General features: G+C 38.9%; 2 protein-coding genes across 3 annotated transcripts; one reads left to right on the top strand and one right to left on the bottom strand.

Annotated features, from left to right (window-relative positions):
• Positions 1–23,496: 23,496 nt before the first annotated feature.
• Positions 23,497–40,182, bottom strand: LOC104242076 (uncharacterized). 2 transcript variants are annotated; one of them, XM_070172264.1, is made up of 10 exons: positions 39,979–40,181; positions 39,842–39,895; positions 39,503–39,566; positions 37,559–37,924; positions 37,237–37,478; positions 36,934–37,146; positions 35,695–35,784; positions 35,520–35,618; positions 34,425–34,754; positions 23,497–23,517 (listed from the first exon to the last, which is right to left on the bottom strand). In XM_070172264.1, the coding sequence occupies exons 4-10, from the start codon at positions 37,920–37,922 to the stop codon at positions 23,512–23,514; spliced, it is 1,344 nt and encodes a 447-aa protein (XP_070028365.1). In that variant the 5' UTR covers positions 37,923–37,924; positions 39,503–39,566; positions 39,842–39,895; positions 39,979–40,181; the 3' UTR covers positions 23,497–23,511. The 2 variants fall into 2 exon arrangements, with proteins under 2 accessions (XP_070028365.1, XP_070028366.1); XM_070172265.1 differs by lacking the exon at positions 23,497–23,517 and adding an exon at positions 38,130–38,226 and having other exon boundaries at positions 34,413–34,754; positions 39,979–40,182.
• Positions 40,183–46,204: 6,022 nt separating this feature from the next.
• LOC104242077 (oligopeptide transporter 2-like) lies at positions 46,205–50,422 on the top strand. Its single transcript, XM_009797056.2, has 6 exons — positions 46,205–46,805; positions 47,644–47,741; positions 47,883–48,446; positions 48,891–49,143; positions 49,223–49,405; positions 49,703–50,422. The coding sequence occupies exons 1-6, from the start codon at positions 46,299–46,301 to the stop codon at positions 50,309–50,311; spliced, it is 2,214 nt and encodes a 737-aa protein (XP_009795358.1). The 5' UTR covers positions 46,205–46,298; the 3' UTR covers positions 50,312–50,422.
• Positions 50,423–72,089: the final 21,667 nt, after the last annotated feature.

Here is a 72,089-nt window from a genome sequence, read left to right as displayed (position 1 = left end):
AAATTTAAATAAATAAATACAAAAATAGTACCTTATTTCTATCTTTATATAATCTTGAAAAATAAAAGAAAATATATAATAACTTCATGTTTTAATATAGTTTAGTTTAATTAATTAAAATTATTTTTTGCATTGTGTAGTATTTTTATCTTTTATTAAATGGAGTTAACTAAGGTATTAGACCACAATATTAAGAGTCTTGGAGCCCAATTTTAGGACTCAATTTGGACCAACCCAATTCTCCTTAGCCCAAATAACCCATCAACCCAGCTGACCTACCCATATACACCATTTTAATCTCAACCATCGATCTATTTTAATCCAATGGTCACAATCTTTTCACCTATCAAATATAAACCAAATTATAACCTAAAAGACCTAGATCCCGACAATCTCTACAATCAGCCGCAGACCTAAAGACCTCAGCTAAAAAATGGAACGACAAACACGTTGAAGACCCTAGAGACAGCTAAAAAATCTGAGTCGTTCTCCCCTCTCCATCAGCGACAAGAACACCCAAAACTGAAGAATCCCTCTATAGCCGCCACTGCTTCTGAACCCCCTAAAAATCTCAGTCGCAGACCACTCTATCTCCTCCACACCTGGCCGTCGCTATCCACCACCCCAAGAGAACGCAAATTCCAGCCTCCCAGACTCACTACACACAAATACACAATCAGAAAATTTTAAAAAATCAAAACTAAGAGGGGCGGACGAAGGTGACGAGCACAACAAAAATAGTGTTGATTTCTTCGTTTCTAATCTCAGACGTCTGCTACCAAATGGGGTTTGTTTGAGTCGAGTTCGTCGTGGTTGATGCTCATTTTTCGAGTTTTCCGGTCGAGGTCCTGCTGCTCTTGTTCGGAGGTTCGTCGAATATTTTGTTTGAAACTTATTCACTGTTTGATTTTTTTTTCGATATAGTTGTTGTAATTGCTGAGATTCATTCTTCTCCTCTCTTCTATTGTTTGCGTTGTTAATTTGGTGTTGTGACAAATACTTCAACAACTTCGTGATTCTGGGTTAGATTCTGCCTCCATTTGCTTTTCTTTGAATGGTCTCAACATGGTTATCAGGTTTACCAGCCTCTTGACCATTTATTCAAACTGTTCCATGTGTGTTTGGGTAGTCATTATTTTAATTGTTAATTTTCAGTTATAAGAAAAATGTTATAAATATGTCGGAGAACAAAATTACTTAACGTGGTAATGAGTTTAGTCAGAATATCTTATCAACCTATATTTGTTTGTTTCACTTGAGTAGGTTTGAGGTCATTATTAGGGAAAAGGAATCTTGTTAGTTGAAATTGATTGAAATATAGCATTGGTCTATTATTCAAGTTTTTCTTTGATTTTGGTTTCTGATTGTGTGATAACATCAAGCATGATATTGGCTTATTTGAGTTCTGTTTAAAATTTCTGTAATCATGTTCATTAGAGCTGCAAACTTTGGTTTAAAGGTTGATTTTGTCTTATCTCTTAAAGTGTGAATGGCTGTTTGTTATTAATTTGTGTGAACTTGTGGGGTATTTACACATAGAATTGAATTAAAGTGTCATTATCATATTTTGAATATGTTATGGTATTTTTCTGGTAAAACTAAAAACAAGAATAAACATTGAATTTATCATGTAAATTATTCTACTTTATTTGTTTGGATCGATAGTAGCATACTTAGGCCGTTAATATTCATAAACATCGTAGCTTGCTTTAGGCGCTATTAAAAATTTATCATAACCAGGAGTATGGTTCCCGTGACGAAGTTGTGATACTTAATTTCAAATTAGCTTTAAATATGAATATCCGTAGTTTAATGCATTTCCTTTTATAAAATTGAGGTGTGCCATACAATCACCTAGTCTATGGCCCTCACATTGATATCTTAACTAATGTAGAAAAATGCCTCGAATGTTTGTAGTTTGCTTTAGGCGTGCTAATTAATAAAATTATCATAGCTACGGGTACGGCTTCCGTGACGTGGTTGTGACACTTAATTTCTAAAATTCGGGAGTACATTTTATGTGACACGGTTCTAATTCCAACACGGTTAAATAGAATGTGTCGTGAATCATGGGTGCATTTCATGTAGCGTGGTTTACAATGTATTTTAAATAATCTTGAAATAATTCCTTAAATAAATAAAAGCGATTTTAAAGTTAAAGAGGCACATAGTTTTAAAATCAGATAATTAGGCCAATGATAATAGTTGAGCGACCGTGCTAGAACCACGGAACCCGAAAATGCCTAACACCTTCTCCCGAGTTAACAGAATTTCTTGCCTGGATTTCTGTGTTCACGGACTGTAAAACAGAGTCAAACTTCCTCGATTCGGGATTTTAAACCGGTGACTTGGGACACCATAAATTATCCCAAGTGGCGACTCTGAATTTTAAATAAAAATAATCTCGTTTCGATTGTTACTTAAATTGGAAAAACTCTCTTATACCCTTTCGGGGGGTAGGAAAAAGGATGTGTGACAGCTCTGGCGACTCTTCTGGGGACAAGAACCCAAAATCTTTGGTTCAGGGTTCAAGAATTCGAGCTTAGAATAATTTTTATATTTGACTTTATTTATTATCTGGTTTTATTTACATGTTTGGGCCTAATGTGCTAAATGCTACTTTTTACCGCTTTAATATTGTTGAACTGTATATAAATTGTTGCGAAACCCTCATCTCTCTAAGTCTTCTAAATCATCTGGGAAGTGTGCACTTCGTGTGACTTCTCTTCTGTTAGAGTCATATCCCAATTTTAGAATGAGGTTCGGACAAGTTGCAAAGCCGGTGAAGCTTCTGTATTCCCAGTACGCTGCCCCTCCTCGGCTCGAGTTGTTCGCTCGGGTAAGCCGGTCAGGTCTAGAACAAATAACCTAGGTTTTTAAACCTAGAATAACATAGCATCATGTCAGATCCCTAGTAAGAACGCTTGTTTGCATCACGTGCATCTGACTTTGGGGACTCAACATAGGGGTTGGGTCCGTTTAGGACATGTGTATCCCAAAAAATAAAAGATCATCCTGATGCATCCTAATGTGCTACATGTTGCAATCTTCAAGGGGAAAAGGGTCATTTGGCGGACCAATAATAGTTGAGGGCAAATGAAAAAAAAGGAAACAAAGAAAAAAAGAGGGTGAAGTGTGAAAATAAAGCAAGTAGAGCCCAGTTATGTTTTCTTTCACATTTTTGTTAAGAAAATAAAACATTAAAAATTCAAAAAAAAAGATTTTGCACTTTTTCATCATTTTTCGAAAATCGAAAAATCAAAAAATCAAAAAAAAAGGAAAGGAAAATCCAAAAAGAGTTTACATGTTTCATCTTTTTTCAAAAAAGACAAAAAATATATTTTCTCTAAATCAGTTTTTTTTTAGTTCTTGTCCTTATCCAATCTTCTTGAACTACGCGAACCTGATTCTTGTCTCTCAGGGCGAGATACGTAGGCAACACACATAGGGTCCGGTCTTCCTAGTGAATCTTAGGTTCTTGGCTTTGCGGGGTCTTAGCTAAATTTTGCACTTCTAGCCACCTTTTGGCCAAATAAAATATTTTACAAAAATAGCCTCAATCATGTCTTGCATGTGTTCAACAGGAAGGATTATTGTCTCACAAAGCATTTTAAGTCTTTAACTTATTTGGTTTTAATTTTTCTCATACAGGTGTGGATTTACTTACTAGGGTTTGAGCATGACAGACGCTCCAAGACCATTTAGTCAGGATCGCTCATTCAGGAGTGGATTAAAATGAGATTTTCTTTTTTCTTTTTTTTATGTTTTGAGTTTTTCTTTTTATGTTGTCTTTTACCTTCTAGTTTTGTATAGTAATGTCGAATTTTTTTATTATTATTGTACTTTCTGTTTTGCATTTGAAAAAGTGTGTTATAAATCAAAAAATCCAAAAAAAGAGAGGTATTTTGCATTTTTATATTTCCGTTAGAATTTTCTTTATAAATAATACTCCTGGAAACTAAAAAAAAAATTGAGGTGATTTTTCCTTTAGACAATTAATGCCTAAAACTCAAAAAAAAATTGCTTTTATATTTCCTTTAGGATACTAAGACTAAAAACTCAAAAAATGGGATTTTTCTCTTTTGATATCTCTTTACAAATTTTCTTTAAGGTATTAATTCCAAAAATCCAAAAAGATTTTCTTTTGAGGTTCTTCTTTGGAAAATTAATGAAAAATGAAAAAAAATCTTTTTATTTTCATTAGAACTTTAGGATATTGTATATAGAAGAAAAAAAACATACTTTATCTTTGGTTTATCTTCAGAGTTTCTCCGTTAGGTAATCAAAACTGAAATCCAAAAGCATTTTTATCTTTATTATTTCTTTGGTCGAAATCTTTCTTTTAGGATATCAAACGAAAATCAAAATATATTTCTTTGGTTTATTTTTTTCGATTTCCTTTCTAAAAAAAGTCAAAAAATATTTTTCTCTTCTGCGATTTTTCCTTAATAGAGTATTTGTTTCAAAAAGAAAAAAAAAGAAAAAAAAATTGTTAAGTTTGAGTTTAGAACAGGTTATAGAACTTTAAGTCTAGAAAAAAAAAAGAGATTTGTTTCTTTTATTTCCTTTTTCTCGTCAGAGTAGTTACTAAGGTTAAAAAAAGAAGAGAACGTTAGTTTGTTTCCTTTATTCCCGAACTACGCAAAGATCTGATTCATGCGGTGTCATGATACACTCTGCAACCTACATAGGGTTCGATCGAATCATTTTTTTTATTATTAAAAGGAAAAAAAGAAGAGGAAAAAGAAGGAAAAAGAAAAAGAAAAAAAGAGGTGAAATTATGGGATGTGAGAAATGAGAGTAAAGAAAAGAGTGATAATTAGAAGAAAAAAAGTGGAAGGAAAATGAGCAAGCCAAGAAGTGCCAGAAAAGAAAAGAAAAGAAAAGAAACGATTGAAATGAACAAATTGGGATGATGCCAAGTGACCTTGTGACCCTCGAAATCATTTTGAACCGTTAATTGTTGCTGGGTGCATTTCACACAATGTGATATTTGCAGCTGTTAAATGCCCTAATGCTAACAGGATGTCCCATTTTGTTCCTTTTGTTATCTTCATTGAGCAGAAGGGTGGTTGGTTTGTGCTTCTTAAACGGGTAACTCTTCCATACAACGCAAGGTCAAAGAGTAAGGTAGCCATGGCTAGCAAAGACTTGGGCACAATAGTTGTTAACCCGTCGAGGGAGTTTGTGGAGTCGGAGTCTGAATTGAAAGGGGAGGTCCAAATGTTGAAACAGCAAATGGCAGAAATGTATCAGTCTTGGATCAAGGGGCATCCTCCACCTTCATTCCCTGCTAACTACATTGATAACCCTGCAATTATCTCACCACTATCACAAATCCAGATTCCCACTGCTGCTGATATCACCCCACAACCTTTTCACACTCTACCCGCCAAAACCACCTCATATCCTCCTCCTTTGGCCACTCATGCTCTTGTAGCTCCTCCTCCAGCTACTTTTCCTCGATCCTCTAACGAGACTGTGTTCAAAGTCCCCGATGTCCAACACTATGCTCCAGAACCAACTTTCAAAGTCTCGGATCCATACTCTCACGCTCCTCATTTTGAGCCTCCTGGTGAAACTAAAAAGCCTACTAAGATAGTAGGGCAAGATGAGATATCTAGGAAGGTGAAAATCTTTGAGCAGTCTTTAAGAAACATGCAAGGGATAGGGAGCCAGATGAACGTGTCGTACAAAGACTTGTGTTTGTTTCCTGACGTCCAACTTCCTGCTGGGTTTAAGATGCCAAAGTTTGATTTATATGACGGGCATAAAGATCCTGTGGCCCATTTGAGAGGTTACTGCAGTAAGATGAGAGGCGTCGGTGGGAAAGACAAATTATTGATTATATATTTTAGCCAGAGTCTGGGTGGGGTAGCTCTGGAGTGGTTCACCCGCCAAGACGTTAGCAAGTTATACACATGGGACGATATGGCTTAGGCCTTTGCCTGGCACTTTCAGTACAATATAGAGATCGTCCCTAATCGCATGTCCCTCACCAAGATGGAAAAGAAGCCTAATGAAAGCTTTAGAGAATACAGACTCAGATGGATAGAGCAAGCTACCAGAATCAATCCCCTGATGGAAGAAAAAGAGATGGTCGAGTACTTTCTTCAAGCTCAAGAGCCAACTTACTTTGGGCATTTGATCACGCTTGTGGGTAGGCCTTTTAATGATGTGGTAAAAATGGGAGAAATGGTAGAAGATGGGTTGAAGTCGAGCAAGATCATGAGCTATTCTACTTTAAAAGAAACAACACAAGCAATTCAGAACAACACAGGAAGCTTGCTAGGTTAGAAGGAACACGATGATGTTACCATGGTTGTTTTAGAGTCATGACATGGTCCAAAGGGTCCGCCTCACCAATATACCCAGCCTCAACTCCAACCCCAAACCTATCCCCGAGCTCCACATAATCCACATCAGTATTATCCTCCGAACAATGTCCAGTCATCTGTCCAACCACCAGGTCGCTCCCTATGGCGAGCACCAGCACCGCATAATGCATTCTTTCCTTCACAACATTTTTGAGCACCCAACAACCCTAGGAAATAGGGGCAGGGAGGGGAACAAAGGCAAAGAAATAGTTTCACACCAATCAGGGAGTCCTACACAAGCTTGTTTGAAAGGTTAAGGCATTCTGGCCTGATTGAGCCGCTCCTCGGTTGTACTCCAGATCCATATGCAAAAGGTTTTGATCCTACTGTACGATGCATGTACCACCATAACGTCAAAGGGCATAGCATTGAAGATTGTCGTTCTTTGAAAAGGGAAATAGAAAGAATGATTCAAGAAGGGGTAATTGTGATCAATGACAGTGGCAGGGAGCATGCGAATCCTCTTGAGATCTTGCTGACTGAAGTTAATGATATTGAAGTTGTTAATGGTCTTGGCAATATTGATGTGGAATCCAATAGCTAAGATGTCGTGCTTGGTAATTGGAAAGACGCTCCATCTCTAGGGAAGTCAGGGAGGAGTCTTGGTGGTTTATTTTGTTGTCATTTCTGTTGTCCGGGTTATTTTCAGGGTTGTAATCCAGATATTGTCTTGTGACTCAAACCCTTCTATCCTTTTATTTTGCCTAGTTTGTTTAGTCGTAGTAGCTCGTTTATTGTTGTCTGGTTTTGTTCCAGGGTTGTAACCCTAGCTTATTTTACTTGTTTTGTTGTTCAAACCCTTTCATTATCTGTCTAATGCAATTTCCTATTTTCTGTTATTTCTAGTCAGTGTTTGTTTAATTCTCTTTCCCTTTTATAGTTCTTTTCCTACTGACTCTGGTGACATGACATGCACGCGTAATTCTCAGCCTAGTCTTAAAAGTTAGTTTAGTCATGAAGCAATGAAACAATTTTGAAGATGATCGGGACATTTGAGGGAAACAAGTAAAGGCATTTTGAGATCACTTCAGACCCAAATTGTGTGAAATTGGGGCAGATAGAACATAAAGAAACACTATTGAAATGCATCCTGCCACATCAGGTTGAATCTAAAGGCAAGTTTTCCCCAAATTGGCAGGGGCCATTCGTGGTAACGAGAGTGTTGTCCAATGGTGCTTTGTATTTAATAGATGTAGAAGGCAAATGTGTGGATATGGTTATCAATTCTGATGCAGTCAAAGATATTATGTATGATTTCTTTGGTTTGTTTAATTGTGTTGTTTGTATTTGGCATGCTTTGAAGATTGGAATGACGAAGGCATTTTATTCTGCTATCTAAATACTTTATCCTTTGTTACCCCTTTGAGCCTTATTTATTTTCTTTCATATCCCTCTTTTGGAATCAGAAGCAGAGTTTAGAAATATGATACCAAAAAAAAGGAGAGAAAAGAAAAAAAAAAGAGAAAAGTACAAAAACAAAGCAATTCTTATGACATGAACTACGTTCAACCTGATTCTTTTTAAGGATACATAGGCAGCCTCACGGTTCTGTCATGACCCCGGTTTGCCCTCTGTGAACCATCGTGATGACACCTAGTCTCTACGACTAGGTAAGCCTAAATTGTGGAAGAAAACCAAAATTTACGGAAGTAAAATAATTTAAAACAGTAATAAAGTAATAACAATGTTTAAATGTGCCGCTCGGCATACACCATGTTTAACTCTCACTATCCAATACATAGATCCAAGACCCGAAAATCCATGAATCCCAAGCTAAGATCAATACTACATAGCTCTAACTCTGGAATGTCTCATAAGAACAGGAAAGTACAGAAAGGCTAAATACTAAAAGCAAGAATAGAAAGGGACTTCTCGGTCGGCGGACGCGGCAGATGTACCTCGAAGTCTCTAGAGCAGTCGCCTCCTCAAGGATGATAGGCCTGTGTAGCGGTACCTGGATCTGCACATGAAAAACATGCGCAGAAGGGGTAGAACTACACCACCGCGGTACTCAGTAAGTGTCAAGCCTAACCTCGGTTGGGTAGCGACGAGGAAAGTTAGGGCCTTACTGAGGTTAAATAAAATATAAAAATGACAGGATAAGATAAGCAGTGCAATTGAAAATCTACAGTAAGAATCTATACATGATAATAAGAGTACAATAACGGAAATAGAGATGAAGGCAAACCACAAGGAAGTACCACTCATAACAAGGATGATAATCGGGGATCTCTTGGTATCCCGAGGATCTCTTAGTATCCCGAGGATCTCTTGGCATCCTCAATATATGCTAGGGATCTCTCGGTATCCTCAATATATGTGCCAGGGATCTCTTGGTATCCCGCACCTCATTTCATATCATAAATACGTACAGGGGATCTCGCAGGATGTCGTTCCGTAGTCCCAAAGTAAAAACACACAGCAGCAACACAAGAATACCCAATCAAGCTAAATTTTGTACCAAGTAAACAGTTAATTCTAGCCTAACATGCTTCACGTGATGCAATTAAGGCAGTTTAAGAAAATAGGCAATTAAGTCAACTAAACATGCTTTTCTAAACTAGCAACAGGCTAAATTCACAAGTAGAATAAAACAGGAAAAAGAACTCAATTGAAACACTTAAGGAAAAACCAGATTTTCAACAATTAGCTCAAGTACGCGCTCGTCACCTCACATACAAGACATTTCAATTATCAAAAATATCATATCCTAAGGGGAAGGTCCCCCACACAATGTTAGACAAGCCACTTACCTCGAACTAGCTCAAAATCAACCCGACACCATGTCTTTGCCACGAGTACTCGACTCCAAATGGCTCAGATCTATTCGATTCAATTGCATAATGTAAATAATACTTCAAGTAAACTTGATTCTACAATTAAAGTCTAAGCGAATACGCAAAATTATGTAAAATGACCAAAATGCCCCTCGGGCCTACATCTCGGAATCGGGTGAAATTTACATTTTCAGAAACCTCGTACTCTCATGAGTCTATACTAAAGGTGTTTATCGGGCGGGCTGGGACGGGTTGGACACAAAAATGGTCAGCCCGTTAGGGTTACGGGTGGGTTGTTAGCGGGCTGGAGTTAACTGGCTGGTGGCGGGCTGGGATTTTTCGGGTCCTATAGGCCCGTACGGGTTCGGGCCTAGCGGGTTCGGGCGGGTCGGGATTTCCTTTTTTTTTTAACTATCTTATATTTTTCTTTTTCAATGTTATTGATAGTTAAGTACTTAAGTGTTTTCAAACTTTTAAGGGTTAAAATTAAAGATTAGATTGAACTTTTAAGGGTTAGAATTAAAAGAACAAACTAAAAGTCTAAAACATAAAACATATTAACATAAATGCATAAGTCTATAAAAAAAATATTGAATAAGAGTATAAGACATTATGCAATATAAAAAATTCACAATATTTAAGTAACTTTGATATTTTTATTGAATAATATATAGTACTTCTAATGAATTTGTAAGTTCTTTTTTTATTTTTTAAATATTTGAACTTGCAAATTAAAAGTTTACAACAATTGTTAAAAAAAAGAAGTAATAGTAAATCAAATGTTTTGCATTATCTTTGTAAGCTCTTCCATGTCAATGTGAGGTGCTTGGTTTCCGGTATTATAATCGGTATCATAAACCATTATATCTCCAATTTCTTGGTCTTCCTCTTCATCTACCTCGTCGCGCCCTTGATTTCGTCGTTCTGATCTAATCCAATCTCTGAAGCACACTAGAACTTCCAAAGCGTTGCTGCCCAATGAATGACGGGTATCTCCTAGCTGCTGTCTTGCTTGGCTAAATGCGCTCTCTGATGTGACTATTGAAATAGGCACATTTAGAACGTCTCGAGCCATGGCCGAAAGAACAGGAAACTGATTGGTGTTGCTCCTTCACCAACTCAGAGGTAAAAAATTCTTTGTGAGGGGCTCCGGTGACTTTTGCAAGTAGAATTGAAGTTCATCAATATTCCGGCTACTGGTTTGTTGATGCTCTCCTAGTGTAGACCAAATCAAATAATCTTGAACATTATCATCATCTTCCAAATTTGTTCCAGATGTTGAAGTATTACTTGAAGGAATATTTGCATCTACAACCGAAGAAGCATCAACAATGTTAGCATAATAATTATACAAAATTTGTAAATGTTTGTGCAGATCAGAAATACAAGTCTCAGTATCAGGAGTTTCAGTTGGTCCAATATCCATATAAGTATATAAAGCACTGATTAATTGGCGACACTTTATCATTTTGATAGTAGGGTTTAAAATAGCACCATTTAGGTAAATAGGGGGAATTGGGATGAAATATTTTTTAAACTTATCTAGCATGGTTTCAACAACATAGTATATCCCTCTTTCGCCTTCAACTTATGTAGTAAAAGAGAAATTTCAGCAATGTGAACTAAACCATTTACAATAGTAGGATAATAAGCTCCAGAAAACTCAAATGTAGCCACATAAAAATTTTGTAAAAATTGTACAACATCATGAATGACATCCCAATTTTTAGATGTTAACAGATGGTTAGGATCGGTACAATGAGAATTAGCAACTTCAGTTATAGACATTCTATATTTATAACAACATCTTAGGAACAAATAAGTATAATTCCACCTAGTAACTATTTCTTCAGGCATGAGTCTTGGTTTTAGTCCATAGTGTACACATTTTTCCTTAAATGCATTTAATCTAGCACTTCTATTATTTCCTTGAATTACACCAACAACTCTTCTAACTAAAGTGATGTCATTGTGAAATAAGTCAAGGTCACTCTTCACAATCAAGTTATAAATATGACATGCACATCTAATATGAAATATTTCAGGAAGTGGTGGGCGTAGATGCAATTTTAGTAATGTAATAGCAGAAGTATTGTTAGAAGCATTATCAAATGACATACACAAAACTTTTTTAGAAAGATTATAAAATAAAGCAACTTCATGGATAGTAGCACTTATAAATGCACCGGTATGACTTTGATCTTCATCATATTTAAAAGCAATAATACGTTTTTGCATACAAAAATTATCATCTATCCAATGGCATGTAACAGTTAAATAATCATTTCCATTTACAGCACGACCAATATCAGAAGTAAGAGAAACTTCACAAGAAAGACTAGCGAACAAATAACGTATATATGTTTGATATTATTCATAAAGCCTAAAGATATCAGATCTACAAGTACTTCTAGGAATACCTTTAAACATAGGGTTATAAATTCTTTGAATATAAGTAACAAGATATGGTGAAGAAGCAAAACTAAAAGGTAAACAACCTAAAACAATCATTTTAGCTAATTCTTCTCGATCTTTTTTAATATCGTATTTACCCATTAACCCCCCAGTGACCGGGTTAAGTTTTTGTTGCCCAGCTTCATCGCCTACTCCCCAATCAATAGGATGAATTTCTTCCATGTGCCTACGAAGTTGACCCGTTCCCCCATTCTTACCGGGTTCGTGTTTATAAACTTCATTACATATTTTACATTTTACATAATTTTTCTCATTTTCCAGTCTATCAAAAAAATTCCAACACTTACTTCTTAATAGGCAAAGGAGGCTTACTTACACTTCCACTGCTAATATTTTGACTAGCATTACCGGGTGTAGGTGGTGGTGTTTCAAGATTATCGGGTAATTGAATATCATCTATATTATCATCTAAATCATCATCAATACCAAAATCTTCTTGAAGTAGCTCATAATCTACATTTACGTTTTCGGGTGAACTTTCAGAAACATGTGTTGCACTACTAGAAGAACCACCTCTTACTCTTTTGGAATTTTTCTTACTACCACCTTTACTAGTGCAAGCTTTTTTGGCCGCTCTAAGTAAATCCATTATCTAATTTAAAACAAAAAATTCAAATAATAATTCTAAATAATAAAGAGAAAGGGATGGAACGAGTGTACCGGGATTCCGAATGCCGCACTAAATTTGATATAGAAACGAGAAAGTAGAAACTCAAACTTCAAATCTTCAATTGATATTTGATAACTTGATAATTGATTTCACACTTCACTTGAATAATTGAATTAGAAATTTATGATAATAATACTTTTGTAATGAAAGTATGAAACTTGTAAGTTGAAACTTGAAAGCTTGAAATAATGAGCAATTGAGAATATTATCAAGAGAGAATTGAGAGATAATTAGAGAGAATTGAGAGATAATTGTGAGGAATAATGAAAAAGAAAGGGGGTATTTACAGTTTTTTAAAAGAATTCAATTGCAATTTACAAATTATAAAGGGGGGGGGGCTAAAATATAAATAAAATACCAAATTTTGGCTGTTTTTGACAGATTTGGCCGTTGGCCAACTGTCATTTTTGAAATTTGACCATTGGCAACGGTCAGATTTAATTTAAAAAAAAAAAAATTAGGCGGGTTTGCGGGCTGTCACGGGTTGAGGCCCGTTAAGAACCCGTTAAGCCCTTAACGGGTTGTGGCGGGTTCGGGTACCCGTTTGGCGAAAACTTAACGTTACTAGCCCGCCCCCAGTCCAACCCGTCCCAACCCGCACACATATGCACTGTAACGGGCTGGACCGGGCTGGCCCGGGTTGAACCGGGTTGTTAGCGGGTCAGCCCGGCCCGATTAACACCTTTAGTCTATACATAACAAGAACATTGAAATTGGAGTCCAAATGGCCCCTCAAATCCTCATTTAAAGGTCTCTTAAACTCAAGCCCTAATTACCCATTTTCCCAAATTTTTCACCACTAATTAGGTCTTCAATCACATAAACATGAGTTATGAAGTCAATGATGTTACCTCCAAGTGATTCCCCTTTGTTTTCCTCAAAAATCTCTCTCAAAAGCTTCAAACCCGCATGAAAATGGTGAAAGAATAGCTCAAATCCGCGAAGGCAACTATTTATATGTTCTGGCCAGCGATTTCCGCATCTGCGGCCCCGGGACCGCATCTGCGGCCCCGCTTCTGCGGAACTAATGTCGCATCTGCAAAGTTTCGCTTATTGGCCAATTTCCGCATCTGCGACTCCCAATCTGCAGATGTGGTACCGCTTCTGCGGAATTACAACCGCTTCTGCAGAATTACAACCGCTTCTGCGGAATTACAATCGCTTATGCGGTTCATGAAGAAGTCCCCAATATCCGCTTCTGCCGAAATTTGCCCACATCTGCGGAAGCTGCTGACCTCCCTAATTTTCAATTTTGCGGCCCGTTAGCCATTTTTGTGGTGCCGCACCTACGGAACCCAAACAGCAGGTGCGGTTATGACAGAACCAACAGCTGAAGGTGCAACTTAAATTCAAAAATCTTTCCGTCAACCATCCGAAATCATCCCGAGGGCTCCGGGACCTCAACCAAAGGCACAAACAAGTTACCAACCACTATACAAACTTGTACCAATCCTTAAAACACCTAGAACAACATCGAAGCCTCGAATTAACCATGGATTTAAGCCTAAGAACTCCAAAATTCTCAAAATACGATTTCGATCAAAAAGTCTATCAAACCTCGTCCGAATGACCTGAAATTTTGCACACACGTCACATTCAACACTACGGAGCTACTCCAACTTCCGGAATTTCATTCCGACCCTCGGATCAAAATCTCACTATCGGACCGGAAATATCAAAAATTTAACTTTCAGCATTTCAAACCTAAATTAGCTACGGAGCTCCAAAATACGATCTGAACACACCCCTAAGCCCAAAATCACCTAACAAATCTAACGGAACCATCATATTTCCATTCCGAGGTTGTCTTCATATTGTTCTGAATACGGTCAACTTTCCAACACTTAAGCTTTCATTTAGGAACTAAGTGTCCCAGAACTCTCCGAAACTCAAAACCGAACATCTCGGCAAGTCAAAATAGCATAATTAAACTTGGGGAAAGCAGTTAATAGGGTATCGGGGCATTAATTCTTAAGACGACTGGTCGGGTCGTCACAGGTTCGGTCCCATTAAAATAAAAATTCAAAAGTCCCCAAGCAAAGAAACTGGGGCAGAAGTTGTGGTTGTTGTAAGAGATCCGATTCCAAAGTTGTAATGTTGTTTAAGTTATTTTTGAGCCTTTATGATACCTTTTGTTTCCAATCCTATCCAAAAGCCTACATTATAGTCCAAAGAAAGACTTTCCGATCAATCTTTGTGTAGTGCCAAGTCAAGCGAGTTAGAGGCATGATTCCCATTAGGGGCAACACTCCGTTCTATACAAGGAAAACAAAAAAAATGAGATAGTCTTATCGGTGAAAACCTTCGCGGACACCATAAGGCGATGGTAAGTTGATAGAAAGAGCAAAATGAGAGAGGCTTGATGGTGAAAACCCTTTGGGCACTACAAGTCGAATAAGGACCGTGAATCCGATAGGATAATCAGAGCATTGAAGCCCAGTTTCACGGCGAAGAGGCACAACAAGAGTCGAACATTAGACTTGCTTAACAAATTAGGCCACTTAATCCAAAGGTGCATGTCATGGTCATTAGAGTTGGTATCCACATCTGATAAGTTTCTACTTTGTAGTTTTCTTGTTAGGAATCATCTCTTTCCATTGTCCTTTACTCTGTTCATTTTGTCTTGTTTACTTCCTCTTCCTGAGTCTGTTTGGTTAGAACAAGTGAGAAATGACTTCAAAATTTGCTACTAGTTTTCCAATTGCACAAAACGGAGTCTGGCCAGCACATCAAGTGGCATAAGTCAGGAAAGAACAGTATGCGCACTGAGTCAGTAACAATCAACGTGCTTTGGTATTCATGTGAAATACAAAGGTTCGGTAAATGTCAATTCATGAGCAAAATGCAACGGGTAGATGGTATTGAGTTTGAATGAATCAGAGGTACTTTCTGCAATAAGAGTGACAGAGAAAGTACTTAGTTAATGAACAAGCAATATCTTTCAAGTTGAAATCAAAGTTATCATGGCAAGTGAAGGAGTAATCGCCGCAAAGTCAAGGCCACAAACCAACCACCATGTTTAAACTCACAAGTTTTCTTTGTCTGAAACAGGGACGAAAGCTAGGTTCATATCAAAGCTTAGAAGCTTGAATTTTTCAGGTGTAATGTCCCAGTTCTGCTTACGCAAAGGCTATTGAGAAGATCACACATCACCCCTAGGAGAAACACTTCCTAGTCTGGGTTTTCAAGTTTTATTTTGTTGTAGGAGATGCACTTCCTAATTTGAGGTTTTACCCCTAGGAGACGCACTTCCTAATCTGGATTTTCAAGTTATATTTTATTGTAGGAGACACACTTCCTAAATTGAGATTTTACCCTTAGGAGACGCACTTCCTAGTTTGGATCATATAAGTTTTAGTCACTGAAGTTTTCACCCCTAGGAGACGCACTTCCTAGTCTTGGTCATTTAAATTCACCCCTATGAGATGCACGTCCTAGTTGGAGTCATTGTAATTTTACCCTTTAGGAGACGCACTTCCTAGTAGGGATCTTTCAAATTATACTTTTTAGGAGATGCACTTCCTAGCTTTGGTCATTTAAATTAATTCCTAGGAGACACATTTCCTAGTTTAAGTCATTGATATTTCACCCCTGGGAGATGCATTTCCTAGTCTGGGTCTTTCGGGATACACTTTCAGGAGATGCACTTCCTAAAATTGAGATTTTCGCCTAGGAGACGCACTTCCTAGTCCGGTTCATTTAAGTTCATTCATAGGAGACGCACTTCCTAACATGAGCTATTAAAGTTTTACCCCTAGGAGATGCACTTCCTAGTCTGGGTTTTTCAGGTTATATTTTTGTTTTAGGAGACGTACTTCCTACATTGAGATTTTACCCCTAGGAGACATACTTCCTAGTTTGAGTCATTTAAGTTCGGTCATAGGAGACGCACTTCCTAGTCTGCTTATTGAAGTTTCACCCAAGGAGACGCACTTTCTAAATTGAGAGTTCATCCGTAGGAGACGCACTTCTTAGTTTGAGTCATTAAAGTTTCACCCATAGGAGACGCACTTCCTAGTCTGGGTTTTCAGGTTATATGTTTGTTTAAGGAGACAAACTTCCTATTTGGTTCATTTAAGTTCATTTATAGGAGACGCTCCTTCTTGTACAATCATATGATGAAGTCTCATCAAATAGCTCTTCCACTTCCAGTGGTCACATAATTACAAACCCAAACAAATAATAAAAGCTAAATAGAAAAAGAAAGGAGTTTAGAACTAAACTATTTTTGACTTGGAAGACAAAGAAGTGTGATGAAGATGAGACCATACAAAATGAATATTCATCAAATTTACTATTTTCCGATTTGTTCCTACTTTGAGTCATGGAAGTTCCACCCCTAGAAGATGCACTTCCTAGTCTGGGTTTTTCAGGTTATATTTTTGTTTTAGGAGACACACTTCCTAAATTGATATTTCACCCCTAGAAGACGCACTTCCCAATTGAGTCATTTAAGTTCGGCCTTAAAAGACGCATTTCCTTGTCTGGTTCATTGAATTTTTACCTATAGAAGATGCCCTTCCTAATCAAGGTCATTCAAGTTATTCTTTTAGGAGACACACTTCCTAAAATTGAGAGTTCATTCATAGGAGACGCACTTCCTAGTTTGGTTCATTTAAGTTTCACCCCTAGGAGACTCACTTCCTAGTTTGGTTCATTCAGGTTTTATTTTTAGCAGGCGCACTTGCTAGTCAAATTTTCTTGGTTTTACTCACGGGAGATACACATCCTAGTCGAGTCTCTAGTTTACTCTCATCATTGCATCAATAGTATAAGTGGTTTACAATTTTGCTAACAACTCACAGATGTTCCCAATATAAAACTGGGGCAGAAAAATTTCTGTTGTTTTGTCTGTTTTGTTGTAATCAGGCACCCACCTGGAGAACAAGGGAAGACATTTCAAGTTTCAAGGAAGGGCATGTTTCAAAGAAGGGTAGTGCAGGTGTTAGCAATCAAGAGCTCACCTGGACAACAAAGGGGAAACAAGTCAAGTTTCGGAGGAAAGGAAGATGATTCAAATGCTAGGAAATTAGGCACCCACCTAGAGAACAAGGAAAAGCATTTCAAGTTTTAAGGAAAAGCACCGCGAGTGTTGGAAATCAGGAACCCACCTGGAGAACAAGGAGAAGCAGTTCAAGTCTCAAGGAAAAACAATGCAGGTGTTGGAAATCAGGTACCCACCTGGAAGAACAAAGGAGGAGCAGTTTAAGTTTTAAGGAAAAGCAATTAAAAGTTTTGGCAATCAGGCGCTCACCTGGAGAGCAATGGAATACAGTTGAAGTTTTAGCAATCAGGTGCCCACCTGAAGAGTAAGGGAATACAGTTAAAGTTTTGGAAATCAGACGCCCACTTGGAGAGCAAGTGAATACAGTTAAAGTTTTGATAATCATGCGCCCACCTGGAGAGCAAGGGAATACAGTTGAAGTTTTGGTAATCAGGCACCCACCTGGAGAGTAAGGGAATACAGTTAACGTTTTGGCAATTAGGTGCCCACCTGGAGAGAAAGGGAATACAGCTGAAGTTTTGGCAATCAGGCGCTCACCTGGAGAGTAAGGGAATACAGTTAAGGTTTTGGCAATCAGGCGCCCACCTGGAGAGCAAGGGAATACAGTTCAAGTTTTGACAATCAGACACTCACCTAGAGAACAAGGAAAGTAGTTCAAGTTGAAAAGGAAGGCAACACATGTTTCAAGGGAAAACAGTTTAAAGTAACAAAGAGAATACAATTCAAGTTTTGGTAATCAGGCGCCCACGCGGAGAACAAGGGAATACAGTTCAAATATTGGCAATCCGGCACTTACCTGGAGAATAAGGGAATTCACTTCAGAATGCAATTCAAGTCAGCAACAATAGAAGCTCGCGGCAAGAATGCGAGTGAACAGTCCGAGGTGATCAACAGAAGTTAGTCACAATCCAGAATAAAAAAAGGCAAGAAGTGAATCCAGATGCAGAAGTTGATGAAAGATCTGAGCTGCTCAAGACATGACTGAAGTCACAAGCATGGTATGTCCGATTTTGATCCGAAAAGTTGAAGAAGAATGAACTAGCACCTGCAACTAGCAAGTGTCAAGGTTCAAATCCAAAGTCTGCATGAAGAACCATTCAAGACTCAAGATCAAGCTTCAGAAGACTTATAGATAGGAATCTTGTAACTCGTAGTTGACAGGCTTAGCTAGTTTTTTCATTTTTTGATTTTTGATGTAATAACAGAACTGCGGACCGGAACCTCGACGGAATGGCACCTCGATCGTCTCTCCACCTCGGTATACTCTATCACCTCATTCACTTTTGAACTACACGTGGCCTAATTCCTTTATAGCCAAGGATATGTAGGCAGCTCAAACACCAGGGCTCGGTCACATTCTCCTTTATTTTAGTTTTGGTCTCCCTAAATAAGGGTCGGGTCAAAAAACCTATTTAGTCATTCTTTGTCTGAAAATACTTCGTGTTTCCAGTGAAAGAGGGGCAGTTATAGACATATGATTTTTGACCCTCCCCGAAATTTCACGCATTTTAGCGTAAAATATTTAGTTTAGGCCTAATATCTTTATTTCAACTAATTTTGACTCTTTTACTTTATTTCATTACAAAAAAATGAAAATAACAAAAATATTTTAGTTTACGTATCTTTCATAAATTTAAATAAATAAATACAAAAATAGTACCTTATTTTTATCTTTATATAATCTTGAAAAATACAAAAAAATATATATAATAGTTTCATGTTTTAATATAGTTTAGTTTAATTAATTAAAATTAGTTTTTGCATTGTGTAGTATTTTTATCTTTTAATAAATGGAGTTAACTAAGGTGCTAGACCACAATATTAAGAGTCTTGGAGCCCAATTTTAGGATCCAATTTGGACCAACCCAATTCTCCTTAGCCCAAATAACCCATCAACCCAGCTGACCCACCCAAATACACCATTTTAATCTCAACCATCGATCCATTTTAATCCAATGGTCACAATCCTTTCACCTATCAAATATAAACCAAATTATAACCTAAAAGACCTAGATCCTGACAATCTCTACAATCAGCCACAGACCTGAAGACCTCGGCCAAAAAATGGAATGACACATACGTTGAAGACCCTAGAGACGGATAAAAAATCTGAGTCCTTCCCCCTTCTCCATCAGCGACAAGAACACCCAAAACTGAAGAATCCCTTCATAGCCGCCACTGCTTCTGAACCCCCTAAAAATTTCAGCCGCAGACCACTCTATCTCCTCCACACCTGGCCGTCGCTATCCACCACCCTAAGAGAAAGTAAATTCCAGCCGCCCAGACTCACTACACACACATACACAATCAGAAAATTAAAAAAAATCAGAACTAAGAGTGGCAGAGCAAAGGTGACGAGCACAACAAAAACAGTGCTAATTTCTTCACTTCTAATCTCAGATGTTTGTTACCAAATGGGGCCTATTTGAGTCGATTTCATCATGGTTGACGCTCATTGTTCGAGTGTTTCGGTCAAGGTCCTGCTGCTCTTGTTCGGAGGTTCGTCGAATATTTTGTTTGAAATTTATTCACTGCTCATTTTTTTCTCGATATAGTTGCTGTAATTGCTGAGATTCATTCTTCTCCTCTCTTCTATTGTTTGCGTTGTTAATTTGGTGTTGTGACAAATACTTCAACAACTTCGTGATTCTGGGTTTGATTTTGCCTCCATTTGCTTTTCTTTGAATGGTCTCAACATGGTTATCAGGTTTACCACCCTCTTGACCATTTATTCAAACTGTTCCATGTGTGTTTGGGTAGTCATTGTTTTAATTGTTAATTTTCAGTTATAAGAAAAATGTTATAAATATGTTGGAGAACAAAATTACTTAACATGGTAATGAGTTTAGTCAGAATATCTTATCAATATGTATTTGTTTGTTTCACTTAAGTAGGTTTGAGGTCATTATCAGGGAAAAGGAATCTTGTTAGTTGAAATTGATTGAAATATAGCATTGGTTTATTATTCAAGTTTTTCTTTGATTTTGGTTTCTGATTGTGTGATAACATCAAGCATGATATTGGCTTATTTGAGTTCTGTTTAAAATTTCTGTAATCATGTTCATTAGAGCTGCAAACTTTGGTTTAAAGGCTGAATTTGTCTTATCTCTTAGAGTGTGAATAGTTGTTTGTTGTTAATTTGTATGAAGTTGTGGGGTATTTACACACAGAATTGAATTAAAGTGTCATTATCATATTTTAAATATGTTATGGTATTTTTCTGGTAAAACTAAAAACAAGAATGAACATTGAATTTATCATGTTAATTATTCTACTTTATTTGTTTGGATCGATAGTAGCATACTTAGGCCGTTAATGTTCATAAACATCGTAGCTTGCTATAGGCGCTATTAAACATTTATCATGACTATGGGTACGGTTCCCGTGACGTAGTTGTGATACTTAATTTCAAATTAGCTTTAAATATGAATATTCGTAGTTGAATGCATTTCCTTTAATAAAATTGAGGTGTGTCATACAATCACCTAGTCTATGGCCCTCACATCGTTATCTTAACTAATGTAAAAACGTCTCGAATGTTTGTAGTTGCTTTAGGCGCGCTAATTAATAAAATTATCATAGCTACGGGTACGGATCCCATGACGTGGTTGTGACACTTAATTTCTAAAATTTGGGGGTACATTTCATGTGACCCAGTTCTAATTTCAACACGGTTAAATAGAATGTGTCGTGAATCACGGGTGCATTTCATGTAGCGTGGTTTGCGATGTGTTTTAAATAATCTTGAAATAATTCCTTAAATAAATAAAAGTGGTTAAAGTTAAAGAGGCACATAGTTTTAAAGTGTTATAAAATCAGATAAGTAGGCCAATGATAATAGTTGAGCGATCGTGCTAGAACCACGGGACCCGAAAATGCCTAACACCTTATCCCGAGTTAACAGAATTTCTTGCCGGATTTCTGTGTTCGCGGACTGTAAAACAGAGTCAAACTTCCTCGATTCAGAATTTTAAACTGGCGACTTGGTATACCATAAATTATCTCAAGTGACGACTTTGAATTTTAAATAAAAATAATTCTATTTCGATTGTCACTTAAATTGGAAAAAACTCCCTTATACCCTTCCGGGAGGTAGGAAAAAGGAGGTGTGACAATAGCTAATACCAAATACACAGAATTATTCCACTGTATAATCTTTTATCTCAGTCCTATTTTTCTCTTCTCCCTCAACTCTCTCATTTCCCTTTCTCTTCTCCCTCGGCAACAAAGAAGTCACCGTCGGCCATCTTCTCTGGCGGAGTTCTACGGAGCTCAACTATTGTGAGTTGAGCTTCAATTGAGCTAGGTCATGAACTCCACTAATGGAGGAATGTAACAGTATCTTGTAAGAGAGAAGAAGAAGAAGGAGGAGAGAGAAATAAAGTAGGAAACTTTCTGTGTATTTTTGTTGTGTATATACAATAACATATACAACCCTGTATTTATAGACACAACTAACTTCTACTTAATTAAGCTAAAACCACTAATTATTGGCAACTAACTCTAACAACATCAACTAACTTCTGCCAGCACTAACTTTGCTAACTGTCCTAGCTAACTTGACAACTGGCTCATTAGTCAACACTACACAGTCGACTCCTTCATTCTCACACTCCCCCTCAAGCTGGAGGGTGTAAGATGTTGAGCACTCCTGGCTTGCTCAGTAGATGTTCATGCTGTATTGCCTGCATGTTGGTCCTTAGTTCCAATATGGTGTGTCTTGATCCTCCCTTCTTTGATCTTATCCCTAACAAAATGACAATTTATTTCGATAGGCTTGGTCATTTCATGAAATATGGGATTAGCTGCAATTTGTAAAGCAGCTTTGCTATCACACATTATATCCACTGATTGTCTGATAGATACATTAAGCTCTGCAAACTATCCTAGTAACCATACTATTTCTGCAGTAGATGTTGCTAAGCTTCTATATTCTGCTTCTGTTGAGCTTCAAGAAACTGTTTGTTGCTTCTTTGACTTCCAAGACACCAATGAGTCTCCAAACTTAACCACAAACCCAGTCACTAATCTTCTAGTGTTAGGGCATGATGCCTAGCCTGCATCACAGTAACAAACCAAACTATCTACATGCCTGCTACTTATCAGAATTCCCATTCCTGGATTCTGTTTGATGTATTTCACTACCCTTACTGTGGCTTCCTAGTGGGACTGCTTAGGTGATTGCATGAATTGACTTAATGTCTGCACAACAAATATGATATCTGGCCTAGTGATTGTTAGGTATATCAACCTTCCAATCAACCTTTGATAGGCTGAGGTATCTGCCAACATCTCATCTCCAACTATTCCAACATGTCTATCAAACTCAGCTGAGGTAAACTTTTGATTCATATCAAGTGGAGTAGTTGTTGGCTTTATTGATCCCAGACCTAGATTAGACACCAGTTGAAGTGTGTATTTCCTCTGGTTCAACAAGATCCCTTGATTGGATCTCATGACTTCTATCCCTAGAAAATATGTCAATTCTCCAAGATCCTTCACTTTGAACTTTCTGTTTAAAATATTTTTTGTCTCCTGAATACACTACAAGAAAACAGGGTTATTACGGCGGTTATTTTAGCATATAATGGCAGTTTGGAACCGCCTAATACACATTAACAACGGCTTTTGAAAGCGCCACAATCTCGTCAGCCAAAATTATATTACGGTGGTTTTGGGCAAACCGCCGTAATTACATGTGAAAACCGTTGTATTTTAACCGTTTCAATTGTGGATTTTTTCAATATTAAGGTAGTTTAAACAGTTGTAATTTTAATTTTCTCTGCTTCACAATCCTATTTTTTCACATTTAGAATCCTATTTATTGAATGTTATGCTTTGAAACTTTTGTAGCACTTCATATTCATTAAACCCAATATAGAAGATTAAATAATAAAAATATTCATTATATAAAACAAAAGTATACCAAAATTACATCATCGAAATATTAATGCTTCAAAGTATTTCAACAAAAATATCCAGAAGATTCATTGTCGATCCTACAAAATAATCACAAATTCACACGTACACAAGTATAACAAAATTACATCATCCAAATATTAATGCTTCAAAGTGTATTTCCACAGTACTATCCAAAAGATTCATAGTTGATCCTATAGAATAATCACTAACTCACACTTGGACGATTATCATTGTTACTTTCATCTAAAAATCTTCTTGGTTCAACTGTTGATGGTGCATCACTTCCTAAATCTGGTGCTTGAAAAAAAGGGAAAAAAATACAGGCAATAAGGAAATAACTAAAATTTTAACATGTGTGCTGAAGTAGTAGGACTGGATATACAGAAATCACATTGAAATCAATAAGTTTAATCACCAAAAAGGTAACTACACGGCTTAGGAAACCACTTTATGTTAAAAAGGAACAATAAGAAAAGCAAATAACTAAAATTTTACTGTAGTAAGTGTGACGACCCGGTCGATCGTCTTAAGAATTGATGCCCCGATCCTCTATTAACTGCTTTTCCCAAGTTTATTTCTACTATTTTAATTTGCCGGGATGTTCGATTTTGAGTTTCGGCGAGTTTTGGGATACTTAGTCCCTAAATGAGAGTTTAAGTGTTGGAAAGTTGACCGTAGTCGGAACAGTGAGAAGACGGCCTCGAAATAGAAATCTGATGGTTCTGTTAGCTTTGTTGGGTGATTTCGGGGTTAGGAGCGCGTCCGGATTGTGTTTTGGAGGTCCGTAGCTAATTTAGGATTGAAATGCCGGAAGTTAAATTATTGAAGTTTCCAGCCCGATAGTGAGATTTTGATCCGAGGGTCGAAATGGAATTCTGAAAGTTGGAGTAGTTTCGTAGTGTTGAATGTGACGTGTGTGCAAAATTTCAGGTCATTCGGACGAGGTATGATAGACTTTTTGATCGAAAGCGTATTTTGAGAAATTTGGAGTTCTTAGGCTTAAATCCATGGTTAATTCGAGGTTTCGATGTTGTTTTAGGCGTTTTAAGGATTGGTACAAGTTTAGATAGTGGTTTGTGACTTGTTGGTGCCTTTGGTTGAGGTCCTAGAGGCCTCGGGATGATTCCGGATGGTTGACGGGAAGATTTTTGAATTTAAGTTGCAGCTTCAGCTGCTGGTTCTGTCATAACCGCACCTGCAGTTGGAGTTCCGCAAGTGCGGTACCGCAGATGCGGCTAGGTGACCGCAGAAACGGGATTTGGCCATTTTCTCAAGAACCGCAGATGCGGTGAAAAGTTCGCAGAAGCAGAACCGCTCCTGCGATTAATGTTCCGCAGATGCGAGAATTGGGTCTTTAAGTGGAAGTCGTAGGTGAGACCTTTTGTCCGCAAAAGTGGCCGCAAATGCTGGAATCGCTGGGGAGAACATATAAATAGTTGCCTTTGCGATTTTGAGCTATTCTTTCATCATTTTCATCCGGGTTTGGAGCTTTTAAGAGAGATTTTTGAGGAAAACAAAGGGGAATCGCGTGGAGGTAACATCCTTGACTTCATAACTTGTTTTCATGTGATTAAAGACCTAATTAGTAGTGAAACATTTGGGGAAAATGGGTAATTAGGGCTTGAGTTTAAGAGACTTTTGAATGAGGATTAGAAGGGTCATTTGGACTCCGATTTCAGTGTTCTTGTTATGTATAGACTCGTGAGAGTACGAGGTTTCTAAAAATGTAAATTTCACACCGATTTCGAGATGTGGGACCGAGGGGTGTTTTGGGCATTTTCCCTAATTTCGCATATTAGCTTAGAATTTAATTGTAAAATCAGTTACTTGAAGTGTTATTTATATTATGAAATTGAATTGAATAGATTTGGGCCATTTAGAGTCGAGTACTCGTGGAAAGAGCATGGTTTCAGATTAATTTTTGAGTCGGTTCGAGGTAAGTGGCTTGTCTAACCTTGTGTGGGGAACCTTCCCCTTAGGATTGGTATATTTGGTAATTGAAATGCCTTATACGTGAGGTGATGAGTGCGTACTTGTGCTAATTATTGGAAATCCAGTTTTTCTTTAAGTAATTACTAGTATGTTTCCTTTCCTGTTTCAATTACTTGCACTATTAAGTCTGCTGTTAGCTTAGGAAAGTATGTCTAAGTGACTTAATTGCTTTATTTAATTCAACCTGCCTTACTTGAATTTTGTGCAGTATGCTAGGCTAGAATCACGTATTGCCTTATTATGAAATTTTATCATTTCTGTATATCTTCCTGCTGCTGCTGTGTCTATACTTTTGGGACTACGGATGTGGGATTCCAGTAGCTCCCCCTTGTCTGTTTACTTTGGGACTACGGGTAAGATTCCCGTAGATCCCCCTGCATATTTACTTTGGGACTACGGGTTAGATTCCTTGTAGATCCCTCTACACAGTTATATGGAACTATGGGAATGCACCTGGTAGATTCCCCCAGTACTGGGTATTTACATTTGGGACTACGGAACGGGATTCCGGTAGATCCCCGCGCACTATAAGTTGGACTACGGGATGGGATCTCAGGAGATCCACTGGATATGTACATATGGGACTACAGGACGGTATCCTGGGAGATCCCCGATTGCTATTACTGAGTTGTATTTCCTTTCCATATTTACCTTGTTTCTGTATAATTATCGATGACTTGTACATCCTATGTTATTTTACTACCGTACTTATTTATATTGTTCTGTTCTATATTGTTGATCTTTATATTTTATTTAACCTCAGTAGGGCCCTGACATTCCTCGTCACTACCCAACCGAGGTTAGGCTTGGCGCTTACTAAGTACCGTTGTGGTGTACTTATGCCCCTTTTGTGCATGTTTTTTATGTGCATATCCAGGTATCACTACTTAGGCCTATTATCCTTGAGGAGGCGACTGCTCTAGAGACTTCGAGGTACATTTGCCATGTCTGTAGACTAAGAAGTCCCTTTCTATTCCTGCTTTTAGTATTTAGCCCTTCTGTACTTTCATGTTTTTATTAGACATTCCAGAGTTAGAGCTATGTAGTGTTTTCTCAGCTTGTGGATCTGTGAATTTTTGAGTTTTGGGATAGTGTATCAGATTTTGAGAAGTTATGTGTATATGTCGAGCGGCATTTAAATATTGTTTCCTTCAGTTGTTTTCAGCTTTTGATTGTTTATTCCGCAAGTTTAGTTTGTTTTCCGCACTTGTTAGGCTTACCTAGTCATAGAGACTAGGTGTCATCACGACCGTTCACGGAGGGCGAACTAGGGTCGTGACAAGTTGGTATTAGAGCTCTAGGTTCATAGGAGTCATGGATCACAAGCCGGTTTAATAGAGTCTTGTTGATCGGTACAGAGACGTCTGTACTTATCTACGAGAGACTACATAATTGTTAGGAAAAATCCACTTCATTTGATTTCCTTGTCGTGCGATATTTTGACATCACAATTCTAAACTTTTGTCTTTTATTCTCTCACAGATGGTGAGGAAACGTGCTACACGAGATGATCAGGCACCTGTGCCCCCTACTACAGCTGTTAGAGGTCGGGCCCGAGGTAGAGGCCGAGGACGCGCACATGGTGCAGCCAGGGCACTTGCGCGAGCTGCCGTTGAGGTATCACCAGTGGATCCAACCAGAGTCTAAGCACCTGACACGCCTACTGCTACTACTATTCCAGCTCTTCAGGAGACTTTGGCACAGTTCATGAGCATGTACACCACTTTGGGTCAGGCAGGGTTGGTTCCCCTTGCTGCAGCTACGTCTCAGGATGGGGGAGGATCACAGACTCCTGCCGCCCGCACTCCTGAGCAGCGAGTGCATGTTGAGCAGGTCCCTGAGATTATTCCTGTACCGCTTGCAATGCTGGTTCAACCCGAGGATAGGGCAGCGGCTTCCGAGGATGAGCAGTTGAGGCTTGAGAGGTTCAAGAAGTACAAGCCTCCTATATTCAGTGGTCTAGAATCGGAGGATGCTCTGGGATTTCTTTATGAGTGTTACCGCATTCTCCATACCATAGGTATCTCAGGATTGAGCGAGGTTTCTTTCACTACTTTCCAGCTTCGAGGAGCCGCCTATTAGTGGTGGCGCACCTATGAGTTAGACAATCCAAATAAGGCTGCTTCACTGACTTGGACTTAGTTTTCAGATCTGTTCCTGAGGGAGTATGTTCCTCAGACCCTTAGGGATGCATGGCGTGCAGAGTTTGAGCATTTGCACCAGGATGTTATGACTGTTTTAGAGTATGCTATCTGTTACACCAGTTTGGCTAGGCATGCACCAGCCTTGGTTTCTACTATTCGTGAGAAGGTTTGCCGGTTTATTAAGGGCCTTATTCCCAGCATCAGATCTAGCATGTCTCATGAGTTGGAGATGGATATTTCTTATCAGCGGGTGGTGAGAATTGCTAGGAAGATTGAGGGTATACATGCTCGGGAGAGAGAGGAGAGGGAGGCCAAGAGGTCTCGAGAGTCGGGCCATTATTCTGGTGCCCGTACCCCAGCTGCAGGTCATTATGGTAGGGGTTATATGAGTCACCCTGTTCATTCAGCTCTTCCAACAGTCAGTAGTGCTCCAGCTCCTCCTAGGCCTCAGGAGCCTTATTATGCACCTCCGGTTTCTAGCGCGCCTCCTGCCCGGGGTGCTTTCAGAGGTCAGTCCAGCAGACCTGGCCCTAGCCAGTCACAGCCACCACGTACTCCCAGAGCTTGTTTTGGGTGTGGTGACACACGTCATATGGTGAGGGATTGTCCCAGATTTGGGAGGGGTGCACCTCCACAGACTTCACAGCCACAGCATGCCCCACAAAGTTTTCAGGCTTTGGTTACAGTTCCAGTTGCTACCCTACCTGCTTAGCCAGCTAGAGGTGGAGGTCCGAAAGGTAGAGGTTGCCCTAGAGGGGGAGGCCAGGCCAGATACTATGCCCTTCTTGCCCGTACCGAGGTTGTTGCCTCCGATTTTGTCATCACATGTATTATATTGGTTTGCCACAGATATGCATCAATTCTATTCGATCCAGGCTCCACTTATTCTCATGTATCTTCTTAGTTTGCTCCACATTTGGGTGTATCTTGGGATTCTTTGAGTTCCCATGTTTATGTTTCTACTCCTGTGGGAGATTCTCTTATTGTGGACCATATTTATCGGTCATGTTTGGTTGCTCTTAGTGGTTTTGAGACTAGAGCCGATTTATTGTTACTCAGCATGGTTGACTTTGATATTATCTTGGTCATGGACTGGTTGTCGCCCCATTATGCTATTCTTGATTGTCACGCCAAAATCATGACGTTGGCTATGCTAGGTGTACCACGTGTTGAGAGGAGAGGTACATTAGATCACACTCCTAGTAGAGTTATTTCTTTTCTTAAAGCTAAGCGTATGGTTGAGAAGAGGTATGACGCATATTTAGCTTATTTGAGAGATATCAGTATTGATACCCCTTCAGTTGATTTAGTTCCAGTAGTACGGGATTTTCCCGATGTGTTTTCAGCTGATCTCCCAAGCATGCCACTTGATAGAGATATTGATTTTAGCATTGATCTGTTGCCGGACACTAAGCCCATTTCTATTCCTCCATATCGTATGGCTCCTCCTGAGTTGAAGGAGTTAAAGATAAGTTACAGGAATTGCTTGATAAGGGTTTTATCCGGCCCAGTGTATCACCTTGGGGTGCTCCTATCTTGTTTGTGAAGAAAAAGGATGGTTCTATGCATATGTATATTGATTATCGCTAGTTGAACAAGGTTACAATGAAGAACCGTTATCATTTGCCTCGTATTGATGACTTGTTTGACCAGCTTCAGGGCGCACGGGTGTTTTCTAAGATTGATTTGCGCTCAGGTTACTATCAGTTGAATATTCGGGAGCCAGATATCCCGAAGACTACTTTCAGGACTCGATATGATCATTGCGAGTTGTTTGTCATGTCATTTGGGCTGACCAATGCCCCAGCAGCCTTTATGCATTTGATGCACAGTGTGTTCCGACTGTATCTTGACTCGTTTATCATTATCTTTATTGATGATATTCTGGTGTATTCCCAAAGTTGGGAAGATCATGAGCAGCACCTGAGGACTGTGCTTCAGACTTTGAGAGAGAAGAAGTTACATGCTAAGTTCTTAAAATATGAGTTTTGGTTGGATTCAGTGGCATTCTTAGGCCATGTGGTATCGAGTAAGGGTATTCAGGTGGATCCGAAGAAGATAGAGGCCGTGCAGAGTTGGCTCAGACCATCCTCAGCTACCGAGATCCGCAATTTCCTTGGTCTAGAGGGCTACTACCGTCGTTTTGTAGGGGGGTTTTCATCGATTGCAACCCCTATGACCAGGTTGACCCAGAAGGGTGCTCCGTTCTAGTGGATGGAGGAGTGTGAGGCAAGCTTTCAGAAGCTCAAGACAACTTTGACCACAGCCCCAATTTTGATACTGCCTACAGGTTTTGGGATCTTATATGGTCTATTGTGATGCCTCGAGGGTTGGTCTGGGAGCGATGTTGATGCAAGACAGTAGGGTGATTGCCTACGCGTCCAGACAGTTGAAGATACATGAAAAGAACTACCCTATTCACGACCTTGAGTTAGTTGCCATTGTTCACGCCCTGAAAATTTGGTGCCATTACTTATACGGTGTTCCCTGTGAGATTTATACTGATCATCGAAGCTTGCAGCACCTATTCAAGCAAAAGGATCTAAATTTGCGCCATAGGAGGTGGTTAGAGTTGCTAAAGGACTATGATATCACTATTTTGTATCACCTGGGTAAGGGCAATGTGGTGACCAATGCTTTGAGTCGTCGGGAAGAGAGTTTGGGGAGTTTGGCTTATTTACCAGCATCGGAGAGGCCTATGGTGATGAATGTTCAGGCCTTAGCCAACCAGTTTGTGAGATTGAATCTTTCGGAGCCCAATCAGGTTCTAGCTTGCGTGGTTTCTCGGTCGTCTTTATTTGATCGTATCAGGGAGCAGCAGTATGATGACCCTCATTTACTTGTCCTCAAGGAAAAGGTTCGGCACGGTGATGCCAGAGATGTGACTATTGGTGATGATGGGGTATTGAGGATGCAGGGTCGGATTTGTGTACCCAATGTTGATAGGCTTCGGGAGTTGATTCTGGAGGAGGCCTATATCTCGCGGTATTCCATTCATCCGGGTGCCGCGAAGATGTATCAAGATTTAAGGTAGCACTACTGGTGGAGGCGGATGAAGAAGGATATAGTTTGTAGCTCGCTACCTCAACTGTCAGTAGGTGAAGTATGAGCACCAGAGACCGGGTGGGTTGCTTCAGCAGATAGAGATTCCAAAATGGAAGTGGGCGCGGATCACCATGGACTTTGTAGTTGGGCTCCCACGGACTTTGAGAAAGTTCGATGCTATTTAGGTGATTGTGGATAGGCTAACCAAGTCCGCTCATTTTATTCCTATGTGTACTACTTATTCTTCGGAGCGGTTGGCGGAGATTTATATCTGGAAGATTGTTCGTTTGCATGGTATTCCAGTGTCCATCATCTCATATATGGGTACTCAGTTTACATCACGGTTCTGGAGGGCTGTTTAACATGAGTTGGATACTCGGGTGGAGTTGAATACAGCATTTCACCTTCAGACGGACGGACAGTCCGAGCGCACTATTTAGATTCCTGAGGATATGCTTCGTGCGTGTGTGATTGAGTTTGGAGGGTTTTGGGATCAGTTTTTGCCATTGGCAGAGTTTGCTTACAATAATAGCTATCAGTCCAGCATTTGGATGGCACCATATGAGGCTTTATATAAGAGATGGTGTAGATCCCCGGTAGGTTGGTTTGAGCCAGGTGAGGCCAGATTGTTGGACATAGACCTGGTTCAGGATACTTTGGAGAAGGTTAAGGTAATTCAGGATAGACTTCGCACATCCCAGTCCAGAAGAAGAGTTACGCGGACCGGAAGGTTCGTGATGTTTACTATATGATTGGAGAGCGGGTTCTGCTTCGGGTTTCGCCTATGAAGGGCGTTATGAGATTTGGGAAGAAAGGGAAGTTGAGTCCGAGATTTATTGGCCATTTTGAGATATTGAGGTGGATTTGGGAGGTTGCTTATGAACTTGCCTTACCTCCCAGCTTGGCAGGAATTCACCCGGTATTTCATGTTTCGATGCTTCGAAGGTATCACAGTGATCCGTCGCACGTGTTGGATTTCAGTTCAGTCCAGTTGGACAAGGTTCTATCCTATGTTGAGGAGCCAGTGGAAATATTAGACAGGTGGGTCAGAAAACTGAGGTCAAAGAACATTGCATCAGTGAAGGTTCAATGACAGGGTCAGCCGCTCGAGGAGGCAACCTGGGAGACCGAGCAGGATATGAGCAGTCGTTACCCTCATCTTTTCACAACTTCAGGTATGTCTTTATGCTCGTTCGATGACGAACGAATGTTTAAGTGTAGGAGGATGTGACGACCTGGCCGGTCGTCTTAAGAAGTAAGATCACGATCCCCTATTAACTGCTTTCCCCAAGTTTATTTCTACTATTTTAATTTGTCGGGATGTTCGGTTTTGAGTTTTGGAGAGTTTTTGGGACACTTAGTCCCTAAATGAGAGCTTAATGTTGGAAAGTTGACCGTAGTCGGAACAGTGTGAAGATGGCCTCGGAATGGAAATTCGATGGTTCCGTTAGCTCCGTTGGGTGATTTCGGGGTTAGGAGCGTGTCCGGATTGTGTTTTGGAGGTCCGTAGCTAATTTAGGATTGAAATGCCGGAAGTTAAATTATTGAAGTTTCCAGCTCGATAGTGAGATTTTGATCTGAGGGTCGAAATGGAATTCTGAAAGTTGGAGTAGTTCCGTAGTGTTGAATGTGACGTGTGTGCAAAATTTCAGGTCATTCGGACGAGGTTTGATAGACTTTTTGATTGAAAGCGTATTTTGAGAAATTTGGAGTTCTTAGTCTTAAATCCATGGTTAATTCGAGGTTTCGATGTTGTTTTAGGCGTTTTAAGGATTGGTACAAGTTTGGATAGTGGTTTGTGGTTTGTGACTTGTTGGTGCCTTTGGTTGAGGCCTCGGGATGATTCCGGATGGTTGACGGGAAGATTTTTGAATTTAAGTTGCAGCTTCAGCTGTTGGTTCTGTCATAACCGCACCTGCGGCGCCGCAAATGCGGCTAGGTGACTGCAGAAGCGGGATTTGGCCATTTTCTCAGGAAGCGCAGATGCGGTGAAAAGTTCGCAGAAGCGGAACCACTCCTGCGGTTAATGTTCCGCAGATGAGAGAATTAGGTTTTTAAGTGAAAGTCGCACGTGCGACCTTTTGTCTGCAAAAGCAGGACCGCAGATGCGGTCCAAGGGCCGCAAATGCTGGAATCGCTGGGCAGAACATATAAATAGTTGTCTTTGCGATTTTGACCTATTCTTTCACCATTTTCATCCGGGTTTGGAGCTTTTGAGAGAGATTTTTGAGGAAAACAAAGGGGAATCGCTTGGAGGTAACATCCTTGACTTCATAACTCGTTTTCATGTGATTAAAAACCTAATTAGTGGTGAAAATTTTGGAGAAAATAGGTAATTAGAGCTTGAGTTTAAGAGACCTTTGAATAAGGATTTGAGGGGTCATTTGGACTCCGATTTCAGTGTTCTTGTTATGTATAGACTCGTGAGAGTACGGGTTTTCTAAAAATATAAATTTCACCTGATTCCGAGACATGGGCCCGAGGGGCATTTTGGTCATTTTACCTAATTTCGCGTATTAGCTTAGAATTTAATTGTAGAATCAGTTACTTGAAGTGTTATTTATATTATGAAATTGAATTGAATAGATTTGGGTCATTTGGAGTCGAGTACTCATGGCAAGAGCGTGGTTTTAGATTGATTTTTTAGCCGATTCGAGGTAAGTGGCTTGTTTAACCTTGTGTGGGGAACCTTCCCCTTAGGATTGGTATATTTGGTAATTGAAATGCCTTGTACGTGAGGTGACGAATGCGTACTTGTGCTAATTGTTGGAAATCCGGTTTTTCTTTAAGTAATTACTAGTATGTTTCCTTTCCTGTTTCTATTACTTGCACTATTAAGCATGTTGTTAGCTTAGGAAAGCATGTCTAAGTGACTTAATTATTTTATTTGATTCAACCTGCCTTACTTGAATTATGTGCAGCATGCTAGGCTAGAATCACTTATTGCCTTAATATGAAATTTTGTCATTTCTGTATATTTTCCTGATGCTGTTGTGTCTTTACTTTTGGGACTACGGATGTAGGATTCCGGTAGCTCCCCCTTGTCTGTTTACTTTGGGACTACGGGTAAGATTCCCGGTAGATCCCCTGCACATTTACTTTGGGACTATGGGTTAGATTCCCGGTAGATCTCCCTGCACAGTTATATGGAACTACGGGAATGCACCTGGTAGATTCCCCCAGTACTGGGTATTTACATTTGGGACTACGGAACGGGATTCCGGTAGACCCCCGCGCACTATAAGTTGGACTACGGGACGGGATCCCAGGAGATCCACTGGATATGTACATATGAGACTACAGGACGATATCCTGGGAGATCCCTGATTGTTATTATTGGTGCTAAGTTGTATTTCCTTTCCATGTTTACCTTGTTTCTGTATAGTTATTGATGTTCTATACATCCTATGTTATTTTACTACCGTACCTATTTATACTATTCTATTTTATACTGTTGATCTTTATATTTTATTTAACCTCAGTAGGGCCCTGACCTTCCTCGTCACTACCCAACCGAGGTTAGGCTTGGCACTTACTGAGTACTGCGGTAGTGTACTCATGCCCCTTCTGCGCGTAATTTTCATGTGCAGATTCAGATACCGCTACTCAGGCCTATCATCCTTGAGGAGACGACTGCTCTAGAGACTTCGAAGTACATCTACCGCGTCCGCAGACCGAGTAGTCCCTTTCTATTCCTGCTTTTAGTATTTAGCCCTTCTATACTTTCATGTTCTTATTAGACATTCCAGAATTAGAGCTATGTAGTGTTTCTCTCAACTTGTGGATTCGTGAGTTTCCAGGTTTTGGGATAGTGTATCCGATTTTGAGAAGTTATGTGTATATGCTACGCAGCATTTAAATATTATTTCCTTCAGTTGTTTTCAGCTTTTGATTGTTTATTCCGCAAATTTAGTTTGTTTTCCGCACTTGTTAGGCTAATCTAGTCATAGAGACTAGGTGCCATCACGACAATTCACGAAGGACGAACTGGGGTCGTGGCAATAAGAGAACTTATACCTGTGGAGGAGTGGATAATAAGTGAGCAAACTCCTCGAGGATATTCCCTATGTTCCTTTCATATAAGCTAATCAATGCATTTAATTTTGATTTCACATCTATCATCTCTTGCTGCCACTCCAGAGTTGGAGCGGTAGTGCTAGATGAACCCACATAACTACGATGATATCTCATAGATGTCTGTTTGAATGCTACAGTTGGAACTACACCCAAGCCTAAACCTCGAACACGGACGGGGTGCTCGCGACCAAATACTATGCCAAGTGCATCATTTGGTGAAGGTTCATCAAGACTTTCTGCTCTATCACTTCGAATTTCTTCAATTCTTTCCTACAAAATTTGAAGAAGCATAAACTGAGCAATATGAAATTGCTTGGAACTTGGAAATGACAAAAACTGTACATTAAACTGCTAGCGAAAACATGAATCAAACCATCAACAGATCCATAACACCACATCCCAAAATGAAATGCAAATTACACCATATGGTCTAGCCAAAATTTCCATAGAAGCAGCAGATCTCATTTAACGCTAATTTGCTAACATAACAACACTAATCTGCTTTATAACAGATTTGTTAAAACTATTCTGATGAGCAGTTGATTGCAAAGAAAACAACATTTGAGCTTGTGTATAAAAGCTACTTCTGTTATACTAGTTCAGAGTAATTTCTTTTCTATTAATGCTTATTGAGACAATGGTAATGCTTGGCTGCTGGTTCTGTGCGACTCAAAAACCTGATTATTATTTCCAACATTCAACTTCTGATAGTTAAGCAAAGTATTGGCTTTTGAACAGTTCTTCAAATGTTTGCTGGTTGAAACACAACCAGGTTACTGGAACTCTAATGTACAGGAGTCACTAGATCTTTTCAAAACCAATGTAAGTATAGTCCACACAAAAAACAGTATAGTCCATACAAATCATGATAAGAGAAGGCACGAGTAACACTACAAATTGTCACCAACAGCCTGTCATGCATCTCAGACTATCAAAATGCTAGTGCAAAAAGTTGTGGAAACCCACTGGACAAGCAGTACCAATCTGAAAATAAAATATAATTTCACAGCTGAAGGCACCAAAAATGTTACTTACCCCAATCACCCTAGCCTCATCAGTTACATAACTCCCATCTTTCCTTTTATGAGTCTCAGTCCACATTTTGCCTCGATCAAAAGCTTTTCCCATCGCCTTCTGAAATTTTTAAAATGAATAATGTTAGTAATTAATTGAGAACATATATCTTATCTAATTTAAGCGTGTAAACTACCATTGCAGCCCTTCTTCTAGCAGAACTCATAGCACCACAAGTATGAGGAAGCTGGTTTTTTCGAATCTGTGCATTCTTCTTGCAATGCTCCTACAAATTAAATAGGTGAAATTCCATTATATAAGACCAAAATAAGCAAAAGCAGAAGCAGGAGAAGTAGTAGCGAAGAAGCAGCAGAAACAGAAGAAGCAGAAGCAGCATCAGAAGAAGCAGATAGCAGTAGCAACAATAAATTAGACTATGAGTTGGTTCTCTTTTGTCTAACTACAGAAATGGATATTATTTATTTGTTGATCTCTTTCTGTCATCAGGGTCACTTTACTGATTATGCTTCGCTCCATCGACTCAATCAGGATCAATTGATCTCCGTGAATGACATAGAGCCTACTCAATCAGGCCATACTTGCTGGCAACCTATCATTATTTGCGGATGAAGAAGCCAAGCAAATATTGGAACTTAAGTTTGACTTCCCAACCATCATGTATAGCTGGAGAGATTACTCTCAGAGAATAACCGGTTGTCAAAGTTTCTTGGCTGAATTTGAGAAAACTAAGTCATTGTTGGAAACTTCAACTAAAGAGGAGGAGGATCTCAAGGATAGATAACCGGAGAACAAGGAGAAGGTATTGATGGCACAATTGGAAGCAATTCAAAAGGAGAAAAATGAGATAACTGAACAGAGGAGTGAAAATTTTAACCAGACCTAATGGTTAAGTGAATTAGTTAAATTAATTTGGATGGATGTAGAAAAGCAGTTCATTCACATGTTGATTCAAATGAGCCCTTAATGTATGATAATCTTCATTAATATTAGAACAGTTATATGTAGTAAGAAGAGTGACGTTGTACAATTTGGATACGGGCTTGTACGATTTTATGCCTAAAGAAGCAGATATAGCAGTAGCAACAATAGCAGAAGAAGCAGAAGCAAAATAAGAAGCAACAGAAGCAAAATAAGAAGCAAAAGAAGCAAAAGAAGAAGAAGCAGAAGCAAAAGAAGAAGCAGAAATAGCAGTAGCAAAAGAAGCATCTATGCCTAAAGAAGCAGATAGCAATAGCAACAATAGCAGAAGAAGCAGAAGCAAAAGAAGAAGCATAAATAGCAATAGCAGAAGAAGAAGCAAATAAGAAGCAGAAGAAGAAAAGGCAACAGTAGCAGATGAAGTAGGAGAAGCAGTAGCAAAAGAAGCAACAGAAACAGAAGAAGAAGCAGAAGTAGCAATAGCAGAAGAAAGTACCTTTGCCTCCTCTTTCATCCGATAAGTAACATAAAGTGCCCATTGGTCCATCGGTATGCCATCCGGAACGTTCTTGATGATATCTTGTTTACTTAATAAAGGATCTTGAGCCTCCTTCCATAGTTTAAGCCTGTACTCCCTCCACGGTTCGTTAATGGAACTGTTAAGCCATGCCTTTGCCTTTTGTTGATCAATCCTAAAGAAAAACCGAGGCTTCACAAATATAAAGTAAGTTAATTTACTGCAGTTTTACATATACAACTAAAAGATACAAACTAAACAAAATAATTTAGATGGCATTACCACTATTATATCATTAAAAACACGGTCCAGAAAAGATTTGGGCATGGATGGCCATTTCTCAAAGCCAATAGGAAAATACATAGGATTTGTTGCAAGCTGCCCTAAAACTCCAGCAATTAGGCCAGCCAACTTCCCAATTGCTGCATGATATTCATCAAATTCTACAATTATATGCAATCCTTTATCCAAGTTATGGACATCCTTAACCTTCAATCTAATTGCTTTTATTACTTGACGTTCATCTACAATAAAATAAAGTCATGTTAAAATATTAAATGAGGAAAACAGAAAGAATACTCAATCACTTGAAATTCATATGTACCTATAACATCGACAAACCAATGAGGCTCTTCATTGCTAGTACTACGTCCAATTTGTTGTGAAGAGACTGCACCAGATGATGAAAATGGAACGGCGGGCTGAGAAGATACCCCATCAGATGATGAAGATGATACAACATGCTGCGAAGAGACTCCATTAGATGATGAAGATGGAACACCGTGCTGCGAAGAGACTCCATCACCTGGAATAACAGGCTGTGTAGGTTGTGTAGGCAGTGTAGAATGTACAGAGACTCGATAAGATGTTGAAGATGAAGCTTGAGCCTGTGATGACTGCCTCGGAACAAGTAAAGATCTCTCTTTGACTGATTTGAATTGATTTTTAACCCTATTTTGCTTCGGCATCTCTGCATACATAAAGGTATATAAAGCAAAACAAGAAAACCTTGATACCAAACCAGTTTAAATTTCAAGACAAAAATAACTTAAAGCTTAATTAATGAAAGAAAGTAACTAGATGCAAGAACATAAAGCAAGTCAAGAACAAAAAAGGACATAGCTATAATCTAAACTAATTTGAAACGAAAATATATTAAGATGCTTCCAACTAACCCGTGCTCAAAAGCAAAATCCAAAAATTGTCTTAGACCATCTACATATTCAGGTGTGTTTCGTGGTTTACTGATCCAAGATTTATCAATTGGCATGGCTAAAAAGGAAGACATAAGATAACATCACAATATCAAAACTAAAAAGATAGTTCAAAAGCAAAAAACATAACCTGTGAAATAACACCATTTACAGAGGACAGAAGACATTTAAAATGAAAGTACTCCTGATGACCAGTGGTCAAACTTCAGCAATCAATTTACTCCTATTAATATTCTCAAATAAAAATTAATGTAAAACTGAAAAAGGAGGGAGAAGCTTAATAGGATTCAAGAACAACATATAGCTATATGAATCATTAAATGTGCAGAACATGTAGGTTACCAACAACATACTTATCAACTAGTCATCCAAGTAAGCAGGTCAAATACAAAACATGGGCTACAGGGAAACAATTTATAAGATCAACATAATGTCACAAGTAGACGAGTCAAGTTAATCTAGAGGTACAAAGACACCAAGAAAAGTTCAAGAACATGATGCAATTAGCTTAGCTGATATGATATTACTGTTTAACTAACAGAGGTAGGTTATGCACAAAATCAACATAAAGGTTAACTCAGCTAATCATAGAGACTTAATAAGATTAACCATAAGACTATCACTTGATATAGAAGAAGGCAACCAGGCAGGGCCGCGAAACACTTTGGGAATTTGGATTTGAATGTGGAGTTCAGTAATGAGCTTGAAGAGCTTATAATTCAGATAAGCCTATGAAATCTATTACTATGTAAACAAACTTAAATGAGCACAAAATATATGAACAAGCTTGGAAGATCTTCAATTGTGCCCTCAACCCTTCAAACACAAGGGCAAATACTGAATTTCAACTAAAATTAGAATGACAAACTCTCATTTAAAACATTAAATGAGCCTTGGAGAAATTGTCAATTTTTATTTCCCTCTGTGAACATAGCCAAAGAAGGTGATGACAAGGCGAAGATTGAGGCAGTTAACGCCATTTAAGTATCCAATAAATTCTGTGTGCAATGTTTAACTAAAAATGCACAATCAATTTGAGATCTTTTGTAGTTAATAGGCCAGAAGCTACATTAATGTTGCATCAGGTGTCATTTAAAACAGCATGAACAAGAAAACTTGTAATGTTCAAACTCTAAGTTATGATTTATCAATGGCATAAAGAAAATACAGAAATTTCAAACTAAAACATCCACCATTCAGCACTAGTATCTCTTAGATTCAGATAAACACAAATAAATATAGAAATTCGTAGAGATAATATCTCCTATGAAATCTGTTTAATAAAAAAAATCTGCTCAAAAGAAAGGATAAAATTAAACTGAAACGAGCTATACCTATCAAATGGTTTACTGTCGATGTCGATCACAATAGCTTCACCAGTAGTTTTTGGTCTCTCGGCTACATATCAAGCCCATATATAATACTTAGGTTAATATTAGCAAGTAGAACATATTAAAATATCAAAATTAAGTGCATGCAATCGAAATACCAAACAAAGCATTGGGGAAAAACGGACTGAGGAAAATCGAAATACCAAACTGTAGCAAAATCATTGATTATCGGACTAAGGAAAAAGAATTAGAACAAATTGGGAAAAATCTCTACATGCATGAACCCTAATAAAGAGAAAAAGAACTTTTGGTACTATACATGAACCGTAATCGCTACATTACCTGATTTGAATCTCGATTCTTATCAATTTCATGCCTCAGCTGCAATTATTTTACCTAAAACAGAGGAATGGTGGATAAGAGTGAGTTTTACCTTCAAGAATAATGAATCGTGAAAATGGGGTAAGCATAAGTTTTACCAAAAAATTTCGGAGGGAAAGGATGGAGGGATCTGAAAGGAAAGGATAATTTTTGGGAGGGAAAGGGTAAGCTTCATAACTGAGCAGATAGTCATTTGGGGAATTCTGGAGGGAGTCTCAAAATAATGAGGGGGAAATACTAAAACATATGGGGGAATAGTATCAATTGTTGTGAGTAAAATATTACGGCGGTTTTAATCGCCGCTATTGAAAATATTTAATCGGCGGCTGGCAAGACGCCATTTTTAATTAGATTTTGTGGCGGTTTATTGGAACCGTCGTAATATAACCGCCACAATATTTCCATTTTTTTGTAGCGATAAATTCCTCATTATTTCCTGTGATGAGTAAGTCATCAACATATACCAATACAGCTACAAATTTGTTCCCTTTCTCTTTGTGACTGATGAGTAATCATAGAGACTCTGACTATAGCCTGCATCCAGAAGAGCTTCAGTATGTTTAATGTTTCATTGTCTTGAGGCTTGTTCAAGCCATACAAGGATTTCATTAACTTGCAAACTTTTGTCTCCCTTTATCTTCTGAATTCCTGAGGCAGTTACATATACACCTTTTCATACAAATCTCCTTGGAGAAAAGCATTATGAACATCCATTTGGTATATGTTTCATCCTTTTGAGGCTGCCACTGCAATGACTGCTTCTCACAATTACCATTTTTGGCAACTGGTGAGAAGGTCTCATGATAATCCAAGCATTCCTTTTGATTGTACCCCTTGACCACTAATCTAGCTTTGAATCTTTCAATTTATCTATTTGCTTTGAACTTTATCTTGTACACCCATTTTGATCAAATGGTGTTCTTTTCTTTAGGCAAATCTACTATCTCCCAAGTCTTGTTGTCTTCTAAGGCTTTAATCTCCAATTGCATTGCTTCCACCCATCTTTTGTCTTTAGATGGTTCTGCAAAACTTTGAGGTTCTGTCAGTGAAGAGATCTTTGCTACATATCTTTGGCAAGATGTTGATAGCCTATTATGTGTTAAATGGTCTGATAAAGGATACAGTGTTGTCCCATTAGCCTTCTTTTGTGTCACATAGTCCTTCAACCACAAGGGCTCTTTGACATTTCTGTTAGACCTTCTTGGTTCTTCACTTGTAAGGGCAGGTTTTATCTCTGGTAATGTGTCTACGTCTTGTGGCAAATACATTGCATCATGCTCATCCTCACTTATAATGTCATATAAGCTTGGTGTTGTACTTATTTCTCCTTGTGTATACTCATTTGTTGCATGCCCATTTTGCACTTTCTTAGTAGGTACATTATTTACGCCAGGAATTGGAGTTGAATCCATTATTGGTGAAACTCAGCTTCTTGTGAATGAGAAGTGGATACTTGTTCAAGGCCTTCATGATCATCTTGTTGTAGAAAGTCATGATCAACCGGAATGGTTCATAATTAACCTGCACGTTCCCCCTATCATGGACCACCGGATGTTTCCATAAGAAGGCTGAATAAAAGGAAATAAGTGTTCTTTAAACACAACATCCCTGGAAACAAAAAACTGGTTAGTAGAAAGATCTAGCAGCTTGTAGCCTTTCTGAGTTTCTGAGTATCCAAGATGAACTGCTGGTTTGGCTCTTGCTGAAAATTTGTTTCTATGCACCAAGGTAGTAGCATAGTAGAGGCAACCAAACGCTCTCAAATGGTTGAGTGAAGGTTGTGTATGATACAACAATTCATAAGGTGTTTTTCCATCCAGAACAACAGTAGGAAGCCTATTGATAAGGTCTACAACAGTAGTTATGCACTCTCCCCAATATCTAGTTGGCACATTAGCTTGAAACTTCAGTGCCCTTGCTGTGTCAAGAATGTGTCTGTGTTTCCTTTCTACCACCTCATTTTGCTGGGGTGTGTATTCACAACTACTTTGGTGTAATATACCATAGAGATCAAACAAGTTACTGCATTGTTTATTAAAAAAATTTCCTTCATTGTCTGTTTTAATGGTCTTAACAACTGCATTAAACTGTGTTCTGAGCATAGAAAGAAACTTCTGCAAGATTACTATAACATCACTCTTTAACTGCAGTAAATGGACCCAAGTATATCTTGAATGATCATCCACAATGGTCAAGAAAAAATGCTTCATATCATATGTAGGGAACTTACAAGGACCCCAAACCTCCATATGTAACAATAGCAAAGGACTAACACTTCTAGGAAAGACCAACCTACTTTGTTTAGCCAAAGGGCAAATTGAACAATCATTATTTGCATTTATATCTACTGTCGCATGCTGAAAAGAATTTATATGTTTCATTGTGCTAACTGAGGCACGTCCTAATCTCTGGTGCCAAAGATGGCCATCAAATTCTGGCTTTTGAGTGGTGGTTGCCGATATCTGCTACAACACTTTTGCTATGTGTGTATCCTTCACCACATATAGACCTCTTTTTTCCTTACCAATCCCCCTCACCCTGCCACTCCAAAGATCCTGAAATACACAGAAGTCAAGATAAAGATGAACTGAGTAGCAGAGTTCCTTTGTGGGTTTGGATACAAACTGCAAATAAATTTGAAGTCCGGAACAAATAGCACATTTTTCATCTCCAAATCCTTAAGAATAGTGGCACTACCAGTATGTGTAATGTCAGTTCTCTCACCAGTGGGCAGTTGTACATGTTCCTTTTGTTCACCTTTCAACTTAGTTTTAGAATGCAATAAGTCTAATAAGGCAGCTATATGATGAGTTTCACCAGAATCAACTATCCACTCACTATTATAGCAACTAGTCATTAGAGATGTATTAATACCTACAATGTTTACTTGTGGTACAGAAGTATCCTTATTCAGCATATTCAATATTTTCATGTACTGGTCCTCAGTGAAGAAATGCCATGCTACTTGATCACAACTAGATCCTTTTTCTCCATTCATCTGTGTCTGTTGTTTATGCTCAAGTACACCAGTAGCATTGTTAGCCACAACCCGCCTTTTTGCCTTAAAGTCTCCTGGATACCCTATCAATTTAAAGTAGTTTTCCTTTAAATGCCTATTCTCATGACAATAGTCACAACATGAAGGGTTTCTTCCCTTTACAGGGTTGTCCTCTACCAGCTTGCATGGAAATTGGCTCTCCTCTAGGAATTGTCCCTCGACCAGCCTGCATAATACTTGCATCTGCTTTAAAAGCTAAGGTTGGATATGGGCTTGACCTCCGACTCTCATCTTCAATAATTAGAGCATAAGCCTGATTCAGTGTTGGTTCTGTTGTCTTCATTATGATTTGTCTCCTTGCTTGATCATCTAATTCATTGAGACCACTCAAAAATTGAAGCAACCTACGCTGATGAAGATGCACAATATAATCCCTTGATTTCACACAGTCACATCCAGGTGAAGGCACCAAGGCATTATACTCTAACCATAACTCTTTCAGTTTTGTAAACTAGGTGTCCATAAAATTTGTTCCTTGTGAGATTTTTGCAATTTCTCTATGCGATTGGAATATACTTACACGATTAACCTTATCATACCTCTCTTTTAAGTCCTTCCAAACTAAATGAGCATCAGATGCATAAGCAATTTCATTAACTAGGTTCTGCGATACTGTATTCATGATCTAGGGGAGGACAATCACATTGCATGTCATTCATTCCTCATGTAGTTCCTTCTTAAAGGAATCCTTTTGACAAGTACCAATCGCGAACCCTAATTTTCGTTTAGCTAGAACTGCAATTCGCATCGTTCTCTGCCACAATCCATAGTTTTCAGATCCTGTGAGTTGAATTGGAATCAAAACTGAACTCGCCATGTCAGAAGGATGAAGAAATAGTGGATGAGTATGATCGATCTTATCATCTCCCATTGTTGAGCTTAAGAGGAAGATCAATTGCTAGAATTGACAATAAAATTGCACTGTTCGTGTACTTCTAGCCATGCCTGCTCTAATACCTTGTGATTTGAGCTTCAATTGAGCTAGGTCATAAACTCTCTTAATGGAGAAATGTAACAGTATCGTGTAAGGGAGAAGAAGAAGAAGGAGAGAGAAATGAAGTAGGAAACTTTATGTGTATTTTTGTTGTGTATATACAATAACATATACAACCCTGTATTTATAGACACAACTAACCTCTACTTAATTAAGCTAAGACCACTAATTATTGACAACTAACTCTAAGAACATCAACTAACTTATGCTAGCACTAACTCTGCCAATTGTCCTAACTAACTTGCCAGCTGGCTCATTACTCAGCACTACACAGTCGACTCCTTCATTCTCACAACAACCACATTTTTCTTTCTTTCCCATACATCACCACCCTCCGCCATATACCCCATTCGCCGCAAATCATCCTTAAACACCGTCACCACCCACCGTTAGATCCAGATCTAAAATCACGAAGTTGAGATCAATCCATTATCAACAACGAAAATAATTGAGGAGGAAGATCGGAGGCGTCATCGAATCTAGATCTAAAGTAGATGCTGGAATCCATGACTTCTTCTCCTTCTTTGTATCTCACATCTGAGTATATTCGTCTGACCTAAGACTTATTCCTCCGCTACTGCTTTTCACGCCGAAAAAAGAAGCAGCCTCTTTCTTCTCTACTGCCTTTCACGTTGGAAAATCGTTGTATAAATACAGTGTATTTTGTAATTTCGTCAAAGATCTAAAGTGTATTTTGGATTTTCGCCGGAGATTTGACGGGATTTGATTGTGTTCTCCATTTTTAAATATAGTGTATTTTGTATTCTCGTCGTAGATTTGACTATATTCTTTATTTTTTTAGTTAAATACAGTTAAAAGGATTTGAACGTATTCTACATTTTTTTAGTGTAAATACAGTGATATTTTTGTATTTTGCCGGAGATCCGATTGGATTTGATTGTGCTCTTCTTTTTTAAATATAGTGTTTTGTATTTTCATCGAAGATTTGGCCGGATTTGACTGTATTCTTCATTTTGTCAATTTTTTTAGTGTAAATACATTCAATGTTCAACCTTGCCACATCAAATAAGGTTGGATACAACTGAACATTGCATTCAAATACACGCGGAAAAAAATACAACTTGACAATGTATTCAAATACGCTCAAATACAATAAATTATCCAAAACTAGCTACGAAACGTAAATACATAAAATATAGCTACGAATTATTAAAAGCTCCTTAAAAGGTAGTCATTTCTGAAAGTTTCCTAAATTTTTATTCACACGTGGAAAAAAAAAAAGAATTAGCATTTATGTATTTTGAAGACACTTAAATGAGAAATGGTTACAAATTTCTTAATAAAATGTATATATATTTAGTAATGACATTAATCTTGCACTTTAAACATGTAGGTTACTTAAAAAAGTTTTAAAAAAATTTATAAGTAATAATATTTTATTATATAGGATTTTCTCATTTTGTTTAGTTTACTCATTTATTGTTCTGTAATCTTAAATTAGCTTAGTTAGATGAACTCTTCTTTGGGTAAGTTGTCCATTATACACCCTCCGTTTACTTTTACTTGTCCTATGAACTTTACACACCCCTTAAAAGATAATAATGAAGTGTATAATATACCATGCTATCCATATTTATTAATTCATATTTTTAATGAATTTGAGAAAATGATTTCAAATGGGTAATTAATACTGTGGGTATAATAGAAAAAAAAATTGTCTTTCTCTTGATATGCTAAAAGTGATAAATAAAAGTAAAAATTTATTTTTAGAATACTGGACAAGTAAACGTGAACGGAGGGAGTATAAGGTATATAGTATTTTTAGAAAGTTAGAAATCCAAGAAAGACGATAAGTTGCTTAATGTTATTCTTTGTTACTCTAAGCGGGGAGGGTCGGGATCCATAATCTATTTCTTGCAATTATTATCTACCAAAGGCAATAAATTTGGCTAGTTATTTTATTAGAAATTCTTTTCAATTTAGACATGTCTGATTAAGATAAATTTTCCTTATTCTTTTTTATCTTGTTTCTTTAATTTTTTTTCCTTTTTGGTTTTGTTTCTTGTTTCTAACCAATCCCATTCATTTTAGAATTTGGTAATTCACTTTCTTTTCCTTCTCCTATATTATCTTGCCACTAGAGTACGTAATTTACTCGAAAATCTTTGCACCGAATTTATATAGGAATAAAATTGACATTTATTAAAAGAGAAAAATTCAGTAAATCCCAATTGGATTCAATGTAGATTCCTCATGCATGTACAACTCTTTATCTTCTACATTAACTACTATATAAACGCCTTCAGTCTCCGCCTATTCCCCCGCAGATTAGCTGCTACGACCAAAATCGAAGGCAGCTAATCAAAACTAAACCCTAGAAATTCAACCCCTTTTCTCTTTCTTCCATGGCTGTGACCATGCAAGAAAAAATACAACAAAAAGATCCCGAAAACGTTGTACCTGAAGAAAATGACGAAGAATCACCAATCGAACAAGTTCGTTTGACAGTATCAAACGACGATGATCCTTCACTTCCTGTTTGGACTTTTCGCATGTGGTTCTTAGGACTTTTGTCTTGTGCTCTTCTCTCGTTTCTGAACACTTTCTTCAGTTATAGAGCAGAACCATTGGTCATAACTATGATTACTGTTCAGGTGGCGACATTACCACTTGGTCGGATTATGGCTAGGGTGTTACCGACGAGGAAATTTAAGATCAGATCGTGTGAATTCACGTTGAATCCAGGGCCGTTTAATATGAAAGAACATGTTTTGATTTCTATTTTTGCGAATGCTGGCTCGGCGTTTGGGAATGGACCTGCTTATGCTGTTGGAATTGTGGATATTACTAAAGCCTTTTATTTTAGGAACATCTCCTTTTTGGCTGGCTGGATTCTAGTGATCGCCACCCAGGTAATTGTGGATTTTTATTTATTATAATCTCTTCTTGTTAAATCAACTTTTAAGTAGCCGCATGTACCAAAATTCTAAAAACTATAAAAATAAAAATAAAAAAATTATGACCGTGGTGTCCCAATTAGCTTGGGCACCTTGACTGTTCCAACTGTTTGAGTAACTTTGTCTATCAATGTTTAAGAATAAATCACATAGCTAGTAGTATTTTTTTGCCTCGGGCGGAAGAAACCATCAAATTTTAAACAAGATAATTGCACGAGAATAGAATGTCACAAAATTATATATTTGATGAGGAAATAAAACATGATCGTAATTAGTAAAAAATAACAAGATAACATGGCTCTTCACGCGATGACAAACTAAATCGATGAAATTAGTTGCTAAGCCTGAATTAGTTACTCCTACATTTGTGGGAAAATCTTTGAACTTAATGGTCAATTGCTTTTCAACTCTTTCATACTCCTATTTTTGTTAATTAGTCCTCTTTCATACCTTAATTTCTTTTTATTTAATCCGCCTTGATGTGGCGGCTACCTTGTATATTAAAATTCAAAAAGAGAATACATGCAGGAGGGGAACATAAAAATCTAACCTCCATAAAAACAAGAGATGAATTGGATATTTCCGATTTTGAAAAGTATGAGTGCAATTGCTCTAAATTGTAATAAGGGATAGACAATGAAGTCCTCTTTCATAATACTAGTCCATCCAAACATTCTCCCCCCAAGTTTACATAAGCCTGACTTGCCTAAGCATCTTTTAGAGGGTAGGGATTTTGTTGTTTGTAGACACGTCTAATTTATCGATGCTAATATATATAATGTTTGTGTATCAGGTTCTGGGATATGGCTGGGCAGGAATTATGAGGAAGTATGTAGTAGACCCTGCAGAAATGTGGTGGCCAAGTAGTCTTGTTCAAGTTTCTCTTTTCAGGTCATTTTCTCAAAAAATTCAACCTTAATTTTCCCCTGAATAGCCTATTATCACAAGTCGCTCGTCGTCTGGTGCTTCTTGAATTTGCTTGCATTATTATATATATATTCTAACAAGTATAATTTCTCTTGAATTTTACAGAGCTCTACATGAGAAAGAAGAAGGGAAATCCTCAAGAGGAAAATTTTTCTTAGTTGTATTAGCTTGCAGTTTTATATGGTACATTGTTCCTGGTTTTCTCTTCCCAACATTGTCAAGCTTATCATTACTTTGCTTGGCATTTCCTAAATCAGTATTAGCACAGCAAATTGGTTCAGGAATGCATGGCCTTGGAATTTTTTCCTTCACTTTTGATTGGGCTACTATAGCATCATACCTTAGTAGCCCTTTAGTTTATCCTTTCTTTTCCATTGTCAATGTCATAGTTGGCTATGTTGCAATAGTCTATATACTAATTCCATTTTCCTATTGGGGGTTGAACCTTTACAATGCCAAGAATTTCCCTCTATTCTCCGCAGATTTATTCAATGCCCAGGGGCAGGTATATAATATCACAGCTATTGTTAATGATAAGTTTGAGTTAGACAAGGTATCATACGCGAAACATGGACATATACATCTCAGTATGTTCTTTGCTGTTACTTATGGCCTGAATTTCGCAGCTGTTGTGGCTACTCTCACTCAAGTTGCTCTATTCAATGGAAAGTAAGTGCTCGTTACTTATCTTTTTCCTTCCTCCTCCTCTTTACTCCACACTTTTAATCACACTTATTCGTTGTAATGGATCTAGACTAGACGCTGTGATTCCAACAGCAAGCACTGAATCTAGATGTAGAAATTGGCACATATGGAAATAACGGAAGCTGTAACTCTTGTTGATGTTGTAGGAACACTTAGCTATTTTCAGATAATTTCCTATGCATAGTTAATATTTTCGTAATTATTTAACCAACTAGAGTAGGACTTATACATTACCTGAAAAAAGAAACTCGTACACAAACACACTGAGGAAGATAGAGACTCCGCCTTACCCCTACCCCCACCCCCACAAGGACAAGTATTATTCAACTTAGATGTGACTCCTATTGGCTTAACTCATGATTGAACTGCTAATTAAGAAAAGTGTACTGATAAGTACTCATTGAACAGGGAAATATATCAGAGATTCCGAGCCACGTTCCAAGGAAAGCCTGATATTCACACAAGGCTTATGATGAAATATAAGGACATCCCGAGCTGGTGGTTTCACATAACCCTTGCACTTTCATTGGCGTTATCGCTTGTTCTGTGTATTTTCATGAAAGATCAAGTTCAGCTTTCGTGGTGGGGGCTTCTTCTTGCTGCCTTTCTTGCATTGATATTTACCCTACCAATTAGCATCATAACAGCCACCACAAACATGGTTAGTCTTATATTACAAAGTTGAAATTATGTTTATTTCCTTTTGTTGATGCACTTATTAATTTTGCTTCTGATGACAGTCTCCAGGACTAAACGTGATCACAGAATACATTATCGGTATGATAATTCCAGGATATCCAATAGCCAATGTCTGCTTCAAGACATATGGCTATATGAGTATGAGTCAAGCTGTTTCATTTCTCCAAGATTTTAAGCTTGGTCATTATATGAAGGTTCCTCCAAGATCAATGTTCATTGTTCAGGTATGAACTTTCTTGTTTTTTTCCTTTCACCAGTATAGTCAAACATCTCTATAACAGTCTTGTCTATTCCGATATTTTTTGGTGCTATAGTGAAGTGTTGGTATAGAGGACATATAATATAATATAACATAATGATCGGTTCCAAGGAAAACCAACTTTTATAGTGAATGACTATTATATAAGGATGCTGTTATAGAGAGATGTGACGGTATATATTTAATATTTGACAAGTAAGGAGTCAAATTTCTTGGTACTACTTCAAGAGACTGACTAAACTTGTATTATTTCTTAAACCAGCTAATTGGAACCATACTTGGTGGTACGATCAATATGGGCGTGGCGTGGTGGCTACTTAATAGCATTAAACACATATGCCAACCTGACTTGCTTCCTCCAAATAGTCCATGGACCTGTAATAGCGATAGAGTATTTTTTGATGCATCGGTTATCTGGGGATTAGTTGGACCAAAGAGAATATTTTGGGGAGATTACATTGCCTTAAATTGGTTCTTTGTTGGAGGGGCAGTGGCACCAATTTTAGTGTGGTTGTTACACAAAACATTCCCAAGTCAGAGTTGGATTAAATTGATTAATATTCCAGTACTTTTAGGGGCAACAGCAGCTATGCCACCAGCAACAACATTGAACTTCAACAGCTGGATTTTCTTTGGAATATTGTTCAATTTTGTGATTTTCAGATATAGAAAGAAGTGGTGGCAGAGGTATAATTATGTGCTATCAGCAGCATTAGATGCAGGAGTGGCTTTAATGGGAGTGGTTCTGTTTTTCTGCCTTAGTCTTGAGAATGTTAACTTTTCTTGGTGGGGAACTGGAGGAGAGTATTGTGATTTGGCTACTTGTCCTACTGCCAAGGGTATTTTTGTTGATGGATGTCCTTTGACCTGATTTTATTAGTTTCGTTTTTTTTTTATTGTTAGGCTCCATACTGAAATGTCATTTTTTTTTAAAAAGTGTTTAGCTGATATTTTTGTAAATATTATCATTCTAAATAGTAGTATTCCGTTATCAATATCTTGCACTCTTTTATCGCAATTAGAGCTGTTAATCTTTCTCTTTGTGTGCGTAATTTTTTCCCTTTTCGGATCTTAAACTTTATTTCAAATTACTTGGCTGTGTTATCTCCCATTTGGCCGTAGATTCTTGACTATTTTTTTTCAAAGAATTTCTGAAAACATTGTTTGTTCATAAAATATGATTAGTTTTTGAAAATGTTTTGACAAGAATTTTCAAGTTCCCAAAAGTTTTTGGATAAATTTTTTTCTTCCACTAACAAAACTTCAACTTTTTTTTTTAAATAAAATATATGTCCACACATAAAATTATTTTTTAACACAACTTCAATTTTTTTTTTTAAGTTTCAACCAAATCTACGTCCAAAACTAGCTTAATAAAAGTTCCAAATATAAGTCGCATGGTACTTACACTTGCACAACATGACCCTTATTTATACGTAAAACAGTCATCAACTGCATTTAATAAAGCAATTTCATTTTGTTAGTTACACATACTACTAGTTTGCATGTAAGTTAATATAATAATCTATAAAACACTAGGATAAGAAGCCATTTTCTCTTGTTGGACTTGTCTCTCATGTCTGCAGGCTTAATCGATTCACGTCTATGAAAAGAAACTAGTCATTGAAATTTGAATAGTGATAACGAAAGTTTAAAAAACTAGTCAAATACAGAAACAAGAGAAAATAAGTTCCATTTAGCGCTTTATAAAGCTCCCTAATTTGCATAGTACTAGAATGAAAAGTGCCTAAATTGAAATAATTGGATATAAATGATTCACATATACATATAGTTGTTTGACAAAAAAATATAACTCTTGGTTCAAATAATTAAATTTATGTGATAATGAGTTAAACCTAGTTAATAATAATATTTTTAGATGTAACTTCTGAAAGCACGATTAGCGTCGAATAGATTTGGTAGGAAAGTGATAACAACATACAATAACTATTCCAAAAAGTATGAGAAATAATGTAGCATTTAATAACAATAAATGACAATAAATGAAATTTAAGTAAATAGGAGGAGTGATTCACCCAATAAAGGATGAACTAGATGGTTGTTCCACCTCATAATGATGAGTCAAAGACAAATCCTTGAATGTTCGAATTATTCTTGGATATGATGGAAAAATATGGAATAATATAGACAAGAATCTTGATGAAAAGGTAGTGTTTATATCTTAGTAAGAGAGAATCTTTTTTCAATGTTTGTTCTTACAAAATGAATATAACATGTTTCATATCATTGCCCTTTTTTTTTCCTATTTATATGAGATATTTTCCTATAAACCCTAATAGTACAAATACAGAGAATATCCACTAGAATATTCTCTTACATATCGTATTTTGATAACCATATGTTACTACTTCATCAGGGATGCTCGACTTCGACCATTATCGACACCTCGACCATGGCTCTCGTCGAATCTTCGGTTGTAGGTCTTGCTACTTCCTGCTCCACCTCAATTAATCGACGACTCAAGGACTCTTTCTTTAGTGTCACCTTAGCTTAAATATTCTAGGGCAGATTTTGACCCATACAGTTAGTCCCTTCGCTTATTGAGACCGGCCTCAGGCGGACTTGATGAGAGGATTCCTTTCTTTGCGGTTGAAACATTTGGACGAGTTGACCGGGCCGTAATGATTGGGGCGAGTTGGAAACGTGGCCCTTAATGAGACGCAAATTCTAAAGTCATGTTGTCCATGAATCAAGGTGACATTATGACATCATGCGTAATTATGACGCATTTTGCCAATGTGTTGCTTCGTTTTGCGTGTGTCTTTTGCTTGAATCTGCCGCTTCGGTTATGGTGTCAGGTAATGATGAATCAATTTCTTGGTTATGATGCTTGAGTTCCTATAAATAAGGGTGTGAGGGTATAATTTCAATATTTACGAAATTCTTGCACCGAAACCTTGTATCTTCTTCTTCCTCTTCCATTCTTGTGCATCTTTTCCTTCTGTTCCAACGATCCTTATCGTTTTTAATTCTTCGTTGTTTGATACCTTCCTCTCTTTCGTTGAAAATATGTCTAACATACCCTCTGGGCCCAGCGAGGGAAGTGACCCGGTCCCTCTGGCGATTCTTCTTCCTCTACATGCGGGGAACGTTCCCACTGCTGTAAAGGACGGAAGCTTCCCAACTGTGGAAGAGATAGTTCCTCGTAACCCCGATGTCAGGTCTGATTTCTCAAAAATGCCTGAAGCCGAACCCTGGACCTTTAAGTCCGCGATGAAGGAGGGTGATTTGTTAGAGCTCAAGGCGAAATATGACCTTTCTGATCACGTCGAGTTGATCCCTGTCGTGTGGGATGCGGTGCAGAACCACCATCCTGGGTATTGCGCATTCTACACATATCCCTTTCACATCGGCTACACTCTTCCTCTCCTCCCGTTGGCGGAGGAATTCTGCCGCTTCTACGATATTTGCCCGACTTAACCCCTTCTGTGATCACGACTGATTCTGCTCACTCCTCTGTTCCGCCCGCTGATACTTCAACATCAATTCCTTCTTTATTTGCGGAGACTTCAGCCACGAAACATTCGGCTTCTCCCTTGTACCGTCTCATAGATAAGAAAAAGGAGTTGTTGCCAGGTGATGGGGACCTGATGCCCCTTAAGAAGAGATCGATGGACGTTGGCGACGGGGTTACGTGGGCCATTGGCTCGGTGATGGGTAATTTTACACTTCGTGAGATGGCGACTATTGTCATTGAAGTCGATGTCGAGCCGACATCTGAGATTCCGAGGTTGGTGGAGGCCGACGAGGGTGTGTCCCTCCCTTCTGCAATGACGGAAGCCTAAAGGCTGTCCACTAAGGCTTCTGACACTTTGCGGTATGAGGGACCGTCGACTTCGCAGCCAGCTGATGATACTTCTTTGTCGGCCAATAGGAAAGGCAAAGGCGCTGCCGAAGAAGGCTATAAGACGGGTTTAGACATTGATGTTGCTGACCTAAGGATGATAGAGGAAGGGTTTACCCAACTCGAGGTGAGGCTGGAGGGGTCTACGAGGACCATTGCGATCCCCATGGATCGTGTTCTGTTGAATAATACGGAGAACGTAGTCCTTGTCCTCGGCCCTCTTTGCTCTGACATAGAGGGTGAAACCCTCAAAGAGCTGGAGGATGTTACCTTGTCGAGGTGCTTTCCTTCTTTTTCCTTTTATGACTGCAGGCCATGATTTTGGAGATTGAAAGAGCCTGAAGGGAGAAGAAGTGTAAGGAAATATTTGAGAGGTTGAAACGTAAATATTTCGAGTACCGCGACAAGTACCGGAAGTTTCGCAGGCAGTTTGGTGAGGGCGGAAATTTGCAGGCCCTTCGTGATGAATTGAAGGACAAGGATGACGAGCTGATGAGAGTCATCGAGAAGTGTAGTGTCTTTGAGGGGACATTGAGAAGTAGGGAAGAAGAGCTCGAACTCAGCAGAGCCGTAAAGGCCCAATGTGGCGACCTTCAAACATAAGTGGTTGAGTTGCACAGGCAATTGGAGGAGTGCCCGCTACAGATGAAGGTCCTTCATGGCAAAGTCGCCGAAAATCAGAGCGAGCTTGAGAAGGCGGAGTTTTCCCGTTTGGAGGCTCGGAGAACATCGAAGATGTTAGAGTTGGCGAATAAGACTCTCCGGGCCGAGTGGGAGATTGATCAATCTACGGCGAAGGCAAAAGAAGATAGATTGGAGATGATGAGAGGAGAGATAGAAAAAGACAACTCCCTTCTCCAGGACCAGGTGGCCGCCTTAGAGGCTGAAAAGGCTCAACTACTTGTGCAGTAATCTTCCACTCGTACTTCAAATTTCCCAAACATTCCTCGAGATATTTACGAGGAATGGATTCATGCTGAAGCTCAGTTGGACATGTTTCGAGATTTGTACAAGGTGGGGTCCATTTTTACGGTCGCCCTTGATAATGTTCGTGTTAAGGCCCGCGAGGCTCATGTCACTTGTGGATATGGTCTTACCACGCCTGAGGCTGGTGATGACGAGGGGGACGGGGGCATGGACCAGCTTGAAGAGAATGCCTGGTGTGATGCTGCATACCCTGAGGGCGATGGTGATGATGAAGAAAAGTATCGATACGGCCCAGGCATCGGTGGTCAGGGTAGTGGAGGTGTAGAAGATCCTGATGGTGGCGACCAGTAGTTTTTCTCCTCTTTTTTGTTGTAAGCTTGTGTATTTTTGCTGGCGTCTTCACGAGCCTTTGTAAAAAATGTTTAAGTATGAAATGGAATGCCAAGATTGTTTTTTCATCTATTTTTTTTCTATGGTTAGTTTTTCTATACTTGCATGTTTTTGCTTTTGTTTCTTGTTCGAGCGAGGTTGAACATATTTGAACTTAGTCGTGGCCGAGGGCCGATAGATGTTAGTTCGATTGAGGTCGAACATATTTGAACTTAGTTGTGGCCGAGGGTCGGCAGATGTTAGTTCGAGCGAGGTCGAACATAACCTAAACTCAGTTGTGGCCGAGGACCGGTAGGTATTAGTTTGAGTGATGTCGAACATAACCTAAGTTTACTTATGGCCGAGGTCCAGCAGATGTTAGTTCGATCAAGGTCAAGCATAACCTGAGTTTAGTTATGGCCAAAGTCCGGCAGATGCTAGTTCGAGCAAGGTCGAACATAACCTGAACTCACTTGTGGTCGAGGGCCAATAGGTATTAGTTCGAGCGAGGTTAAATATAACCTGAGTTTAGTTATGGATGAGGGCCGGTAGATGTTAGTTCGAGCGAGGTTGAACATAACCTGAACTCAGTTGTGGCCGAGGGCCAGTAGGTGTTAGTTCGAGCAAGGTCAAACATAACCTGAGTTTAATTATGACTGAGGGCCGGTAGGTGTTAATTCGAGCGAGGTCGAACATAACCTAAATTTGAGAGAAATGTGTTGGTAAGTGTAAAGTTTATTGCCTTGACATTGTTGCATTTGTTCCATACTTGGAGAAATTTACAGATTCTGGGTGTTGGCTAGTGTTCCAGTCCCAGTCTCGGTCTATCTAGTCATTTCATTGGTCAATCTGGAGAGTAGTGAGAGGTTGAGCAGTGAAATAGTAACCGGGGCTTAGCCTTCGCGTACTTCGACTTATAGTGTTCCCTTCGTCGCCTCGTTAAAACCCTCCTTGAGAAAACTCAACTAGGACAAAACTCAAGTAAGGGAAAAAAGAGTACGACTTAGGGGACACTCTTTCCTTTAGAAGTTGAAGTATTTGAGGTGGCTGATATTTCAGTTGTTTGGTAGTAGCTTTCCTTCCATTGTTTCTAGCTGAAATGATCCTTTATTCACTTTTGTTGTGATTTTGTACGGACCGTCCCAATTTATTCCTAGCTTACCTTCCCTGGGATCTTTGCTTGCTTGGGTTTTAGATTTTAGTACGTAGTCCCTGACTTTGAGTGGCCTGACCTTTGCTTTCTCATTATAATAGTGTTCTGCTTGTTGTTTTTGGGCGATCATTCTTATATAATCCATATCTCTTCATTCGTCGACTTTATCGTGTTCCTGCCTTCGGTCCTCGTTGTTGCTTGTACCACTTTCCTGGGATTCCTTAGACTTGTCTCTCTGACCTCAACTGGTATTACCGCCTCAGCCCTGTAGACCAAAGAGTAGGGCGTCTCTCCTATGCTCGTTTTCAGAGTTGTCCGGTATGCCTACAATACTTCTGGTAGGACTACCGGCCACAGTTCTTGGTGTCCTCGAGCTTCTTTTTCATGATGTTTAGTATTGATTTGTTGGAGGAATCTGTTTGCATGTTTACCACATGGTGGTACGAGGTTGAAAGTATTTTTTTGATATGCCATTTCTCAAAAAATTCGGCGGTTTTCTTTCTCGTGAATTGGGGTCCGTTGTCGCAGCTGATTTCTTCAGGAAAGACAAATCGACATATGATATTTCTACATATAATAGTGACTATTTCCTGTTCCCATATTTGGGTGAATGCTCCTACTTCCACCCATTTAGAGAAATAGCCAGTTAAAACTAAAAGGAATTGTACATTACCTCGTTCTGCCGGGAGGGGGCCTACGATGTCCATTCTCCATTTGAAGAACGGCCAAGGTGAGGTGACCAAGTGTAGGTGTTTGCCCTCTTGGTGAATCACTGGGGCGTACCTAGGGCATTGCTCGCACATTTTTACGAAGTCTGCAGCCTCCTTTCATGGTAGGCCAATAATATTCCGCCCGTATAAGGCATCTGACCAGCACTCAGTTGCCAGAATGAGCCCTGCAATGGCCTTCATGGATCTCCTCAAGGACGCGCCGAGTTTGGCTTGGTCCAAGGCATTTTGCTAAAGGGCCTCCATAGGTTCTCTTGTACAGGTCGTTGTAGAGGATACTGTATCTGGCTGCTTGCATTCTCAGTTTCCTGGCCTCTTTTTAATCGCTTGTGAATGTGTTGTCCTACAAGTATGTGATAATACGATTGTGCCAGTCCCAAGTTAAGTTAATGGTTCTTACCTTGACTTGGTCTAGCGAGGACTTGAAAAGATGGACCACATTTTTGTCTCATGTTATGATGCTTTTGGTAGCTGTGGATGGTTTGGTGAGGCCATCTGCCTCGGCGTTCTGTGCTCGCGGAATCTGGTCGAGCTGACATTAGTCGAACTCGGGCAACAACTTGTAGATTTCGGTCTGTTATTCTTGCAATCTTTGTTCCTTGATTTGGAAAGTCCATGTAACTTGGTTGACTATGAGCTGGGAATCACAACATAGTTTTAATCGTTTTCCCCCATACTTGAGCGCTAATCTCAAATCTGCAATGACTGCCTCATACTCGGCCTCGTTGTTAGTCATGTCCGTGAACCTTATGGACTAGCGAATTACTTCGCCTATTGGGACTTCGAGTACGAGTACGAGTCCGGAACCCGACGCGTTGGATGCGCCGTAGGTGTATAGGACCCAGAGGTCTTGTGTTTGGGGGAGTTTAGAGGGATTCCCTTTCTACTTCAGGCATTATTTTTGCACTAAAGTTGGCGACAAAGTCAGCGAGCACTTGTGACTTTATCGCCGTTCACAGCTGGTATGTGATATCGTGCTCGCTGAGCTCGATGGCCCGTTTGGCCAGCCTCCCGGACAACTCGGGTTTATGCAAAATGCTTATTAGGGGTAAAGTTGTGATGATCGATATGGGGTGCCCCTGAAAATATGGTCTAAGCTTCCGTGAAACTGCGACTAAGGCCAAAGCCAGTTTCTCGAGGTGTGGGTACCTCATCTCGGCATCGACTAGTGTTTTGCTAATGTAATAGATGGGAGATTGCATACCTTTGTTTTCTCAAATTAGGACTACGCTCATAGCTACCTCGAATACAGCTAGATAAACAAGGAGACACTCCCGTGGCTCTAGTTTTGAAAGCGAGAGCGACAAGGACAAGTATAACTTTAGTTCCCTCAGAGCCTAGATGCATTCCGAAGTCCATTGGAAGCCGTTATATTTCTTGAGTACGCCAAAGAATTTATGGCATCTATTCGACGACCGCCAGATGAACCTTGATAGGGCGGCGATGTGGCCAGTCATTCTTTGGACGTGTTTTTTGGTGGTCAAGAGTTCGGGTATCCCTTCTATGGCTTTAATTTGGTCAGGGTTGACCTCGATCACTCTCTGTGGTATGAGAAACCCTAGAAATTTTCCTGAGGCTACGCCAAATGCACACTTCTCCAGTTTCAGTTTCATTCCATATCGTCTGAGTATGTCGAAAGTTTCTTAAAAATGATCGATGTGATATTCTCATCTTTTCGACTTTACCAGCATGTCGACTATATATACTTCCATTGTCTTGCTGAGCTGATCCTTGAACATTCTCGTCACCAACCTTTGATAGGTCGCCCCCACGTTCTTTAGTCCAAAGGGCATGACCCTGTAGCAGTACGTTCCTTGGTAGGTGATGCGGTTTTTTTTCCTAATCTTCCTCTTCCATGAGGATGTGATTTATACCCTGAGTAAGCATCCAAGAAACTTAGCAACTCATGTCCGGTCGTTGCATCAATGAGATGGTCGATGTGAGGTAGCTAGAACGAATCCTTCGGGCATGATTTGTTCAAGTCTATGAAGTCTACACACATACGCCATTTCTAATTCGTCTTTTTAACCATTACCACGTTGGCAACCCATTTGGGATACTTTGATTCCCTAATGGTACCATTTTCTAATAGTTTTTCCAATTTCTCGTGCATTGCATCATTGATTACAAAGTTGAATTTACGCTTGACCTACGTCATTAATGCCCGACATATCTGCATGGCTGAAAACAAACAAATCTGCGTTAGCTTTTAAGAATTGAAGGAATTTATTGCTACTGAAATAGGCCTTTTGCTTTGGTTGTTGGAGTCTAATTGAATGGGGTCGAGGTCTTCTATGATCGATCCTGCGGCTTCAACTATGTTGGGATCTTTGATGCCTTTCGCGACCTCGTCATGCCCCGAGCTCGACCTTGCTCATTGTTATGCCTCTTTTTCTTTGTTCTTCCTTTGTTGGGAGGTCGTGTTGTCTAAAGCAATGCTGTAGCATTCCTGGGGTGTACGTTTCTCTCCTCGTATGTTGAATATCCCTCATGGAGTTTGGAATTCGATGACTTGGTATAAGCTAGAGGGGATGGCCTTCATGAGGTGTATCTACAATCGTCCCACTATTTCATTGTACGCGGTGTCTTGGTCCATGATATGGAATGTTGTTTCTAGAGTTACACCGCTGGCCAAAACGGGGAGAGTAATTTCCCCGGATGTCCGCTCAACTGCATTGTTAAAACTAGTTAGCGTGATGCAGTGTGGCACTATCTTATCCTCGAATTTCATTTGGGTAAGTACTCGGGGATGAATAATGCACGCGCCACTTTTGTCATCAATCATAATACATTTAACATCAGTATCCAAAATTCACAAAGTAATAACGAGAGCTTCATGATGAGGAAATACCAAGCCGTCGGCATCAGGCATGTCGAAGATAATACTTTCTTCGAGTTCATCATACCGTTCGTAGGTGATGGATCGCTTGAGTTTATGTGTAGTGGTAAACTTCACGTTGTTGATAGAGGCATCATCTCCGATGATCATGTTGATGGTACAGGCTGGTGAGGGCGGTTTGGGTGGCCCTTGATGTTCGCACCCTATAGCGAAATTGGTTCTTCCCTTATCGCTTAGCAGCTCTTTAAGATGTCCTTGTCATAGCATATTCACGACCTCCTACCTTAGGGCGATGCAGTCTTCCATTTTGTGCCCTCGTTCCTGGTGGAACTCATAGAGGTCGTCGGACTTTCTGGTATTAGGGTCTGATCTCATCTTTGGCGGCCACTTCACTTTTAGTTCGAGCTTCTCCAGGGCGTAGACTATTTCTGCAGGTGACACACAAAAATTGGGAGCAAACAATAGGGGGCATACCTTTGTCATTCCTATGAGTTACCGTCTTTGGTCTGGATGGACCTTCTTTGTAGCGAGGAGAGGGGTCAGCGGCCGTTCTGATATATGGTTGGTGTTGTGCCCTGTTAGGTTGTAGGATTGGGTGATCTCTTTTGGCGTTGTCTCTTCGATCCTTTCTTGACTCCGTTTGTACTGAGGCTAGCCGGTAGGTTGACCCGTTGAGGTCATCCTCATCTGCACGGACTTCTGCACAATAAGCATTATAGATTTTGTCCCAAGTGGTTGGGGGATACTTCATCAATCAATGTAACAGTTTCTTCGTTGCTCTTGAACCATCCCTGCTCAACCCGTTCTGAAAGGCTGCGATCGCCATCCCTGCAGACACGTTTTGTAAAGTCATGCTTACTCAGTTGAACTGGGCGAGGAAGTCCCTCAATCCCTCTCCCCGAGATTTTTTGATGGCAAATATGTCGTTCACTTTTACCTCGGCGTTTTTGGCTCCGGTGTGGGTCGTTACGAACTTGTCGGCCATTTCTCAAAGGTTTCAATGCAACATACTGGTAGCTGCGAATACCAGGTTAATGCTCCTCCAGTGAGGGTTTCTCCGAGCTTTTTTAGCAAAATGGAAGACACCTGTTCCTTGGCGAGGTTGTTGCCTTTTACAGTGGGGACGTAATAAGTCACATGATCTTTGAGGTCGGTTGTGCCATCATATATCCTAAGGTAGGGAGAAATTTTAAACCTTTTTGGTATAGCATGTGGGACTGCGTCATCACTGTACGGCTGTTCGGCGAACCGGTATACCTCTTCGGCAACAGCTTGGGGACGCCTAGTATTTTATCGACCCTTTCCTAGTGTTCTTTCATTTGATCTCAGAGTGCCTTGTTCTCATTCTTCATTTCCTCTATCCTTTTCAAAATGGTTGCGGGGGCGTTATCACCTACACTATTAATGACATTGTGAGTAATACCTGTCATTGGAGGAGGAGGGAGTCAGTTGCACTGCTCATCTGCTGGTTGAATAGTGCAAGCCCTTGCATTTTCTGTGGTCGTGTCCCGGGCAGGCTTGTTGAGGATACTAGTTAGTGTGTCAGTTAGCCACACTTAGAGGAGCTTTTTTTTTTATAGCTGGGGGCATCTCCTCCGTTACATATGTAGAGGCTCCCTTACCAAGAAATTTTGTGATGCTGTAGTTAGGGTCCAGGGACCTATCTCGCCTAAGGGAGGCACTGGGCATTGCGCCTTCGTCTGTCATTTTATAGCTTTTTTTGATGACTTCATGAGGTTGGTTGGAGGTCACTTATTATTCTCGTCATCTCTTCTCGGTTACCTGCCATGTTGGAATTTGTGCACACAAAGAAAGGAGATCTGGTTTCTGCTTCTTCTTTTTTTCGTTAGTGACCCGTGTTGGTTGTAGATCTAGAAGAAACTAAAGGCTTAACTAAGAAATCCCAGTAGATGGCGCCAAGTTATTTGACCAAAAAATATAACTCTTGGTTCAAATAATTAAATTTATGTGATAATGGGTTAAACCTAGTTAATAATAATATTTCTAGATGTGACTTCTGAAAGCGTGATTAGCATCGTATCGATCTGGTAGGAAAGTGATAACAGCATGCAATAACTATTCCAAAAAGTATGAGCAATAATGTAGCATTTAGTAACAATGAATAACAATAAATGACATTTAAGTAAATAAGAGGAATGATTCACTCAATAAACGATGAACTAGATGGTTGTTCTACCTTACAATGATGAGTGACAGACAAATCCTTAAATGTTCGAATTATTCTCGGATATGATGGAAAAGTATGTAATTATATAAACAAGAATCTTAATGAAAAGATAGTGTTTGTATCTTAGTAAGAGAGAGAAAGAGAGAATCGTTTTTTCAAAGTCTATTCTTACAAAATGAATATCACCTGCCTCATATCATTGCCCCTTTTTCCTATTTATACGAGACATTTTCCTAATAAACCCTAATAGTACAAGTATAGAGAATATACACTAGAATATTCTCTTATATATATATCCTATTTTGAAAACCAGCTGTGACAATTTCATCAGCGATGCTCGACTTCGACCATTATCGACATCTCGACCATGGCTCTCGTCGACTCTTCGGCTATAAGTCTTGCTGCTTCCTGCTCCACCTTGACTAATCGACGGCTCGAAGACTCTTTCTTTAGTGTCACCTTATCTTAAATATTCTAGTGCAAATTTTGATCTATACAATAGCAGTGTCAAATAAGTGGATACATGGAGCTATATTTACGCATAGTTAATATGAATTGAATTAATAAATGAATTGATCTATTACTTGTCCAATATTTGCTTGAGTCAAAACGAGCGGGCCAATTTGAACTAAATAATGGATCAAACACGTCTAACTTTAAGCTTTATTTTCATTAGTATGTTTCTTCTTTTATAATTTATTTAATTACTAAATGAAACTAATAAGAGATTTTTCTTTATTTATCATGACTATTTCAAACAAACTAAATTAAAAAAAAATTACACTAGGATAGGGTGCTAACTGCTAAGTAAAAAAATATAGAAAGATGCAAAATTCAAAACACTCAAACTATCCGTTCCAATTTGTGATCTTCAGTTTGATCCCGTTTTAGCTGCACATCATTGATAGGTTTATTTAAAGATATATTAGCTGTTATTAATAAACACAAATATTGAAAATTTCCCGTTGAGAAATAGAATTGAAATATGTAATCAAGAATCAGTAATTGTCACGGAAGTAAATTAATCCACTTCTTACATTCTTGGCAATTATTCCTCAATTTTGCTTTGCTGCTCCATTTGCTCCTTTAGAATAAAAATAACACAAAAAAAGGAACCTTTAGCACATGCTGAACTGTAATTATTATGGGAAAGGTAATTACATCAAGTCGGACCTATTCATTTATGAGGTTTTGACCGGAAAAGGTACGTAAAATAGACAAAATAATAAGAAGGAGAGTTATTCATTTATGAGATATTTGATCTAATTGGTACGTACACTGTCACGATCCAAAATCTAACCATGGTCGTGATGACGCCTATCGTGTTACAAGGCAAGCCTACTTCCCAAAATATTACTATTGATTGATTTTAAGAATTTAATAAATATTCTCATAACTTAATTCCTGATAAACTAAACCAACTCTAAATATAAATAATATAAAATACGGAAACGAGCCCCAAATATCGGGGTGTTACTAAGTCATTAGCGTCTAAAATTATAAACTAACAGTTTGTTTGGATGGTTGTTACATATCGTTTCATAATGTATCGTATCGTATTGTATTGTATTGTACTGTACTGTATCGTTTGATGAATACAGTGTTTGGATGGATTGTGTCGTTTTGCCGTCGTTTCATGGTATCATGCACCAGTAATATGATGAATAAACTTGCAATATTATAAAGAAAAATTATGAGATGATATATAAAAAGATAGGGTAAATGATAAAATAAAATTATTTAATAATAATGAAGGGTGAGATTGAGAGAAAAACACAAGGAAACGACCCGACCACACCAAATCGGTCGTTACATAAAGTAGCACATTTCATCATTATGTACCGACGGATTTAACGATACGATACAATAAAATTTAAGTAACAATCAAAACAAATATTGTATTTAAAGTAAAAATACGATACGATACAACTGGTAACAACCATCCAAACAAGTTGTAAGATATATAAACCGTCTAACTGTCCACAAGAAGAAATGACAAGAGGAGTAACAAGGTCCTGCGGACACTAGCAGCTACCTTGCAATCTCCACAGATAGTCGGCATGAACTCAATGATCGACGCGCTCTCACTCACCTAGATCTGCACATAAAGTGCAGGGTGTAGTATGAGTACAACCGACTCAGTAGTAACAGAAATAACTAAGGAAATGAGCAGTAGTGACGAGCTAAGTAAAACAGTCCAATTATTTATTTTCACAATTTGAAAAAAAAATAAACAGGAAAATTCCATAACTCAGTAAATGCCACAAAGAAATTTAACAGATAAATGCAGCAACATCACAAATAAATACAACCTCAAAGTAGTGTCACTCCATCACTCATCACTCGCACTCGACACTCAACACTCGGCACTCACTAGGGGTATGCACAGACTCCGGACGTATCAATACCTGGATCCGCACAGTCAACTCACGTGCTACGCGGAAAACTCACGCGCTATGGTATAAATACCTGGACCCGCACGTTCAACTCACGTGCTACGCGGACAAATCACACGCTATGATATTAATATCCTCACAACCAGGCCATCATATCAATACCTGGATCCGTAAGGTCAACTCACGTGCTACGCGGACAACTCACGCGCTATGGTATAAATACCTGGACCCGCACGATCAACTCACGTGCTACGTGGACAACTCACGCGCTTTGGTATTAATATCCTCACAACCAGGCCCTCGGTCTCACTCAATCATGTACCTCACTAGTCTTACCATCATCAACAAATAAGATGACACAACCCACATCAAGTATCACAACATATTAGCAAATAATAGAGACTAAGGTATACATGTACAATAATTTCTATGACTGATTACAAATAATGTAAGCATGAATAAAGCCTAAACATGATCTCTAACATGAAGGCAAACAAGTTCAACAACAAGTAACTACGTAAATACAAATAATGACCATTAGGCCTCAAGCCTCACGTGACAGACTAAGTTTCGATTCTTCGCGGTGCACACCCACACGCCCGTCACCTAGCATGGGTATCACCACCAAACAATTATATGATATCAATTTCTCTGGGTTTGCACTCTCAAAGCCAGAGTTAAAATTGTTACTTACCTTAACAGCGTGAAATCCTACTCCGGAATGCCCTCATCTCTGGAGTCGGTTTCCAAAAGCTTCGAATTCCAATCCATATGGTGAAAATTACCTCCAAAATCGCCCAAATCCGAGCTCCCCAACTCAAGATATCACCGAATGAACAAACCCTAGTTTTATATATTTTTTTGCCAACTATTTTGCCTCGTTTCTCGTACCAAATGACCCTAAAACTCGCTTTTTATGCCTTCAATGGATTTCTTGTGAAATGCTAGTCAAGTTAGGCTTTTGAATCACTCAATTTGACCTTAAAATGAATTAGATATGTTGATTTTAATATTTGTAAATAGTGCAGATTTTTAAATACGCTGTCAGTGACAATTTCGTAATTAATTTGAAAAATCTGGCAAACTAATTCTTAGTAAAATGACCATAAAATCCTCATACAATGTCCAAATTCAACGATTCTTTTTGTTACAGGTCCGTAATTATGATACGGATCTAATGCTTCAATCAAAAAGAAATCGGAGCTCATTTGTTCAATATGATATCATTATGCTTGAAGAAACGGCATCGAAACATTAGAAAAACGAGCGCAATACAACCCAAACCTATCCGAAACTCACCCGAGGCCCTCGGGACATCAACCAATAATTTCAATATGTCATATATCACTACCCGAACTTAGTCGAACCTCCGGAATACCTAAAAGAACACCAAAACACCAAATCAACCTCGAATTCAAGTCTAAGAACTTCTAAACTTCCAACTTTCGCCAATTCAAGCCTAATTCTACCACGGACCTCCAAATTACATTCCGAACATACTCCTAAGCCTAAAATTACCTAGCAAAGCTAATCGAATCATAAAAATCCAAATCCAAATTCATTTACTGATAAGTCAACTTCCGGTTGACTTTTCTAACTTAGCTTTCTAACTAAGAGACTAATTATTCATTTCACTCCAAAATTACTCCGAACCCAAACCTACCAACTCGATGCAACTCATCACAGCTGAAAAATACATAAATAAGCATAGATGGGGGAAAAGGGGCTATAACTCTCATAACGAACGACCGGGTCGTTACTTCCTCCCCTCTTAAACAAACATTCGTCCTCGAACGAGTCTAAAAACATACCTGGAGTCTCAAATAGGTAAAACCTTTAGGAATACCTTCTCGTCACATTCAAATCATATGAACTCATCTCGCGGTCACAGCATACTCATCACGTATCCATCCAGTCACCATTTCCGCTAATAGGGACACTACCAGACATATAGGTCCACAAGCACGCACTCACACAATCAATATCTCAGTGCTCAATCTACAGTCAAAATCCGGCCTCAAGTCCTCTAGACTGGCCCAACATCAACATACAGAAATTACCTCTCACACCTCATCAAAGAAATCACAAGCCGTCGTTGCACAACTGATATCGAGCGCTCATGTGCGCATACGAATGCGTGGAATAAATTCAAAGAATTATACTTCAAGATGAATCAATACCGCACAATAAGAATTCAAGAATGTGAAAGTTTCCTAAAGGTTCTGCAGCCTCTCGAAGATAAGTACAGACGTCTCTGTACCGATCTGCAAGACTCTACTAAACCCGCTCATGACTCGTGAGACCTATGTACCTAGGCTCTGATACCACCTTGTCACGACCCAAAATATAACCATGGTCGTGATGGTGCCTATCGTGTTACAAGGCAAGCCTACTTCCCAAAATATTACAATTGATTGATTTCAAGAATTTAATAAAATATTTTCAATAATTTAATTCCTGATAAACTAAACCAACTCTAAATATAAATAATATAAAATACAAAAACGAGCTCCAGACATCGGGGTGTCACTAAGTCATGAGCGTCAAAAACTATAAACTAAGATATATAAACTGTCTAATTGTCCACAAAAAGAACTGAAACAGGAGTAACAAGGTCCTACGGACACTAGCATCTACCTTGCAATCTCCACAGATAGCCGGCCTGAACTCAACGGTCGCAAACATTTCCAATAATTTAATTCCTGATAAACTAAACCAACTTTGAATAATATAAAATACGAAAATGAGCCCCAAACATCGGGGTGTCACTAATCATGAACGTCTAAAATAATAAACTAAGATATATAAACTGTCTAACTGTCCACAAGAAGATATGACAAGAGGAGTAACAAGGTCCTGCGGACACTCGCAGCTACCTTGCAATATCCACAGATAGCCGGCTTGAACTCAACGATCACCGCGCTCTCACTCACCTGGATCTGCACATAAAGTGCAGGGTGTAGTATGAGTACAACCTACTCAGTAATAATAGAAATAACTAAGGAACTGAGCAGTAGTAACGAGCTAAGTAAAACAGTCCAATTATTTTTTTTCACAATTTAAAAAAAATAAACAGAAATAAACAGGTAAATTCCATAACCCAGTAAATGCCATAAAGAAATTTAATAGATAAATGCAACAACAACACAAATAAATACAATCTCACAACAGTGTCACTCCATCACTCATCACTCGCACTCGGCACTCAACACACTCAAACACTCAACACTCTGCGCTCACTAAGGGTGTGTACAGACTCCGGAGGGGCTCCCAAAGCCCAAGCGCTAAGCACAGACAACTCACGTGCCATCATATCAATACTTGGATCCGCACGGGCAACTCACATGCTACACGGACACCTCATGCGCTATGGTATAAATACCTGGAACCGCACAATCAACTCACGTGCTAGGCAGACAACTCACGCGATATGGTATTAATATCCTCACAACCAGGCCATCATATCAATACCTGAATCCGCACGATCAACTCACGTGCTACGCGGACAAGTCACGCGCTATGGTACAAATACCTAGACCCGCATGGTCAACTCGCGTGCTACGCGGATAACTCACGTGCAATGGTATTAATATCCTCACTACCAGGCCCTCGGTCTCACTCAATCATGTACCTCACTAGCCTCACCATCATCAACAAATAAGGGGATACAACCCACATCAAGTATCACAATATATTAGCAAATAATAGAGACTGCAATACACATGTACAATAATTTCTATGACTGAGTACAAATAATGTGAGCATTAATAAAGCCTAAACATGATCTCTAACATGAAGCAAACAAGTTCAACAACAAGTAACTACGTAAACACAGATAATGGCTATGAGGCCTCAAGCCTTACGGGATGGACCAAGTCTCAATCCCTCGCGGTGCACACCCACATGCCCGTCACCTAGCGTAGGCATCACCACCAAAAAATCACATGATATAAATTTCTCCGGGTTTATACCCTCAAAACCAGAGTTAAAACTGTTACTTACCTTAACAACGTGAAATCATACTCCGGAATGCCCTCGTCTGTGGACTCGGTCTCCAAAAGCTCCGAATCCCAATCCATATGGTGAAAATTGCTTCCAAAATAGCCCAAATCCAAGCTCCCCAACTCAAAATATGACCGAATGAACAAACCCTAGTTTTATATATTTTTCTGCCTCACATCTCATACCAAACAACCCCGAAACTCGCTTTTTATGCCTTCAATGGATTCTTTATGAAATTCTAGTCAAGTTAGGCTTTTGAATCACTCAATTTGACCTTATAATGAGTGAGATATGGTGGTTTTAATATTTACAAATAGTGTAGATTTTTAAATACGCCATCAGTGGAAATTTCGTAATTAATCTGAAATATCTGGCAACCTAATTCTTAGTAAAATGACCGTAAAATCCTCATACGATGTCCAAATTCAACGATTATTTTTTCTACAGGTCCGTAATTACAATACAGATCTAATTATTTAATCAAAAAGAAATCAGAGCTCATTTGTTCAATATGATATCATTTATGCTTGAAGAAACGACATCAAAACATAAGAAAAACGAGCGCAACACAACCCAAACCTATCTGAAACTCTCCCGAGGCCCTCGGTACATCAACTAGTAATTCCAATATGTCATATATCACTATCTGAACTTAGTCGAACCTCCAAACACTCAAAACAACACCAAAACACCAAATCAACCTTGAATTCAAGCCTAAGAACTTCTAAAATTCCAACTTTCGCCAATTCAAGTCTAATTCTATCACGAACCTCCAAATTACATTCCGCCTACATTCCTAAGTCTAAAATCATCCAGCGAATCTAATCGAATCATAAAAATCTAAATCCAAATTCGTTTACTCATAAGTCAACTTCCGGTTGACTTTTCTAACTGAGCTTTCTAACTAAGAGACTAAGTGTTCATTTTACTCCAAAACTACTCCAAACTCAAACCTACCAACTCGATACAGAAATCACCTCTCACACCTCATCTAAGAAATCACAAACCGTCGTTGCACAACTGATACCGAGCGCTTATGTGCGTATACGAATGCGTGGAAGAAATTCAAAGAGCTACACTTCAAGATGAATCAATACCGCACGATAAGAATTCAAGAATGTGAAAGTTTCCTAAAGGTTCTGTAGCCTCTCGAAGATAAGTACAGACGTCTCTGTACCGATCTGCAAGACTCTACTAAACCCGCTCATGACTTGTGAGACCTATGTAACCTAGGCTTTGATACCACCTTGTCACGACCCAAAATCTAACCATAGTCGTGATGGCGCCTATCGTGTTACAAGGCAAGCCTACTTCCCAAAATATTACTATTGATTGATTTTAAGAATTTAATAAAACATTTTCAATGATTTGATTCCCGATGAACTAAACCAACCCTAAATATAAATAATATAAAATATGGAAACGAGCCCCAAATATCGGGGTGTCACTAAGTCATGAGCGTCTAAAATTATAAACTAAGATATATAAACTGTCTAACTGTCCACAAGAAGAAATGACAAGAGGAGTAACAAGGTCCTGCAAACACTGGCAGCTACCTTGCAATCTCCACAGATAGCCGGCCTGAACTTAACGATCGCAAACATTTCCAATAATTTAATTCCTGATAAACTAAACCAACTCTAAATAATATAAAATACGAAAACGATCCCCAAACATCGGGGTGTCACTAAGTCATGAGCGTCTAAAACTATAAACTAAGATATATAAATTGTCTAACTGTCCACAAGAAGATATGACAAAGGGAGTAACAAGGTCTTCCGGACACTAACAGCTACCTTGAAATCTCCACAGATAGCCGGCCTGAACTCAACAATCGCCGCGCTCTCACTCACCTGGATCTGCACATAAAGTGGAGGGTGTAGTATGAGTACAACCAACTCAGTAGTAACACAAATAACTAAGGAGCTGAGCAATATGGAGCTAAGTAAAATAGTCCAATTATTTATTTTCACAATTTGAAGAAAACAATAAACAGAAATAAACAGGTAAATTCCATAACTCAGTAAATGCCACAAAGAAATTTAACAAATAAATGCAGCAACAACACAAATAAATACAATCCCATAGTAGTGTCACTCCATCACTCATCACTCGCACTAGGCACTCAACACACTCAAATATTCAACACTCTGCGCTCACTGGGGGTGTGTACAGACTCTGGAGAGGCTCCCAAAGCCCAAGCACTAAGCACGGACAACTCACCTGCCATCATATCAATACTTGGATATGCACGATCAACTCACGTGTTATGCGGACAACTCGTGCACTATGGTATAAATACCTGAACCCGCATGGTCAACTCGTGTGCTATGAAGACAACTCACGTGCTATGGTATTAATATCCTCACAACCAAAACATCTTATCAATACCTGGATCCGCACGGTCAACTCACGTGTTACGCAGCCAACTCATGCGCTATGGTATAAATACCTGGACCCGCACGGTCAACTCACGTGCTACGTGGACAACTCACGCGCTATGGTATTAATATCCTCACAACCAGGCCCTCGGTCTCACTCAATCATGTACCTCACTAGCCTCACCATCATCAACAAATAAGGGGACACAACCCACATCAAGTATCACAACATATTAGCAAATAATAGAGACTGAGGTACATATGCACAATAATTTCTATGACTGAGTAAAAATAATATGAGCATGAATAAAGCCTAAATATTATCTCTAAAATGAAGGCGAACAAGTTCAACAACAAATGTAAACACAAATAATGGCTATTAGGCCTCAAGCCTCACGGGACAGACCAAGTCTTAATCCCCCGCGATGCACACCCACACGCCTGTCACCTATCATGGGTATCACCACCAAACAAGCACATGATATCAATTTCTTCGGGTTTATACCCTCAACGCTAGAGTTAGAACTATTACTTACCTTAACAACGTGAAATCCTACTCCGGAATCCCCTCGTCTCTGGACTTGATCTCCAAAAGCTCTGAATCCCAATCCATATGGTGAAAATCGCCTCCAAAATCGCCCAAATACGAGCTCCCCAACTCAAGATATGACCGAATGAACAAACCCTAGTTTTATATATTTTTTTGCCAGCTATTCTGCCTCGTTTCTCATACCAAATGACCCCGAAACTCGGTTTTTATATCTTCAATGGATCTCTTGTGAAATTCTAGTTAAGTTAGGCTTTTGAATCACTCAATTTGACCTTATAATGAATGAGATATGTTAGTTTTAATATTTTCAAATAGTGCAGATTTTTAAATATGTCGTGAGTGGCAATTTTATAATTAATCTGAAAAATCTGGCAAACTAATTCTAAGTAAAATGACCATAAAATCCTAACACGATGTCCAAATTCAATGGTTCTTTTTGCTACAGGTCCGTAATTACGATACGTTCAATCAAAAAGAAATCGGAGCTCATTTGTTCAATATGATATCATTTATGCTTGAAGAAATGACATCGAAACATAAGAAAAACGAGCGCAACACAACCCAAACCTATTCGAAACTCACCCGAGGCCCTCGGGACATCAACCAATAATTTCAATATGTCATATATCACTACCCAAACTTAGTCGAACCTCCAGAACACCCAAAACAACACCAAAACACCAAATCAACCTCGATTTCAAGCCTAAGAACTTCTAAACTTCCAATTTTCGCCAATTCAAGCCTAATTCTACCACGGACCTCCAAATTATATTACAAACACACTCATATGTCTAAAATCACAGAGCGAAGCTAATCAAATTATAAAAATCCAAATCCAAATTCGTTTACTCATAAGTCAACTTCCGATTGACTCTTCTAACTTAGCTTTCTAACTAAGAGACTAAGTGTTCATTTTACTCCAAAACTACTTCGAACCCAAACTTACCAACTCGATACAACTCAACACAGCTGAACATTACATAAATAAGCATATATGGGTGAAAATGGGCTATAACTCTCATAACGAACGACCGTGTCATTACTTCCTCCCCCTTTTAAACAAACATTTGTCCTCGAACGAGTCTAAAACTATACCTGGAGTGTCAAATAGGTGAAACCTTTAGCAATACTTTCTCGTCACATTCAAATCATATGAACTCCTCTCGTGGTCACATCATACTCATCACGTATCCATCCATCCACCATTTCTACTAATAGGGACACTACCGGACATATAGGTCCACAAGCACA

Source organism: Nicotiana sylvestris, chromosome 4 (genome assembly GCF_000393655.2).
Source record: "Nicotiana sylvestris chromosome 4, ASM39365v2, whole genome shotgun sequence".
NCBI lineage: Eukaryota > Viridiplantae > Streptophyta > Magnoliopsida > Solanales > Solanaceae > Nicotiana > Nicotiana sylvestris.
Note: the sequence above shows the minus strand (reverse complement) of the source record. Positions and strands in the feature narration are given on the sequence as shown.

What these genes read in the sequence shown, in the direction of transcription:
- LOC104242076 (XM_070172265.1), bottom strand. Translation starts at nt 37,922, where the DNA reads ATGCCGAAGCAAAATAGGGTTAAAAATCAATTCAAATCAGTCAAAGAG. An exon ending in TTGGTTTGTCGATGTTATAG is followed by an intron (nt 37,479 to 37,558) that starts GTACATATGAAT and finishes ATTTTATTGTAG; the next exon opens with ATGAACGTCAAGTAATAAAA. An exon ending in CTAGAAGAAGGGCTGCAATG is followed by an intron (nt 35,619 to 35,694) that starts GTAGTTTACACG and finishes TAAAAATTTCAG; the next exon opens with AAGGCGATGGGAAAAGCTTT.
- LOC104242077 (XM_009797056.2), top strand. Translation starts at nt 46,299, where the DNA reads ATGGCTGTGACCATGCAAGAAAAAATACAACAAAAAGATCCCGAAAAC. An exon ending in GTTGCTCTATTCAATGGAAA is followed by an intron (nt 48,447 to 48,890) that starts GTAAGTGCTCGT and finishes CTCATTGAACAG; the next exon opens with GGAAATATATCAGAGATTCC. An exon ending in GATCAATGTTCATTGTTCAG is followed by an intron (nt 49,406 to 49,702) that starts GTATGAACTTTC and finishes TTCTTAAACCAG; the next exon opens with CTAATTGGAACCATACTTGG.